This window comes from Lycium barbarum, chromosome 1 (genome assembly GCF_019175385.1).
Source record: "Lycium barbarum isolate Lr01 chromosome 1, ASM1917538v2, whole genome shotgun sequence".
In the NCBI taxonomy this organism is placed as follows: Eukaryota; Viridiplantae; Streptophyta; class Magnoliopsida; order Solanales; family Solanaceae; genus Lycium; species Lycium barbarum.
Genome location: NC_083337.1, coordinates 161,744,365 through 161,814,988, shown reverse-complemented (window position 1 = coordinate 161,814,988; position 70,624 = coordinate 161,744,365). Strand labels below are relative to the sequence as shown.

General features: G+C 36.0%; 7 protein-coding genes across 11 annotated transcripts; 3 read left to right on the top strand and 4 right to left on the bottom strand.

Moving 5' to 3' along the window:
* Positions 1-17,144: 17,144 nt before the first annotated feature.
* LOC132602894 (autophagy-related protein 13a-like) lies at positions 17,145-26,354 on the top strand. Of its 2 annotated transcripts, none has more exons than XM_060315698.1 (4): positions 17,145-17,294; positions 18,087-19,499; positions 19,625-19,797; positions 25,800-26,354. In XM_060315698.1, the coding sequence occupies exons 2-4, from the start codon at positions 18,243-18,245 to the stop codon at positions 26,110-26,112; spliced, it is 1,743 nt and encodes a 580-aa protein (XP_060171681.1). In that variant the 5' UTR covers positions 17,145-17,294; positions 18,087-18,242; the 3' UTR covers positions 26,113-26,354. The 2 variants fall into 2 exon arrangements, with proteins under 2 accessions (XP_060171681.1, XP_060171690.1); XM_060315707.1 differs by lacking the exon at positions 25,800-26,354 and adding an exon at positions 19,950-21,771.
* A 1,513-nt stretch (positions 26,355-27,867) lies between these two features.
* On the top strand, positions 27,868-31,125 carry LOC132602906 (uncharacterized). Of its 2 annotated transcripts, none has more exons than XM_060315719.1 (6): positions 27,868-28,026; positions 28,127-28,223; positions 28,762-29,564; positions 29,717-29,828; positions 30,656-30,751; positions 30,833-31,125. In XM_060315719.1, the coding sequence occupies exons 1-6, from the start codon at positions 27,968-27,970 to the stop codon at positions 30,914-30,916; spliced, it is 1,251 nt and encodes a 416-aa protein (XP_060171702.1). In that variant the 5' UTR covers positions 27,868-27,967; the 3' UTR covers positions 30,917-31,125. The 2 variants fall into 2 exon arrangements, with proteins under 2 accessions (XP_060171702.1, XP_060171710.1); XM_060315727.1 differs by having other exon boundaries at positions 27,869-28,026; positions 28,127-28,206.
* A 465-nt stretch (positions 31,126-31,590) lies between these two features.
* On the bottom strand, positions 31,591-37,004 carry LOC132617274 (ABC transporter B family member 10-like). Its single transcript, XM_060332245.1, has 7 exons — positions 36,966-37,004; positions 36,579-36,838; positions 36,151-36,464; positions 35,728-35,951; positions 33,734-34,077; positions 33,223-33,653; positions 31,591-33,065 (listed from the first exon to the last, which is right to left on the bottom strand). The coding sequence occupies exons 1-7, from the start codon at positions 37,002-37,004 to the stop codon at positions 31,591-31,593; spliced, it is 3,087 nt and encodes a 1,028-aa protein (XP_060188228.1).
* Positions 37,005-45,419: 8,415 nt separating this feature from the next.
* Positions 45,420-48,129, bottom strand: LOC132626011 (VAN3-binding protein-like). The gene is made up of 7 exons (XM_060340716.1): positions 47,886-48,129; positions 47,621-47,803; positions 47,249-47,356; positions 46,381-46,768; positions 46,168-46,275; positions 45,957-46,058; positions 45,420-45,818 (listed from the first exon to the last, which is right to left on the bottom strand). Exons 1-7 carry the CDS (start codon positions 47,913-47,915, stop codon positions 45,652-45,654), a joined length of 1,086 nt encoding a protein of 361 aa, XP_060196699.1. The 5' UTR covers positions 47,916-48,129; the 3' UTR covers positions 45,420-45,651.
* Positions 48,130-52,734: 4,605 nt separating this feature from the next.
* Positions 52,735-54,939, bottom strand: LOC132602877 (uncharacterized). Of its 3 annotated transcripts, none has more exons than XM_060315672.1 (4): positions 54,579-54,933; positions 54,172-54,213; positions 53,904-54,074; positions 52,735-53,060 (listed from the first exon to the last, which is right to left on the bottom strand). In XM_060315672.1, exons 1-4 carry the CDS (start codon positions 54,897-54,899, stop codon positions 52,842-52,844), a joined length of 753 nt encoding a protein of 250 aa, XP_060171655.1. In that variant the 5' UTR covers positions 54,900-54,933; the 3' UTR covers positions 52,735-52,841. The 3 variants fall into 3 exon arrangements, with proteins under 3 accessions (XP_060171655.1, XP_060171662.1, XP_060171668.1); XM_060315679.1 differs by lacking the exon at positions 52,735-53,060 and adding an exon at positions 53,202-53,779 and having other exon boundaries at positions 54,579-54,939; XM_060315685.1 differs by lacking the exon at positions 52,735-53,060 and adding an exon at positions 53,202-53,774 and having other exon boundaries at positions 54,579-54,936.
* A 1,355-nt stretch (positions 54,940-56,294) lies between these two features.
* LOC132602868 (aluminum-activated malate transporter 4-like) lies at positions 56,295-61,030 on the bottom strand. The gene is made up of 6 exons (XM_060315660.1): positions 60,304-61,030; positions 59,425-59,562; positions 58,459-58,722; positions 58,236-58,372; positions 57,771-57,917; positions 56,295-57,421 (listed from the first exon to the last, which is right to left on the bottom strand). Exons 1-6 carry the CDS (start codon positions 60,638-60,640, stop codon positions 56,771-56,773), a joined length of 1,674 nt encoding a protein of 557 aa, XP_060171643.1. The 5' UTR covers positions 60,641-61,030; the 3' UTR covers positions 56,295-56,770.
* A 1,683-nt stretch (positions 61,031-62,713) lies between these two features.
* On the top strand, positions 62,714-64,539 carry LOC132602858 (UDP-glycosyltransferase 73C3-like). Its single transcript, XM_060315650.1, has one exon. The coding sequence runs from the start codon at positions 62,772-62,774 to the stop codon at positions 64,236-64,238; it is 1,467 nt and encodes a 488-aa protein (XP_060171633.1). The 5' UTR covers positions 62,714-62,771; the 3' UTR covers positions 64,239-64,539.
* Positions 64,540-70,624: the final 6,085 nt, after the last annotated feature.

The following is a 70,624-nucleotide window of genomic DNA, read 5'->3' as shown; positions in this document are numbered from 1 at the left end:
CAAACAAACGTTAGGCCTACCTCTGGCACAAAGAGGTCACATGCATATTAGGACGCGTTATTTTTATTTTTTTTTTATTTTTTTTTATATAATCGTTTACATCTGTTTGACAACGTGTTTGACTCTCTTTGATAAATTATTTGCTACATGCCTTACTTGACTTTACGTGATCATGACTTTACCTAGATATGTTCGTGAAACTAACATCGTTTATACTGTATGTTTCTTTTATCTTATTCCAAAAAGAGAGTTGATTCGTGTTGACACTCGATGGCCGACCACCCTTACATCACAAGGTCAAAGACATCATCGTTACCTCAACGCAGCTGGGTTGTTCAAGGAAAGGCAAATATTACGTCTGATCCAGCCGCATCTATTTCAACTGGTGTGGAAAACATTGTGATCTCTAGCGATCCGCCCGAGACTTCCGAACACAGAACTGCTATTCAACGGGATGAACATATCGCCCGCCTGACTCAAGAAATTGAGAATCTACGTGGAGAACTAAATCGGGTTAGGGACTTGACAAATTTATCCATCACACTCCAAAGTCCACCCTCTGAACCTACAAATACTACACCAGAACCACCTCGTTTCCCATCACTCGAATCTCCAGCCCCTGAACATTTTCCTCCGCAAAACACTATACCTACCCACAACAACTTACCTCCAACCTACACTACCCATGCTACTCCTGATCCACCACCCAACTCACCAAACCAATCACTAGGTCATACTCCTTACATTCCTTTACCCATCAACACTAACCCACCACCTACAATTACTCCTCTAAAACAAGCCATTACATACTCTGACCATCCACAACAGCCTTTCTATCCTTACCACTACGCCAAACCCTACCAAGTTCCACTATTCCATTACCCTGTCTACAACACCCAAGCAAACTATTGCCAACCTCGAGCACCTCACTATCAAAACCCACTTGTCCAAGCTCCCACTTACCAAAATCGACCACATACCACACATAAAGTCCGTCCAAATCCTGTCATAAAAAACACCCGTAATTATACTCGGTTTGCTGAACCTTTGGCTCAACTATTTGAAAGACTGAAGGCAGCAGGCATAATACAACCGATTGAAGGAAAAATTCCCGAGCCTATCCCAAAATGGTTTGATAGTTCCAAGCATTGTGCATATCATTTTGGAGTTCCTGGGCATGCCACTGAGGATTGCTATGGCCTCAAAAACAAAATCGAAACCTTGATTAAGGAAGGAGCGATCCAGCTCACTGGAGCTCGACCCGATATGGATCCCCATCCATTTGCCTACTCACGAAAACGCCAACGTGAACATGATAATTATCGAAAGGTTAAGAATCGGAAGGAGGTCGTTGCGCCAATTGGGAAAGATGGAGAGAGGCATGTCATCAACGTTCGTTGCGCCTGTGGGGATGATCCAAAAACAAGTGCCAGTGAAGATTGCTGCTAAAACTACTGAGACACCAACCATCCAGGGTGCAGAACCAGGAGAGACTCTGAAGAACTGGACTTGTACTCCGTCCCTGATTCTCCAGGAGTCTTGGTAGACTGAACATGTAGTGAACTTTTATTTTTAAAGGCTTGAATCATGCTCAAAACTTTTGTTTGCTTTGCTTCATCTTTTTGAAACTTAATCGTGAAAACTATGAATGCATTTCTAATTTTCCTTAATCATCTGTTATTGTTATTTTCTACTATAATTATCAAATCTGCTAACTCTACGATTGTGACATGAAATGAATAAATAAACAACATACATCCCGAGAGAGTAACAAAGAAACTAGGGGACAAGACAAGATTCCGCTCAAAAGAATCGAAATAGTCGATAGGTGATGACATAAGACTAAAAGCTAGCAATCCAAGAAGAGATCAAAGGACGACATTAGGTAAAACAAACTAGCTTGCAACCTTTCCTTTAACAACTATATACGAACTACGCTGACCTGATTCCCATGGGGGATACGTAGGCAGCCTACATAGGGTTCGGTTGCTTTACAAAAAAAAAAAAAAAAAAAAAAAAAAAAAAAAAAAAAAATCCAAAATATCTTATGCATACGAACTACGTTCTGACCTGATTCCCATGGGGGATACTTAGGCAGCCCACATAGGGACTCGGTCATACCAGGTTAGATTTTTTCCCATTTGCATGCTTACGAACTACGTTCCGACCTGATTCCCGAGGTGGGATACGTAGGCAGCCCACATAGGGTTCGGTTGCGTTATAACAGAAAATCTAAAATTATTACACAAAGAAAACCATACAGGGCCTGATTCCCTTGGCAAGATTCGTAGACTATCAACATACAGATCCGTCGCACTTAGATAAAAATCCAACAAACCTTTTACCGTTTATATAACAGAACTACGCTGACCTGATTCCCTTGGTGGGATACGTAGGCAATCCACATCGGGTTCGGTCCCTTTATTAGAAAACTTCAGACCATTTTATGTTTCATGAACTACGCTCTGACCTGATTCCTTGGCGGATACGTAGGCAACCTATACAAGGTTCGGTCACACCACAACATAAGTTTAGCATACCCTTTTGAACCCGAAACTGGGGCATATTTTGAAAAGATATAGACAAAAGAACAGTTGGACATCGACAAGATTAAGGCTACCAGACCGGAAGTATTATAGATCGATCACTTTGGAAGTGTCACAATCTGAAGTTGGCAGAAATATTTTACAACTTACATACATATATTTACACATATATCTTTCATTACATACAAATATATCTTTCCTTAGATACATACATTTACATATATATATATATATATATATATATTTCACAACTTATATACATATAGTCACATTTCCTTATACATATACCTACATACCTACCATTCAAATCAAATACTTTCTTGCAATTGTTTCACTACTGTTCACCTACTGAGGCTTGAACGGAGATCACAAGATCCAAACAAACAAGACTAATGGAGCGCCAACCACGTCAAGCTTCGAGTCAACACGAATCAACTTCCCCCTCCCAAACTAAGAATTTTTCTTTGAGTGCAGGAACTTAAGACCGCGAGATCAACAGTCAAGTCTATCAATCATGGCAGAAAAGCATCATCTGGCTTAATATGGCCTTGCCTAAAAGGCCAAACGGCTTTATTTCTAACTCTATCTTTAATTTTTATTTTTATCACAATCACTTTATGACTTTATATACCTGTTTTGTAGGTTGACGAAGTTGGAGGCGAATTAAATCAGGATCGCACGTCATTAGTTCAGCCTGTCACGATACCATCAACATCATAAGCCAAACGGCTATTCTACCGCTTTGCTCCATACTTTACCAATTACTTTATCATATACTTTACCAGCTTTAACCATTTTACTCTGAACTTTGCAGGAATTATTATCAAGTCCCCGAAGACAACCGGAGACACATCATCAAATCTCTGAAGACAACCGGAGAAGTATCATCAAGTCCCCGAAGACAACCGGAGACACGTCATCAAATCTCTGAAGACAACCGGAGATGTATCATCAAGTCCCCGAAGACAACCGGAGACGCATCATCAAATCTCTGAAGACAACCGGAGATGCATCATCAAGTCCCGAAGACAACCGGGCATCACTTGGCTATACTGCCTCATATGCATAAGCCAGACGGCTACACATCATCAACTTTAACGATTTACCTTGAACTTTACAGGAATATCATCAAGTCCCCGAAGACAACCGGAGACACATCATCAAGTCCCCGAAGACAACCGGAGACACAGCATCAAGTCCCCGAAGACAACCGGAGGCACAACATCCAGTCCCCGAAGACAACCGGAGACACAGCATCCAGTCCCCGAAGACAACCGGAGACACAACATCAAGTCCCCGAAGACAACCGGAGACACAGCATCAAGTCCCCGAAGACAACCGGAGACACAACATCCAGTCCCCGAAGACAACCGGAGACACAACATCAAGTCCCCGAAGACAACCGGAGACACAGCATCAAGTCCCCGAAGACAACCGGAGACATCGCATGGCTACACGGCCTCATCTGCATAAGCCAAGCGGCTATACACTTGCTTTACTCCTTACTTTATTTCTTTATTTCATCATCTACTTTACCTACTTTAACGAATTTACCTTAAATTTCGCAGACATCATCGAGTCCCGGAAGACAGTCGGAGGCCTTACTACTATCATCTCCAACCGCAACTAGAGACCTTATTACATCCTCAGCATACGCATCACACATTCATTCAAGTCCCTGAAGACAACCAGAGAGAACATTGGCCACACGGCTTCATTTTTCATTCCCCCAATCATATTTACTATCATTTACACTCTTTATAGTTTTACATTTTTTAACTCTATTACTAATTCTGACATGAATTTCAGTTTTGGCAGAAAATACAACCAGCAGAGATGCAACACAACGTGGAACTTTATCTTACGCAGTGAACTGGGGCAAATTTGCTAAAGAGGAATACCAAACTCACAAGCAAAGGTCACGAATCTACTCTCGAAGTCAATTCCGCCTATGTCCACAAACACGTGATACGTAGGTTAATTTCTCTTTCACATCCTCCGCTAAAACTCTACTAAATCTACTCTTCTCACCATCTCATATTCCTTTCTACATCCCCAGTGTTTCCATAACTCAACACTGGGGCATCTTTGAAGAATTTACACCGTGTCTAGTAGAGTCCTACTTATGGGTGTGTTGTGCATCACATTTATAATTAGGAGGCTATAAACACGTGTTCCATTCTTGAACGTCTCGTCACTTGTCTACAACCCCCTGCAAGATTGTGAATCCACAAAAACTTTCGAACTACACATGGCCTAATTCTCGTGCAACCCGAGATATGTAGGCAACTCGAAACTGAGATTCGGCCATAATTTTCCATAATTCCTTCGGCCCTCATAATATTTTCAATCAATTTTTCCTAAATCATACTTTCTTACAAACTCATACTCGTCGGTCCAAACAAAATTGGCTACTACGTCAACTTCTTCGCCCGAAGATTCTTACATCACCTCCGGTCGAAGAGGGGCATCTGTTGACACCCAATTTTGTCCCGCATCTCCTCCGAAATACCTATTTATACTTCTGGTATTTCGAGAAATTAAAAATATGCATTTAAGTTTTACTATAATTATTAGTCTTTCATTAACACCCACATTTTATTTATTCTTCTGCAGTTTATTATTATCATTATTATTATTATTGTTATTATTATTATTATTATTCTTAAATTATCATTTTTTGTCGTTAATTATTATTTCTTGTTATTTCCATTATCATTATCATTATCATTATTATTATTAATTACTAATCATTATTATCAGCGTTATTTGTTATCAATTATTAATCATCATTATCATTTCTTATTATTATTATCATTATTATTTTATTATTATCCCATTATTGTTATTATTATTAATTTATTATCATTTTGTTATAATCAATAATTGTTATTTATCGTTATTATTTTTATTTATTAATTTCTATCATCTTTATTATTATTATTATTAATTATTATCATTTTTTAATTATCAAATGTTTGTTATTTACCATTATTATTATATCTATTATCACCATTATCATCAACATTATCATTATTACCATTATCATTGCTATTTAGCAGTATTACTACCGCTATTTATTTGCTACTATTATTTAGTATTATTGAAACTTGCATTTCTCAACGTTCTACCAACTTCCGCATACACATCGCATTTATTTCGCACATTTAAATGATAGCGTTTTTTATTGCGCGGTCATTGCAACATGATATAACTTTATTATCCGGGTCTTTTACAATTACACATTTTTCGTACCAGGTGATATTCTGACACCCTTAGTACATCGTTAATCAAAATGTGTCTCTTATTCAAATTTAGAAGCCAAACTATTTCTTGCACTCAGTCCGTATTTTGACTTACCGGACCCCAAATCAAAGTTCGATTAATTCCTAATACTTTTGGACTACACCATATTTTTATCTCAATTTTTTAGATCAGTCCATGTTTAATTTACTAGTCCATTCTTTTAAACACCCAGTCTAAAATTTGACCCGGTTCACAAATGGACCGGGTCCAATTCATTTTCAGCAAAATAAGGAAACCCTTTTAGGGTTTCCCCTTCATTTTCCCCTCATTCCTCCTCCGCCGCTCATCTCCCTCTCCCCTTCTCCTCCTTTCCCGCTCCCTCGCCGCCGCTCCCACTCACCCCCCTTTCCCTCCTTCTTCTCCGCTCCCCACTCGCCCTTGTCCCCCACTTTTCTCTCCCTTTTCTCCGCCTCATCTCCCTCGTCTCACTCACCCCACCACCGCCGCTCATCCTCCCTTTTTCCGACCACGCCGTGCCCTTTCCCCGATTCCCTTCCTTCATCATTCCTTACCTCACACCGCTCCTCTCTCTCCCCATTCTATAAAAAAACAGGGGAGTTGAATCGTTTAGGGAGAGGGAGGATTGGCAAAAAAAAAGCCGAATCAACTTTAGACAAACAAGACCAAAAACCACGAAAATCCCACAAAAACACAAGTTTTAATCAACAAAGACAACGAACAACTACTCTATTTTACTTTCATTCTCTGTTGAAACTTTAGTTTTCCTTAATCGATTTCGAGTTTGTCGCGTTCGAGAGTAGATTCGAGGCCTCGACGCCCCAGTTCATTGCGCACAAAACAGGAATATTCCGCATTCGGTATTGGGCTAAGAGCCCAACACGAAATTCTCTCCCTATCAATCCAATTCACAGCCAAACAAAAAAAGGGGTCTGGGCCGAGGCCCAACAGATGGTCAACAAACCACAGCAGTTTCGGAAAGTGGGCTGAGCCCATTTATATTATAGCTACTCTTCCATTTTATTTTTTGTGTGTATTTAATGTGTATTGTATAACTAACATCTTTGTTTGTTAATTAAGATCGAACCTTAGGGACATTAAAGGGTTCAGTTTAGTAATGGGTAGTTAAGTCCACAAATTACATTCATTTCTATTTTTTAAAAACTATTTATAGTACCTATAACATTTATTTGAATAATTGATTTTTTTAAAGATAGCATGATTACATCTTTGGCTAAAGGAATAATAATTTATGCTCACTATTGTTAGAAACTTAAAACATCACCAATCCTACACTAACGATTAGCTTAATCTAAGGAATAAAAAGGCAAACTAATTCAACGAATAACTCTTTCACTTTAGTTTCTTTCCAACACTTGAAATTCATATTTGTCTAAACAACCTTTAAAACTTTTATTAAATAACTCTTTTAAATTTTAGTCATTTTTCTCCATATATATATATAAACATCACTCATCCCATTTCTTTTGGTTTATGTATAATTAAACTCTTATCAAATCACTACGTTTTCTGCAAGTATTATTTTAACATTATTATTACATTTCGTTAAAAATTAATAACTTTTATAAGTCGTGTTTACAAAGTAACAATAGACATATTTTTTTTATACAACTTATTATTTTACATGTCTTATTTCTAATAACACTATTACCTTTTACTTTAAAAAACTTTCCCAAACATTTATAATACTATATTTACCCTTAGCCTAATTAATCATAAGTCCGGTCGGTTAACCATTGTTAATGGGTCTTAAAGGGTGCCTAATACCTTCCCTTTAGACTAATTGAACCCTTACCTAGAATCTTAAGTTTCGCAGACTTTAAACACAGCTAACTTTAAACATAACTTTAAGTAACTTTAGGTGTCCTAATTCACCATAAATAATTAGGTGGCGACTCCTTAACACAAACAAAAAATAGGAATCTCCAATATGTCGTACTTCTAATTTTAACCTTCCGGGTTAAAATGGGGTGTGACATCCGGCATGTGTTGCCTTAAGACATAACTAAAAGTTTGTCTTATAAGACAATCTATGCTGGATCCGGCATAACTTTAGTTATGTCTTAAGACAACTTATGCTGTCTCCGGTAGAGGTTGCCTTAAGACATAACTAAGTCTTAAGGCATAAAATCTGCCTTATAAATTGCATTGAGGCATAAAATTTATTCCCAAGCCTTGTCTTGCAAAATTATTTTTTATTTTTATGCCGGAGTTAGGGTTCAAACCTAGAACCTCAGGGTTTCTATGTGAAGGACAAAAATTAAAGACCAACAATTTGAGAGCCAAAAATTACAGATCACCCCGAATGAGGGCCATTCCTGCGAATTACCCTCTAATCTTCAACATAAATGTTGTGGGCTAACATGGCCAAAGATTGGGCTTGGCCGGCCAGGATATAGCCATACTAGGCAGCCATATTTTCAGTAAAAGTATTAGCCACTTATTATGGAAAATAAGAATTTTAAGTTTTATCCATCCAAAATATTCTTACAGTATATGTGTAATCTGACTAGTCGAACGTGTTAATTACTCTCTTTTCCAGGCTACCAACTCATTCGTAGTGGATATACTGTAGTAACTAGAACGAGAAACATCGATTTAAAATTTGTTAGTTGTGGAATTTTGATAATCTTTTCTTTTTTTACTTCCCTCTCTTTACTTTTTGGTGATAACGTTTAGTTATTTTAGATGGTGAACATGAACATATTGAAATGCAGGAAAGCACGCAATTGTTTCTAATCAATTTTTCAAGTGTGTGCTCATGGAGCGATTCTCCTTTTATGCCTATCTAAACAAATCTGAAGTTCATTTATGGGCCTTCTTTGTTTGGGTGAATTATGCCTTGTAGGCCCACATATTGATTTTCCATTGTTTGTTGGGATAACTACACGACATAACTAACTCTACTACATATTTATATTTAGTAGCTATAATTTAAAATAATTACATTTCATAGCTAATTATAATATGTTAAATACAACTTATATCTACTTATATATATAAAGTAGAATACCCATATCACATTATTCACTTTCAACCTACCTCTCTCATCTCTCTTTCTCTTTCTCACTTTCACTGCTCTCTTCCCTCTTTTCTTCCTTCTCTCTCGCCCATCTCTTTTCTCCCTCAATTTTCTCTCCTTTTTCCCCTCTTATCCCTTCTTCGCCATTGGAGAAGGGCAGTTGAAGAAATTAATGTTCTTCCACGGACTCATATAACCCCCAACTGGTTGCTAAGTGATACAAATAAGGCAAGTAGAATGATGATGGAGTTAGAAGGGATTCTAGGCTTTAATAAAGCATGAGAAGCGAAGCAACCAAAATCCATTGATGACCAAGATTGCAGCTTGGCACTCAATTCTTCGAGATATGTATTAACCAAAATGGATGTTAAAATTTAAATAAGGTAACCTTAAAGAGAGCCTCCAGATCTGGCCCGACCACTAGTGTTGCTTCCACTGAATCTGGCTCCGTCCGTCAACCACGGCGGCGCATAAGGGTTGTTGTTGTTGTTGTTATGAAATTTCAGGCAGATCTGGCCGGAAATCGTCTCCGGATCTGTTCAGAACTAGTGATTGTATTCATATACGGCGATTGTATTCACATTTTTGAGTTTTTTTGTTAAATTTTTTTATTGTATTCAATTTTTCAGTGGTGTATTTGTTAATTATTGATGTATCTATATTTTTATGTATTCAGTTTTACTAGTTGTATTCATTAATACAACGAGCTCGTTTATGAATACAGATACTCATTTCAGGAATACAGTGAAAAAAATCATCATATTCATGAATACAGTGAAAACAAAATTGAATACAGCGGAAAAAAAATGAATACAACAAACATAAAAGTAGCTACGAGCTGTAAATCAGCAAAATGTAGCTATGCCAGATTTTTAACCCTCAAAATGTAGTCATTTATGAAATTTTCCCTTGTTTGTTTTTTGGAATTTTTACTCATTGTACCTTCTTTTAAGACCTAATTATTAATATTAACTATCATTTTATTTAATTATATTTAGTAGCTAATTAACTTTTCTAAATTACAAATGGTAGCTATATCAAAAAATACATACCCAAACACATACATCTTTCTTTTTTCTCAATCACTACCCATTTCAGATTTTTCATTTCTCAAAATCCTAAAAAATCTCTCTCCCCTTCTCTCAACCACCACCACCATGGCAGCACCGCCCCCCTCTCCCTCTGTGCTCACTGCTCTCTCTGTCCGCCGCCCCTCTCTCTCTTCTCCGTCTCCCTCTTTGCTCACCCCTCTCTCTCTTTCTTTTCACTCTGCAGATCTTACCGTGTGCATTGTTGGTGGCGGCGATGATGGACTGATTTTGAGATGGCGGCGGAGAAGATGACGTAGAGGTGGAGAGATTAGGGTTTTGTTGGTGATGGAAAGATTAGAGTTTTTTAGTAGTGGTGGTGTCTCAGATTTGGGTTTTTGATGGTGGTGGTGTCTCAAATTAATATTTTGGTGGTGTTGGAGAGATTAGGGTTTTTTGGTGGTGGTAATGTCTCAGATCTGGCCATGTGTATTTGTTAAAAGCCAAATACAAATACATTCAAAAATCTACATCTCACAAATACACTGTTTTTTAATGTATTTATCTTTGTATTTTTGAGTGCATTTTTTAGCGTATTTTGTTAATAGCCAAACACATTATTTTTTTTTAATGTATTTGTCATGTATTTGAATTTTTTGGTTTTGTATCTGAATGTATATGTTGAAATCCATTCAATTACACGAAAATTTGAATATATTTGGCTTCATAGTAGTTGGAATGTACACAATGTATTTGAAATACATCAAAAAAAGTCATTGAAATACATCAAAAAAAATAATAATCAGTAAAATACATAAAAAAAAAATCATTGAAATACATAAAAAAAAATCATTGAAATACATAAAAAAAAAAAACACTGAAATACATAAAAAAAAATTCACTAAAATACATCAAAAATATATATATTAATATCTAATTTAATAGCTCCACCATTAAAGGCTAAAATCAAGGATCATGTTTTTTTTTATTACCTTGTTCTCATGTATTTGTTGGCAACAAATACACGCGAAAACATATACTATTTTGCCAAAATGTAGCTACAAATGATAATATTTAAAAGGGTAGCTACAAATGGTAGGAAGCTACAATAAGGTAGTCATTTGAGTAAGTTTGCCTTGTTTTTTTGCTTCTATATTTTTTTTTGGTAAAATTAACAAAATGACTACCTTTTGGTAGTTTCCTATCATTTATAGCTACCTTTTAAAAATTACCGTTGTAGCTATGTTTTCCCGTATTAAGGTATTTTTTTGGATGTATTTGATGCTTATAAATACATAGTAACACATTAAAAAATAAAACATATCCCTTAATTTAAGGCCATAACGGTGGGATCAATTAATTAGCTATTAATTAATATTTTTTACCATATTCTTCCACAAAATCAGATTTTAGATATTTGAAGTTACTAATCAAACCCCATGTATTTTTATATTAAATCTCATGAATTTGTGTGAGTAACAATTTGCATCACTGATAACGTCCAAATACACTCCTCAAAGAGAAAGTGTACACGGTCGTATGCAATATATTTACCCAACTATGAGTCGGGGTCGATCCCACAGGGAACAATATGCTAGGCGATTAAGAAAGTAAGGAACTTTCACCAACTAAGCTAAAGCCAAACGATAGATAATATTTTGGGTTTTTGAGAGAATTATAACTAATGCGGAAATATAAACTAACCTAGAAAGCGAGTAAAATGATCAATGGCCACAAGCATGGATAATAGGAGATTACACTCAAGTAACGATCCAACGTATTTTACGATTTTACAACTAAGAGCGGGTTTGTGTTGATAGATAATGATATCTAAAATCTCATTGAAAGTCTTCCAACCAAATCAATGAATTTCACTCTAAGCTTTTCCAAGCCTTAGAGTGTGATATTAGGCACAATCAATTTAACCTCAAGTAACTATCCTCTTCCGAGCTCAAGTTATTAGATGATTTTAACGACCCAAATTCTTGTTAATTAATCTTTCCCAACCTAGATTTCCTCTTCCGAGCTCAATCTAAGTAAATGGGTTAGTCCTAGGGTTAGCTAATCCCTTTGGAAACATTCAAGAACGAGATTAATTAAATCAACAAAGACCCACTTCAATAGCAATAAGAATCATTCAATACATAAGCATAACAAGAGTTTCAAACCAAACTTTAATCAAGAATACTTTCATAAACGAGATTCAAGTTATGGAAATAAATACTACACACTTAGATATACAATACAAAGCAAGGGATTGAAGAAATGAATTAAAGGTTTAAGAAATACTCAACCAAATCTTCAAATCTTTAACCCCAAAGTGTGGTGTAAAAACTAGTCTCCAAACTTGATGAAAAACTGCCAAAGATAATGTATTACAAACCCTAAAAGAGTATTTATATTATTCCAAAAACGGGAACAAAATCTGGACCATAATACCCTCTTGCACAACATGCTGCACAACATGCTATTCGCATGTTCAACATGCTAATCGCATGTTGTGCCAAAACCGTAGCATCTGGTGATAATTTCTCTGTCACCACATGCTGCACCATATGCTACTCGCATATGGTGCCACTTTCACTGGCAGCAGATGCTGCACCACATGCTGCTAGCATGTTCAACATGCTGCACCACATGCTATTAGCATGTGGTGCCAGAAACATTGATTTGTTCTATTTTTGCTCTATTTTGGTTCGTTTTGCTCCGTTATTCTCTCCGGGCATCTTTTCCTACAAAACAACATAAAAACACAAAAAGTAACAACAAAAGTCTTAAAGAGTCACAAAAACTTAAGGAATTAGCATCGAATATCGCGTAATTTCACGACTCATCAATCACACATGTATTTGATGGATTAATTTGAACAAAATACACAAATATATAGAAAACTTACAATATATTTTCATCACTCATATATTTGAAACTAGATGAACTGATGGAATTAATTTGAACAAAATACACAAAAATATAGAAAAACTTACATAAATACACCACCAACCACAACAATTGGTAGCTATATCATATAACATACACAAATACATATATTTTTCATCTTCTCAAAGCCCTAAAAAATCCTAGACCACCAAAAAAACCCTAGCCATAGATCAAATGGAACTCAGTCCAAATTTATGGGCATTGGTCCACAGCCCAAAAGTCTTGGCATTTGCAGCTACAACTTGCCCACAATGAGAGATAAGCCCACAGCCATAATAAATGATCATTCTAGTTGGAACATCATTCACATAAAAAAGAAAATGGAAAGGTTAATTGCCTTCTTATATTTAATTTGTCCACAAAGCTTGAAATCATGGAAACAAAAAAAAGTTTGAGAGAGGAGTGGCCACCACCCGTGGTGGTGGTGGTTGATAGAAGGAGTGAGAGAATTTTTTAGGGATTTGAGAAATGAAAAATCTAAAATGGGTAGTGATTGAGAATAGAGAAAGTAAAAAATTTATGAAAAAGGAGAGAGAATGGTAATGTATATTAAGTAATTAATATTGTTACCATTAAAAGGGGTATATGAGATTGGGTGTGCTAAATTTTAGGTGTATTTGTGCACCAGTGTAACTTTCAGTTACTGTATAGCTATATTAGTTAAATTCAAAAAGTATTTAGTTATTATTAATAATTAAAACAAAAGGTAGTTAATATCACTAATTATGTACCAAAAGTACTACTGGAGGAAAAGCTACTCTAATTAAAAGCGTACTGCAAAGTATGCCAATTCACCTACTGTCAGTATTGGCCCCTCCTAAATGTGTCATTCATGAAATTCACAAGATCTTTGCTAAGTACTACTGGAGTAATAAGGAAGAGGCAAAGAGCAGACACTGGTCCACATGGCAGAACATTTGCATTCCAACACAGGAAGGAGGTTTGGGTTTTAAATCTCTATTTGATGTTTCCAAGGCTCTTTTTGCTAAATTATGGTGGAGATTCAGAACAACAAGTACATTGTGGTCAAACTATATGTGGAATAAATACTGTAAGAAAGTAATACCAACTTTAGTATAGTGGAAAAGAGGATCACAAGTATGGAAAAAGATGATTGAAGCTAGAGAAACTGTAGAACATGAAATATGGTGGGAGATAAAAGCAGGTTCAGCCAATGTGTGGCATGAAAATTGGACAAAATTGGGGGCATTATATCATGTGGTGCCAGATGAGTATCCTATCAATGAGGAAATGGAGGAAGTGGCTGAATTGGTGGATGATGGAAATTGGAAGGAAGATATATTACAACGGAATTTCCCTCTGGAGATTGTGGATCACATTAAATCAGAGATTCACATTGATCATTTATATGGATACTGGGATAAACCCTGGTGGATGGCTACTACATCAGGTAATTTTACTGTTAATAGTGCATGGGACTTACTCAGGCATAGAGAGGCTGAACAGGAGGAGTATAAACATATGTGGATTAAAGGAATCCCTTTCAAAATTTCTTTTTTCCTTTGGAGACTATGGAAATTCAAACTTCCTACAGATGACCAGTTAAAGAGAATGAAAATTTTTATCGTTTCTAGATGCTATTGTTGTCCTATTCCTCAAGAGGAAACAATTCATCGTCTATTTGTAACAGGAAGTTTGGCAAAGGAGGTCTGGACAATGTTTATGAAGGCAGCAGGTTTACATATAAGTCTTATTCAAACTCATCAGGTTATCAGATCATGGTGGAATACAAAATGTGGAGACAAACTTAAACCAATTCTCCAAGCAGTGCCCGCCATGGTAACTTGGGAATTGTGGAAGAGAAGGAATAATGTCAGACATGGTGGATCAGTGAGTTTTAATAGAGTGGTGCATGAAGTGAACAACAACTTGTACTATCTATCAAAATTGAGATATCCTTGGCTTAAGAATATACCATTCTTATGGCCAGAGATGGTTAGATTTCTAGAAGGATACAAGTCTAGTGTTGCAACTAGAATTGTGTACTGGAGGTTGCCTGCAGATAGGTGCTATAGGTGTAATACAGATGGAGCTTCAAAAGGGAACCCTAGTCCCAGCTCCTATGGTTTATGTGTGAGGGATTGGAGGGGAGACCTGGTGTATGCTCAATGTAAGGAGATAAGGGAGACAACTAATGTAGTTGCTGAGGCAAGTGCAATGATGGAGGGACTGTCTTTATATGTCTCTAAGAACTACCTACCAGTGACAATTGAAACTGATTCTATGCTGCTCAAGAACTTGGTGGAGGGTAGATGGAAGGCCCCTTGGTGTATTGCCACACTGGTGAACAGAATTAAGGATCTGAAGGACCACCATGAAGTGACAATACAACATGTGTTGAGAGAGAGAAACTACTTGGCTGATTTTATGACTAACCTAGCTTTTGATTTTGCAGGTACTTCTAGATTTAATAATTTTTCAGAATTGCCTAGTGCAGGAAGAAAAATCATTAACATGGAAAAGCAGCAGATACCAAATCCCAGGATCAGAACAACAAGGAACAACAATTTTCAAGTAGATACTTAGTAATTTCTGTTATCTAGATAATAATAAGACTTCAATGGTGGTATTAGCGTTAGCTCATTCCATTGAAGTTTTAGAGATGGTAAAGTAGCAGAAATTCCTGGTAGTACCAAAGTATGATAAAAAATCAGCAGCCCAAACACTTACAACAACAAATACAAGACAAGAGTACACATTCATAGCCACCCAAATAGTGTCAACAACAAATACAAGCAACACATGAACGACAGTGCAATTTCTTAGCTCAATAAGGGAATCTCAAAAACTTTTCTTGCAATCGCAGTTAAGATTTTGGGACTAACTTTTAAGCCAAAGAATTTTACCATTGATGAATCGAATCTAGTCATGATAGCTCGAACTTGTACAACCCATATCTGAACCAACCTTCATTTGCTTCAACTTCATCTTCTTCTGAGTTTGTTACTCTATGGATTTGATTTCAACTGCACCAGGTGAGAGATTTTTTAGGTGCGAATAAAGTGAAATCAGTCTAAAGATGCTGAAGTTTTTACCTTTGAAGATGGTTTGCTTCTGAAATGCGATGAAGAGGAGCTCCGACGCAACCTTTATGCTCTCCAGCTTCGCAGGGGAGAAAATTTAAGGCAACTGTCGGTAGATGCATTTGAAGTATTGATTAGGAAAGTGTCTTTTAGCATTTCCCTTTTTTGTCTTTGTTGCTTTGTTTTATCTGCCTTTGTATCTATTTATTTATTTTAATAAAAATAAAACCACTAAGCTTACTTAGTGGTAAAAAAAAAAAAAAAATTGTACCAAAAGTAGCTATAACACGTAATTTTCCCTTTTTGTTTTTGGTTTCGGTTCCTTTGTTTGTAACTTGTAACACAAGAATGACACTGGTTATTTGTTTGTGATGAGACCGTTTAAAACATAGTCAATCTCTAAAATCATTTAAAGTTTAACTAATATCGGCAAACTTCAGACTTGCGTTATTGCTAAATTTCCATACTTTACAAGCTTTTGAAAAGGAGGAGGTTGGCTGCTTTATTGGTTGTAGTAGAGTAAGCTCAACCATAACCAACAACAAAAAGCTAGTTGAAGATATTTCAATTAAACTTCTGACCTAAAATCTGAATTTAAACTGCATTCAAGTTCAGTATAAATTCATACTTGATGGATGAAGTTGTGCTTTGACCAGCCTAAAGGTCTAAATTAAAGTTAGAAACTTCAAATCCGTGATTTCAACTTCATACCAAATATATTTGAATTTGATTCTAAGACGGTTAAACTTTAAAAATTGTGTCTATTTCGGTTGTTCTTTAATGGCTATTTGTGCACTTGCCCTGTTGTAAATCCATTTCTTTTGAGAAGTAAATGAGTAAAGCCAAATTTCCTATTTAAAGCCTCAGATTATCCGATTGTAACTTTATCCAGTGCAATATTTCCCCAAAAATTGATTTAAATTGAACCAAATGGAATCAAAGCCATCCGAATAACATTTTTTCTTATCAAGATTTAAACTATGCAAATTTTGATCAATATTTTAAAATTTATTTTTCATCATATTTTGACTAATATTTTAAAATTTATTTTTCATCATATTAACATGAGAATAAGTTCAATTTGCAACACTTTTCCCTATAATTTTTAAATATCTAAATTTAATTTAATCTAATTTAACTTAAAAGATTAATCATATTTAATCTCAATGAGGAATAAGTAGCACATAAATTTGGACGGAACCAATTAAGTACCTTTGCTTTGTTTGAATAATAAAAAATGAAAATATTACCCCTTTGAGTATAGTCTATATATATGTGGTCTCTTTATACTCTCCGTAGCACATTGGCAGGTCCAGTCTTCTCAGCGCTATACGGAGTCTCTCTTCTCTCTCTCTCTCTCTCTCTCTCTCTCTCTCTCTTAATATATCCGATTATCTTCGTTATTGCTGCTCTCGAAATTTTGTTCTATCAAGTAAGTCCATATTTAACAACTCATCATCCTATTTTTGTTAAATCGATTCTGTACTACTCGATTATGTCTAATCATGTAAATTATACTAGCAGTTTTAATTTCCAAAATTTTACTGTCTATCGGCCGTTTTTCTTTTGTTACGTGTCAATTTCATATTAATCAGTGACAGAATCAGGGTTTTCATTAAGGGTTCAAAAAATTTGAACTAAGCCAAGGGTTCAACGTATGCTTTGTATACATAAAACATAATTTTAAAATTATATATATAGTATAATTTTTTTCTTTTATTACATGTCAATCTCATATTAATTCGTAGCGGAGTCAGAATTTTCATTAAGGGTTCAAAAAACTTGAAGTAAGCCGAGGGTTCACCGTCTGCTGTATATACATAAAATATAATTTTAAAACTGTATATATAGTGTAATTTTTTGCCAAATCCCCTTAACCCTACATGGAACCACCCCTTAATATACCTTGAGCATCTATAGATATTTGTGAAGGGAGCCTTGGCGTAACTGGTAAAGTTGCTGCCATGTGATCAGGAGGTCACGGGTTCGAGCTAGTGCACCGGGCTGCCCTTTTTTTCATCTATAGATATTTGTCGAGGTTGTTGATTTTCTTAATTGGATAAAATCTGTCAAGTTGTTTTCTTTTTGGATCATTAGAGTGTTTGTTTCTATGCCCATAGCTGTTTTTACATGGTTGAACATCATCAACAGCTAGTTAGGTCACTGTTAGATTTCTATGGAGGAGTTGTACATAGCTTTTCCTTGATTTTTATATATTTTTCAGGTGTATATGCACTTATATAGTGCCCCACATGAAGGATCAAATGTTTAGTTGGTTATCTGTTTTGTCTATGCATTATTTGGAAGTTATAATGTACCGGACCAAGTTGTACATGGCTGAGGACCAAAAATAGTGGTGGTATCTGTTTGAAAAACAGAAATGGATTTTCAGAATAACCCACAGGGTGAACATGGAAGATTTGAGCAAATACTTGCTCAATTTCTTTTGAAAAGCTTGCATATTATTTTGGACTCGAGGGTTCCTTCGATACGACCTTATGGTGGGATTGGAGAGGTGAAGAAGAGTGACAGGTGGTTCAATTTGGTGTTGGGAGATCGTCCTGCTGTTCTTGATAACCTGAATTTGTTGCACAGAAATTTGGGGGAACCGATGATAATAGATATAATACTTGTTCAAGATAAACCTAGTACTACTTCATCGGAGCACAATTCAGGTACAACATTTGCAGGGCCATATATAGATACCGTTATAGAGAGATGGGTCGTGCAATGTGAGAATCGGAGGTTAATGGTTCCTCAAATGGGTGATTCCTCTTTCAAGAAAATATACAAGAAATCTATTATACTCCTCCGTTCCCTTTACTCAATGATGAGGCTTCTGCCTGCGTTCAAGGCCTTCAGGAAACTATCTTCGTCAAGTCAGAGTTGTTATTTTGATATTAATTTTAAGGTATCTTCATTTAGTGAGCCATTCTCAAGGGCAGAGGAGGAGATGATGAAGCAATATACTTTTACTCCAGTTGATGCCCAGCAAGGCCGTCTTTCTTTATCCGTAACATATCGTGAAACTCTGGTGGACTTCAACCTGGAGACTTCTGCATCCTTTCCACCTGAGATCATTACGGATTATGTTGGTAGTCCACTCACTGATCCTATGAGGTCATTCCCTTTGACCTCAACGGATAAGGGTGTTCATCATACTTCATTTCCATTGAGAAGGACACAGTCATCTAATTCAGCACCTGGTCAGCGCCCGCAGAGTTGGACAAGTGGTCTCTTCAGGGCACCTTCTTTACCTCAGCCATATGTAGGATCTCCACCTTTATACCATGCACCATATGAGCTTTCATCTTCAGTCAGTGATGTATATGGACAGAGGGTTCCACCTAACTACAAATTTCTCACTCACCAGAAAGCAACTTTTGATGATGATCAGCTTTCCCCTCCATTTTCTCCATATGCGTCTCCTTCTCCACCCACATGTCTCTCAGGTGTAAATATCCCTCATCCATTGATAGGCAGAACCTCCAGACACCTATCTCCTAATTTGTCTGATCCAAACAGGCATTCTCTCCCACCTATGTCACCTAGAAGCACAAAGCACGATTCTTCAAGGAAAATGGATTTTCTAAGGGCTCCAGAGTCAGATACTGGGACTACTAATCCTGGACAAAAGGTGGGCTGTTTATATTTCTTACTAAATGTGTGCTTTTTCTGGTTAATGATTTTATTTAAAGAATGGTATCTGCTTGAGTGCTTTTTCGGCCAGCTGCTAACTTTTGTTTGTGTGCTTCTTTTCAGGTGTCTGCAGATGCTAGAGACGATTCAGGGCGGTTCTCAGCTGTGCTATCTTCAAGCGGTTCGCCACGTGTTGGATTTTCTAGAAGTTCTAGCAGCAGATTATCTTTTCAGGATGACTTGGATGACTGTCCTTTTATAGTTGATGATGTTGATACTTCTGATTCCCGAGCCAGGTAATCTTGCTACAGTGCACTATATATTTAGAAGTATTCATCTTCTTACAAACACTACATCTCTGAATTCGTCTTCATCAAAGTTTTCTGTCATTGTATAATTGGTTTTATGGGAGCCAACTATGTGTGGTCATTTAGCTGTCGTCTAACAGGTTGGACATCATAAGAAGCTGGACTTCAGGTAGTATTGAGAATTGAGCTTCTGATGAATGTTGAAGAGATAATTAGCATTTGACCTATTGAATGGGCCATGTAGCTATCATTCTCAGGGATACACATGAATTTTCAACTTCAAGTTATTTTTTAACTTTAAACTCCAATATGCAGAAAGTCTATCAAGGAGAAAGATCTTTCTCTTTTCACTTAATGAGTTAATGGAAGGATATGGCAATAAGATGACATAGACAATAATGTTTTAAGATCAGTGATCTATCCATTTTTCTTGACATTACAATTATAGTTGTTCTCTGTGAGATAAGAAGCTAGTGTTTTTTTTTTTTTTTTTGGATGAAGTAAGAAGCTAGTGTTAGGCTATATATTAGCATGCTTTCGTTTTTACTTTGTCCTTAAAGTTTGCCTGCTTTCTTTTAGTGTTTATGTCTCTGATCTACCCTTTATATATTGCCTATTTTCGAGATTATTTAGTACTTTTTGAGTGCTGTGCTGCTTTAAATTGTAATGGTGTCTATTTATGCATGTAAATTTCGAATTAGGGGAAAAACACCTTATTATGGTTTTACCTGCATACTTTTAGGTTTGCACTTTTTAGTTTTGTCTCGTGTGATATAAGTGAAAATTTCATCGGAAGAAGTTGGACGAAACAGATCAACTGAAAAAGTGGCTCCTTGCCAAACAAAGCCAGGCAACTGTGGTATGCATACAACATGCAGACAGACACTCACATGAAAATTGATAATTTAGTTACTAGTTTTCCAGAGCTTATAGAATTTCCTCTTGTGGACATGTTAGAACTTCATAATTCCAAGATGATATCACGTTCAGTGTCCCAAATGTAGATATAGTCATAAAAATTTGATTCTTGGGGATGTTTTTATTAGAAGCTTAAATAAGATTCAATGAGAAGAAAAAATGAACTTTTTACCATAATCATATTTTTGCCTTTTGCTTTATAACTTGAGCTAGGTTCTGCCTCATATGGCCGTGTGTAATTTTCCAGTTATACTTCATTTTCTATCATTGAATTGCATAAAATCTTGTGGCTGCTTATGAACTAGTTCACAAATCTATTTCTCTTCTTTTCTCTGGTTCAATTGAGAAGTTTATCGAACGTGTTTGGTTGACCATTGTAGGAGGAAAGGTTCAATTTGTCATGATACTTTGTGCCCACATAGCTACAATGGTAGAGACATGGGAATATGAAGATGAAACTGGTGGGATTTTTAAGCTAAGAAGAAGAGAAGGAGGTCATAATTTTGGTGGAAAAAGAAAAATTAAAATTTAATGTGTGCAAAGAGAAAAGCACAATATATTGTTCCAACCAAGTTTGCTGTTTGCCCAATTTTTCATTTTTAGTTCTATGAAAAAGGGGAGATTTTTGGTTACTATGACTCCTTGTTTAGCCCTCTCAAGTGTTAGAAAGCTGGGAAAATGAGCTAAAAGGGATCTTTGAGAGTGGAATGAAGAATAGGGGATTTCTATTTCTTTTTCTTTTTCTTTTGTTATAAACATTTAATTAGGGGTTAATTATGAAGTGATGAGGTTGAATTAAAATATTTGTAAACTTAGGGTAAAAAATTAAAAGATCAAAAACTTTTAACAAAACCCAAAATCCCATCCATTAAAATATTTGTAAACTTAGGGTAAAAAATTAAACGGAAAAGGGCCAAAATTACCTCTGAACTTTGAAAAATAGTTCATCCATACCCTTCGTTATACTTTAGGGTCAATTATACCATTACCGTTATACTATGGGGTCAATTATACCCTTTATGTCTAATTGCTGCCACGTGACATCATCCCAGCCCTTCAAAATTATTTTACCCTCAAATAATTTTTTACCCACTAAAATAATTCAACCCGACCCGATTTTTTTTTCCAGCCCAAACTAATACGGAATTATTTTTATTTTTTTTTGTTGGAAAAATTATCCGTATTAGTTTTGTTGGAAAAAAAAAATTTGGGTCGAGTTGAGTTATTTTAGTGGGTAAAATTTTATTTTAGGGTAAAATAATTTTGAAGGGCTGGGATGATGCCACGTGGCAGCAGTTAGACATAAGGGTATAATTGACCCCATAGTATAACTGTAAGGGTATAATTGGCCCTAAAGTATAACGAAAGGTATGAATGAACTATTTTTCAAAGTTCAGGGGTAATTTTGGCCCTTTTCCGAAAATTAAAAGGTCAAAAACTTTTAACAAAACCCAAAAAGTTGCTTACAATAAACAACAAAAAGTTGTTTCGACAACTCCTAGTTGCTTACAACAGAACCCCAATTCTTGTGAAAACTTAGCAAACAATCGATTGTTGCTTAAGCAAATAGTAGTTGTTTATGTTAAACAACACGAAGTTGTTTATGAAACTGTTGGTTGTTTACATTAGAACTTATCGAACGGGTCATTGGATGTTCAATTGTTATCAAGTGAATACGTTGATGTTCAAATATTCATATAATCAAACAACATTGATTCCATTATCACTAGATTATTAAGTTATTGTTAAACTATTGGTAGAGTCAATCAATTTTGCGATCAATTGTGATATTATTAATAAGTTGGGTTTAATCACTCATTGGACGACTCGTTTGATATTTAATTGTTATCAGGTGAATACGTTGACGTTCAAATATTTATATAATCAAACAACATTGATTCCATTATCACTAGATCAATAAGTTATTGTTAAACTATTAGTAGAGTCAATCAATTTTGCGATCAATTGTGATATTATTAATAAGTTGGGTTTAACCACTCATTGGACGACTCGTTTGACATTTAATTGTTATTAAGTGAATACGTTGATGTTCAAATATTCATATAATCAAACAACATTCATTCCATTATCACTAGATCAGTAAGTTATTGTTAAACTATTAGTAGAGTCAATCAATTTTGCGATCAATTATGATATTATTAATAAGTTGGGTTTAATAACTCATTGAACGACTCGTTTGATATTTAATTGTTATCAAGTCAATAAGTTGATGTTCTAATATTCATATAATCAAACAACATTGATTCCATTATCACTGGATAAGTAAATTTTTGTTTAAACTATTAGTATAGTCAATCAATTGATGATAAAATTAATAAGTTGGATTTAATCACTCATCAAATGACTAGTTTTTACAAGAAACAAGGTTTTTATATTAGTTAATTTTCATTTGTGATCAATCAATTAATTTCCAATTGAGTTCATGTATAAGCAATAATGAGTTGCTTAAACAACTTCGTGTTGTTTATTATAAGCAACCTTTATTTATTTAAACAACTACTAGTTGTTTACCTAGTTTTAATGAGATACAAGGTTATTGTATAAGCAACAAGGAGTTGCTTGAACAACTTCTTGTTGTTTATTATCAGCAACAAGTGTTTGTTACTGCAACAAACAATTGTTTATTAAGTTTTCCGGCGAAGTGGAGTTGCCTGAATAATAATGTTGTTATTATAAGCAACAATTATTTTTTTAAATTTCTTTTTTAACGAGAAATGATTTCTAGTATAAATAGTTAGATATTTTCTGAAACAACCAGTGTTTGTTTAAGCAACCAATAGTTGCTTGCGTATTTTTTTAGAGAAAAACGTAAAGTTTTTTTTTTTTTTTTGGTAAAAAGTGCTTTTATTTTTGGGTTTTTGTGTAAATTAAAAAAACTTAGGGGTTTTTGTGTAAATTAAAAAAACTTAGGGGGATAGAGTCCCTTTTACCTAATTTTTAGAACTTGAGTCCTAAATTCTTAAATAAGTAACTCAAAAGTCTCTTTTAATTTCATGCCCCTAGAAAGCTTGTTAGTTGACTGGTGTGCTATATACGAGCTGGTGTTGTCAATAACTCAATATGCATATAGTACTTTCTGATACATTATAGAACTGTATTGGTGATATCATTTGCACCTCAGGGCACATCTGATATGTAGAAGCCTAAGATTTGCTTGGGAAAACACTTTATTTAGCTAACTTTATTGGGGAATCATACTCTATTTTATAAACAAAAAAACAATATTGGGGAACCTATTTGCCCTCTTGGACAACTTTTTTATTCTTCCTTTTCTTAGTAAGTGTCCTCAAGGGCAAATTTGATTTCTAGGAAAGCTAATATTGCATCAGTTTTTATTTATCATCTGATAAAATCCACTTTGTTTCTCTCCTTGGAGAAAACAGGAAAGAAAAATAACCCACTTTGTTTCTCAAGGCCTTTATTTTTCTTTTGACTAATTATTTGGATATTTCTCGTCCCAAGTATTCTCTGTTTTTCATTGGTTTGTTTAGCTGGTGCTGGGTTGCATTTGGACAAAGACGGTTGGACTTAGAGATTGGTTCTCAACTAGGGTCTAGAAAAGAGCTGTAGACGGTAAAACTCTAATAATTATGGAGGTAGATTTGTGAGCAGACCACTTCTGTTGGTATTTAATATGTCCCATAGGTTGGAATTGCCAATACATATTTAAAGTAGATTTTTGTCGTTGGTGCTATTTGGACAAATTTGTTCAGATAATCAATAACCAAGGGTGTCCTCAAACTAATTAGTAACATACTGCTTTCACCCTTCACCCAAAGGTGTGGCCTAGTGGTTAATGACATTGGTGAAAACCTTGGAGATCATGGTTCAATCCTAGCAGGCAAAAATGCCTGGTGACTTCTTTCCATCTGCTTCATTGGTGCGTAGAGTTACCCGGTACTTATGCTGGTGGGAAGTAGCAGGTACCTGCGGAACAGTCAAGGTGTGAGTTAAGTTGGCTCGTATACGAACGTTATCAAAAATGCTCCTTTCACCCTAGTTTAAGTCAGGGTGTTGACAATTTGTGTAATATTTAGTCACCATAATATTGGCCTATTAAATCACTAAGCCAGAATATAAGTTTCTTTTTTTGAAACTAAGGCCAGAATATAAGTTTCTTTTGTCGGAGAGTTCCTTTTTTACTTTTTACACTTTAAAGTTTTATTTGGTGTCTGGAACCTAAAATGTCGATGGCTCAAAAGGAAGCCTTCATATTTGACTTCAAAAGAGCTCACTGCACAGACTTCTGGATTTCATTTTGGAGTTCCCTGAAATTTTCATGGGTACCTGGTCTGTGGATGTTGCAGCTTCCAGTTGATTGGAAAGAAAAGATTTCTGTGGTTGGGTTTGTTATTGGCTTGGTAAAGCTTAGGGGACTTTCAGGTAGTACTTCCAGGAGTTGAGAAGGCAGAAAATAGAAGGAAAGTTAGCAGGTGAGATCTAAGGATGTTCAAAACTGGAAACAATTGGTATATACACGTGTCTTGGTGTCAGGAGGAGTAATAGGAGTAATGTGGCCTAGTGGTCAATGAAGTGGGTTGAGAACTATGAGGTCTCAGTTTCAAATCCAAAAGAGACAAAAAAACACTAGGTGATTTCTTCCCATTTGTTCTAGCGTTGGTCGACTGTGTTCCCTGGTACCTGTTGCTGGTGGGGGTGGCAGGTATTCCGTGGAATTAGTCGAGGAGCGCGCAAGTTGTCCCGGACTCCATGGAACACGGTTATAAAAAAAACTCGAGCATGCAATATTTAACTTGCGGCAAGGAACACAGAATCTGGATGGATTGGAGACGGGCCTGATTGTAAAGTACTTTAAAATCAGTAAAAGTTAGGCTTTCAAATCCCCCTTTTCAGTAGTTTGATATGACCTGGGATCCATTTCTATCATGATTGCCTGAAATGCTAATTCTGTTAGGGTTGAGATGTTGCATCCAACCAAACCTTTGCTGACAGACAACAGGCTGAGTTTGTCATAGTTGCGCACGGCTATCTTCATTTATTTATTTTTTGGATATTCCATTCAACAAGTGTTTACTATTCTCGTTATGCAGAGAGAACTTTGATTCCAAAAAGGGTTCAGAAGCCTCGTCTCCAGTATCTGCAACAACCAGAAAATCTCAAGACGCTGCTGTAGGTGCCGTTGTTCAGATGCTGAGGACAGCTCCCCCTTTGCGTCAAGATTCGAGCTATACCTCGCATTCGGTAAAGACGGAAGTAGAGGGAGAAACCAGCACTGCATCTCAGTTCTATGTTCCTAGAAAGGCATCAGATGCATTAGAGGAGCTCAAAGCTTACACACAATTGAAAGACATGTTACTTTCCAAGAGCACAACCCGCCCAGGCAGTGAGGGTGGTGGAACTTAGCGTGATGTACATATAAACTTGTTGCTAAGGGGTTGGTTAGCGATTACATATATACTTGTTAAGGGGTTGTGATGTACATATAAACTTGTTGCTAAGGGGTTGGTTAACGATTACATATATACTTCTTGCTAAGGGGTTGGTTAACGAGCGTTTACTGTGTGTGAGGAGTGAGGATTAACAAATTCTGTACATAAGTGATGGGAAATGGCAAGTATTATAGTCAATATAGTACCTGATTTTGACACTGCTTGAAAACATTTGTGGATAGAAGAAGCAAGTAGCAGTAATCTTAAAAGAAATATGCTCTATTAAGGTTCCGGTAAACGATTTCTTTTTATGATATTATCCTCCGGTATAGCAAACACAAGTACCTTAAAAATAGAAATTAAAAAAACAGGAATATAGGCTGACTGATATTTTGGAAAAATGATGGTGCTTAAACTATCAACAACACTGAAATTTCTTTTGTTTGAAAGTGAAGCTGGCGTTTTAGACGTGTTCTTTTTTCTTTTTGGGGAAGGTATTGCAAACCTTTTCTACTTGAAGAAGTTATTTTGTTGAATTTAAAATAATTCGAATTATTTTTCTGAGGAAAGTTTAGGTTTGTATTGTAAAATATAAAAATAAAAAAACATTTACAGAATAACCAAACAATAAAAAAAATAGGAACGATATGGTAGGCATTAACAAATATGGAAATGTCAAACTTAAGTAAAAATGAAAATAAAAAACAAAAAGAAAATAAGGTGCGCCAAAGTAGTAGCACCATTAAGGGGTCGTTTGGTTTGAACACAAGTTATGATGGAATTAATTATGTTGGATAAGTTATATTGAGATTATTTATGTTGGGATTAGTTATCTTGATATTATTTTTTATTGGTTGTTTGGTTTGTTGTATTAAAAGTAACATGCATTGCATAACTTTTAAAAAAAAGTTGATTGTTTGCAAAAATACCGTCCACCTCATGTAGTAGAAAAAGGATTTTGAGAACTTCAGGGCTATTTTAGTCAATTTCACTGTTTAATCCTGGGATAAGTTATCCTAGCACTATTTTTAATCCTGCGATAACTTATCCCACTATTAGCAACCAAACAAAGGATAAGGTGACACTAAATTTTTGGCCCATCACTATTTCTGCTTATCCATCGTACCAAACCATCCCTAAGTATTTGTAGACTATGTTTGGAATAATTGAGTTGGTTTTGGTTTCCGACTAATGAAAAAATTAAATTGATTCACCCTTTGCGAACAAATTTGTAGAGGAATACTTTAAGTTTTCAAGGCGTTGAATTCTTAGGAATGTTTGCATTACTCAAGCCAACATTTTCACTTCCGCTTCGTCCTTCATCGCTCGTGCAAAGGCTTCTCATTAAGGTGGAATGATCCCCTACCAATATATTTTTATTCCCATAATTTCAGCTCCACTCTTATAAGTTTCTTCCTCTCGATCGAATCTATAACTTTTATTAGCGGATTCATCTTCTCTGTCATTACCAGATTAGACTAGAAGTTATCAATAAATCGCAGTTGCAACATGCACTGACCCATGTATCAAGCTACGCAAAGTAAGAAGTGTAAAATAATTAGGTCGGACCACTACGGTATAACCATTCATCAGTCGAAAAGTTTTTTTTTTTTTTTTTTTTTTTTTTTTTTTTTTAAATTTATGATCTAAACATTAATAAATAAATGTATAATTAATAGAATATGTCATTAAGATAAAAAAAATCAATTTTCTTAAAAAGAAGTAGCATGCTGCATTCCCCATAAATAGGGTACGGAAAAGGTTCAAAAGAGGGAAAGCGCGAAAGAAAAGTGGGAAAGGCTTTCAATCACAATCCTTGATACGTATGTATGGATTTCTCAAGTTGCCCTATCTGTAATCTCTCCGTTCTCACCCTTGAACTCCAAAGGTAATATTCTTCTTTTGTTTCTTGATTTTGTTATGTTCTATCTCTATTTCTTATTTGTTTTTTTCCTTTTACAAGTTCTAAATTTGAATAATCGATACAGGCACGCAAACAGCCATTTTGACGATGAAGATATTGCTAAAGACTTCGAATTGGCTCAAGAAATTGCCCTTGCCCCTTCAAGTCCAACTTATTTCCCCGTACTCTTTTTCTCTTTGTAAATTATTCTGCTTTTATACGTGGAGGCGGATTTATGGGTTCAGACCTACTATTTGGTTGCAATTTTAATAGAATTTTACACATAAAGTACTGGACTAACTACATAGCTACACCCTACCCTGTTTATATTATCTCTTCAATCCCGGGAATTTGACTATTTTTACAAAAGGCCGATCATAACCCATCTCGTTTATCCGGGATTGGTATTTAAGCTCAGTTGGGTGGAGTCACTGCACCTATATAATATATGCAATTTCAAGGATTTATTAGTTTCACTATGGCCATCATCAATGTTTTGACTATTCAAGGACTTGGGACCTTGATATCTCGGCTGCAAATCTTTATAATTTTGAAAATCATAAGTTCTAATATTCTGAAATTTTCTAAATTGGTAAATTTTGTCCCTAAAAGTGACTTGTTACCTAAAATAGGATTGAGGGTCATAAAAGATATTTAAATGGTTGTAGCCTTGTTTTTGCTAGCTCTAATTTTCTAAAGCCTTGCATACCTAATTATCAGGTTGATGATGCCATGGAATGTGAAACTAGTTCTCGACAGAATCAGGAGAGAAGTTCTTTGAGGTATGAGGCCAAAAATCGCAATCCTGGAGAGAAAGATATAACTGAAACAATAAGGATTTTGGCTAGTGTGCAGATCAAGGAAACCTGCCCTCAGATTGGACAAGGCTTGATGGATTTGTTGAGGAACTGTTTAGAGTTGGAGACTGAAAAGACCACCACCATTTTGTGTGGTTATGTTGATCATTTCCAAAGCAGCCCTTCAGAGGATTTTGGGTGGGGTTGTGGGTGGCGTAATATCCAGATGCTTAGTTCTCACTTGCTTAAGCAACAACAAGAAGCAAGGGAGGTCTTGTACGGAGGTTCAGGATTTGTGCCTGACATCCCTTCACTCCAAAGATGGCTTGAAATTGCTTGGAAAAGAGGCTTTGATAAACAGGGTTCAGAAGACTTTGATCAAGCAATTTATGGCAAAAGAAAATGGATTGGAACAACAGAATGTGCTACGCTCTTCCGTTCATTTGGTCTTCGTGCCAGGATAGTGGACTTTGTTAGCCGGGAGATAGTCATTAGGTCAAGTGGAGTTGGCAAGTGTGTGGGCAAGATGACACCGCAGGTTTATGGACCAATGGATAGATATCTCTCCAAAGAGAAAAATGATGTATCCAAGGCTGTTTCGATTTCGGATGATGTAAAGGCTAAGCCTAAGGTCCAGCAGGCACTCATTGATTGGGTGTGGAATTACTTCTCTGACAATAGATCCAGGAAATCCGGCAATCATGGGATCTTAGTCAGTCAGAAAGCGTAAGTGTATTTAGTCAGCAACTGTATTTCCTTGATTAACTTGGATGTATACGATCATCTTTGATGGTGCATGAATTTCTTGGTTATCGATCTTTTGTTTCATCGTTATTCTCTATTCTTAATGGGGTCCCTAATAAGTTTCATTCAAACAGGCCGTTGTACTTCCAGCATGATGGCCACTCAAGAACCATTGTTGGGATTCAAATTAAATGTCAGGGAAATGGGTCGATGCAGTACAATCTATTGATCTTTGATCCAGGTCATGTGAGTATATGCACATTTCGTCCGTAAGCAAGTCTTGTCTCGCGGCTCTGCTATTGCTGCGGTCTTTATGGCATCCCTATATTGTTATATTTCTTGAAAGGTTTTTTGAGTCATCTCTGATGACCGTATTTGTCATATTCCTTGAAAGGTGTATGTGACATCCCCAGTCTCCCCTTCCCTTGTTAAATGGTCATAATGGTTTTTGTTTTTATAAGCTGAAGATGGAAAAGCATATTATGATAGATGGTGGGTTAGGACTCAGAAAGTTGTCTATGCTTCATAAGTTCCTTTATTGGCTATTGGCTTTCGTTGTTTAACCTGCTTATGTACAATTGGTTCCAGAACTAAGACCACAAGGAACTTTAGACTTTTGCATTAAATATATTGTTTAGAGTATTCTTACATTACCAGTACATCTGAAAATAAGCACATATGAGAGATTCATGATTGTGCTGCTCTCCTTTAATGGAGTTGTCTGCAAATGTGCACACTTAGAAAAGGATCTCCATCAACTTGGTACAATCTGTTATTTTGTATTCTAGTTATCATCACTTATGGTTTAAACATCATTTGGGATGGCTGATGTATGGGATATTCATTGTACAACAACACCAACAAACCCAGTGTAATCCCACACGTGGGGTCTGTTAATGCCCTTTCAAGTTAGGAAAAAATTTGATACTTCTGATTTTTATCGTTCTTTTTACTCTTAAGTTTTGTCAAAATATTAACTGCCTGCCCTGCTGCGGGGTCATCTTACTTCTAAGATAAATCATCTATAATATCTCTAGATTACTGACCAGAAGTTCCACTATACCTTGTCTCAGCCAACAGAATCCCTGGCAAGATCTCTTAAAGGAAACTCAGGTTGGCAAAAGCTAATAAAAAGAGGTGTCCACACTCTAAAGAAGCCACTATATCAGGTTCTACTGCATTTCAACTGTCTGGCATTTATTTGATTGTCCTGTTTTGAGTTATCAATTAACACACTATTTCTCTTGCAGTTGTGTTTTATTGATCCTGGAATTGCCTCTCCGGAGGAGATTGAAAACCTAAAGAATCTACACAGCGTCCGTGTTGAAGTTTAGTCCTAAAATCTAAAGGATGTACAATTTCCAACCTGGATTTCAGACAGATAACTTAGAGTGGTGCTCTTAGCATTGCATGTATCAATTCAGCGTACTCGTCATTTGGAGATGAAATATAAAATCTGTTTTACCATATGGTTTCTGAAAATATTAGCTACTGTGACACTAAGCTCTTGTAGCTATTAAATGAGAAAAAGGTTTTGGAGGTAGACGTGTGTGTTAAGGTCCCTAGTTCTGAATTACGTCACTGGACGATTAGTGGGAAAATCAGATCCAACACACAGGTCTCAGCCTTGTTCTTTCCTTGACTTGGCTATGATTGCTGAAATTTTGCAATTCATTAAAGATAATTGCAGACCTTGGAACACTTCAGGGAGTTTCCGATCTCTTTGTTTCAAGGAAATTCAACTTGCTCTTAAATAGAGGGTTACCATAGCAAGACTCCTAATAAAATAAAAAGTAGTTAAGAGTAAACTCCCTAACAAAATAACTATAGCAAGAGTACATATTCACCTAGGGAAGTTCTATTTGAAGCTAACTAAAAAATTCAACACCTATTGATCCCATTCCTGCCCTATCTGGTACATTTGTCTTCACCAAATGCAACAGTGTATCACTAATAAGTTATAGTGGTGAACCCTAACTCTTACCTTTTATGCAATTATCAGCGTGCATCAATCTTTGTTCTCCGTACTTTGGAGCCTAACAAATCTTGAATAAACACCATCTGGTTCTGCCATCAGGTTTGAGTGGCTACCCTTTTCCACAATCTTACCCTGGTTCATAACAACTATAGTATCTGCATTTATTACTGTGGAAAGCCTGTGTGCTACTGTGATCTGTGTCATTTTTGTGTCTCCAGAGCTGTTTAGTTTCATTGATTCCAGTGCACTCACAACTGCCCTTTCAGACTCGATATCTAAGGCACTTGTTGCTTCATCTAACAACATTATTCTTGGCTTTTTGAGTAAGGCTCTTGCTATTGCTACTCGTTGTTTTTGTCCTCCGGAAAGTTGAGAACCCTTATCCCCAACAAGTGTGTCATATCCGTCAGGCAAGTTACTTATAAAATCATGTATGTTTGCCGACCTTGATACTTCCACTAGCTCAGCTTCTGATGCTCTTTCACTCCCGTAGCATATATTTTCTCTAATTGAGCAGCTAAACAGGAGTGGCTCCTGTTGTACCAATCCAATCTGTGCCCTTAACTTTCTAAGATTGTAATCTCTTATATCCTTGCCATCAATCAGAACTTTTCCTTCATTGGTATCATAGAATCTCAGTAACAATGCCACAATTGAAGATTTTCCAGCTCCACTTTGCCCAACAAGTGCCACCTTTAATCCGACTTCAATTTGTAGACTGAAATTGTTGAGAACTGTTACTTCTGGTCTTGATGGGTAACAAAACTGGACATTTAGGAACTCAATTTCTCCTTTGATGCTTTCGGGTTCTGAACTATCTGGTATGTCTGGTACAATTTCTGTGCTCCGGTCGAGGATTTGGAATACAGGTTTTAGTAAATCTATGGCTGATAGTACAGTGGGTATCAGTGTCCATAGTTCTGTAATTGAGGGTACAGTGAGGGAAAATATCTGGTATGCCCTTATCCCATTCTCAAAGCTGGCTTGATTCCTGTCAACAAGGATTGTTGTGTACCATAAGGCAACTGCATGAGCTATGTTCCATAAGCAGAGAGAGATGCCTTGAATAATTCCAAATTTGATGCTTTCTGACCTCCCTTTCCTAAGTGGTCTCCGTAAGGACAGTTTGGCCTTCTCAACTATCTGTTCTTCATGGCAAAAAGATGCAACAGTCTTTATATTAGTTGCAGATTCAGAAGCTAGGGCAACAAGTTCGGAGTGTGCTAGACTGCTATCACCAGAAAATCCTTTAGCCGACTTTGCTTGAATGAGGCCACCTATGAAGTGGCATGGCATCACAGCCCAGGCTACCAGACCCATTCTCCAATTAACTATCATGCTGACAGTTGTTGCAATCACTATGGACGAAATGCACTGGACAATGACAGACATGCGGTCGGATATTATGATCTTGACTGTGGATGTGTCACTGGCTATCCTTGATGTAAGTGATCCAATACTATTTTTGGGCTTCTCAAACCAAGCTAATTCATTTCGTAGTATGGCTGCAAATAGTGTTTGAAATATGATAAGCATCAACTTTTATATTGGTGAAAAGAAATTTTGTTGCATAGGGGACAAAATTGAATGTTAAATAGGCAAGGAAGAAAAAGAAATATAGATTGATGGATCTAATTTTCCAGGAATATGTAAGTAGGATACCTGTGTACAAAGCTCGCCTTAGATTTGTCATGGCCTTTTCTCCAACTACTCCAAATAAGTAATGCTGCAAAGTGTGAGCAAACAAAGACATCACTCCGATTGAAGCAAATATTGCTGAATACACAGCTACTTTCTCCTCTGAATCAGGATGGTAATATGCCACTCCTATTGTAATGATGAAGAACCCAAAAACGGGTTTAGAGATGCCTGCAAAAGCTGCTGCTAAGGAGCCAATAGTAGTCTTTATGATCTCTTTCTCGTTCAAGGCAAACCAGATTCTGAAGAATATATGTCTTTCATTTCTTCGGATGTGCTCCTTCTCAGGAAGTTCCTTAAGCTCTCTTTTGCTTTCCTTGGGCTCATCAGGTTGCTTATGGTCCTGAGATGAATCCTCTTGTATGGAAAGAACTTTTCTATTTGTAGCCTCCGACCTGTTAATTAAGTGTAGTTCATTTGAATGAATCAGCCAGTCTAATTTGTAATGATGAATATGATATGAGTTTAATCTGACCTGGTATGACAATCTTTCCTGATGCTCTGCATGCTAAATAAGCTGTTGTAGAATGCACTGGTATCTAATAGGTTGTTATGTGCTCCCGTTTCCACAACTTTCCCATTCTCAACAATAGCTATTATGTCTGCATTAACAATAGTTGACACTCTGTGTGCAATTAAGATGACTGTTCTGCCTTGTGCTGCTGTCTCGAGTGCTTCTTGGACTTGCTTCTCTGACTCTGTGTCAAGTGCACTGGTGGCCTCATCAAGCAAAAGAATAGGAGGATTTTTTAGTATTGCTCTTGCAATTGCAATTCTCTGTTTCTGTCCACCTGATAGTTGGAGACCCCTTTGCCCTACCTAGAGTAGGACATGTTAGCAATAAATCTAATTCAGCGTGCTTCAATATTTTCCTGGAAGCTTTGCTATACAAGAATTAACACATAGTTTTGGATGTGCTTTGATCTTGGTTTACAACTACTTTCCTTTTGACTTATCATGCTGGGAGGATGACAGAGGAGCAGTGACATGTTTTAGCTAAGTATGCTAGATACTGAGAAGAATTCAGGATTCTCAATTTAGGGCATTTGGCTCTTGATTCCTACAGTAGTAATTAGTAAATTGTTATTGTTAATTGTATTCTGCTGTTAGTTTAAAGGTTACTGTTTTAGGGGTTTTTTTACTTGACTAACCCTCCCTGATTGTCAAATTGTTATATCTTATGTCACACAGTACTTTTAGTACGGGGTTGTATGTGGTAGCCTGTTGTTCTTGTTTGCCTTCCTTCTTTCATTGTCCTGCTATGCCATACAGGCAAATTGAGTACGGCAACATCACTTTCAGGTGATCTTAACAAATGCTCTCTTGAGGAAATGATTATACTGCAGGCTCAGCTGACACTGGTGTTAATGGAATTATATTGGTTCACTAGAATTGAACATCTATTCTGAGAGTTGGAAAGCTATGTGTTCTCATTTTTCTACTTTTAACAATATCTTATAGTCAATGTTTTAAAAAGGATATTCCGGAAATCATTTTGCCTTGGGTCAGGTAAAGGCACTGGACATGCTAGGTGCACACTTTTTTCTTTTTCCAGGTGCTCTCAAGCCTGAGATGTGCCTATGGGTCTCCTTTTTGTTTCCGGAGGTGGAGAAGCAGAAAATCCGTCTTTCATAGATGAGGAGTATAAGGAGCACGTACTTGGTAGTAATTTCATGTTTTTTCTTTGGCAGGCAAGCTATGCTTACCAGTTCTTTTTCATTGAATCTCGTCCTTTAGAGTCCATGGTGGTCTAATCAGCTATTGGTTATCCCAGCTAATTAAGGATTCTCTGCAGATGAGACTTTGAGCAACGATGATGCCAAAAGTTAATGCTAATATCATTAGTTTTATTTTCTGAATTGCTTCACAAAGTTTATTTTTTCTGTTTGGTTTCATTTAGACTCTTAGATGGTCCTAAATAAATTGTAGTGATTCGGAGGACATCGTCAGAAGTTCCAAACTTTCATTCTTTAGGAATCTACTGGGTTATGAACTAGGATGTTCCAGTAATTATAGACTGGTAGGGGTGGACTCATTTTTTATGAAGCTAGAAAACTCTTTTCATGTCTGAACTATCCTTAGGGCATATAATGCTACCTAAATACACGAGGTACCTAACATTGTTCTGTTTATGAATATTCTTCCCCTCATCATCCTCTTTTTCCGTTCTTTGCAACACCTCTAATTCACCATATGAATTGTACAAACATTTATTATAATTACTATAACTATTATTATTGTTGTTGTTGTTGTTGTTGTTATTATTATTATTAATAATAATTTTCCTGTTCCTTCGAGCATGATTTGCCCATAACTCCATGGCTATGGAAAATCTAATCATTCATTCTATTGAAAATATACAGAACTGAATACCACAAATGGGTAGACGGCTATATTTCTTTTTTTCTTTCTTTCTAGAATCAGCCTAATGAAACAGTTAATCATGTATCTGAGTGGTAGTGGTCTGACCTCTGTTATATATTGATCCGGTAGCTGGGAAATGAAAGATTGTGCATTTGCCAACAAGGCGGCTCTCTCAATCTGTTGATCATTTGCGTCGACGTTTCCCATCTTAATGTTGTCTTTAATGCTGCCAGCGAATAGAGATGGCTCCTGGGAAACTACTCCTATGTTTCTCCTAAGAAACTTCAAATCAAGATCCTTGATGTTGTGGTTGTCAAGGAGAATCTCACCTGATCGTTTTCATATTGAATGAGTTTTCGGATTTTGTGTAATTCACCTATTGTATTTAATTGATGCAGTATGAACATTAATAAGCTTTTAGAGAACATTAAGAAGCTTTTAGACAGTTACATGTGAAACTTTCTTTGTCATATGCTTCTGCAAATTCAGCGTCTAAGAGCTATGATTAATAATGAATATTTGACCAACCTCTCAGGGGATCATAAAATCTCATTAGTAGTGACATGATGGTGCTTTTCCCACACCCGCTACTTCCAACAAGTGCCACTACCTTTCCTGCTGGAATTGACAAAGAGAACCCTTGAAGAACTAACTTCTCCTGCCGTGATGGATAAGCAAAGTGTACATCCTGTATCTTGATATTGCCATTTATTACTTTTAATGTCATCCTTCCGGAGTCAGCATTTATTGTGGGTTTTCTGTCGATCATCTGGAAAACTTCCTTTCCTGCTGCTTTTGCTTGATTGAAGATTTGTATATCTGGTGCAGCATACGTAAGTGATCTGAAGTTTGAGAAAGAGAAAGAAAAACTCATCTGGTTGCTGTTTCTAAAGTACTTAAGTTTCTTCTTCATAATATGAAGAATCTGTTGAAGAATATGAGATTTTTGCTCTTACATTGCTCCAAACAGAATACTCATAACTGCAGCTATGACATCTCCTCCACTTGATCTCTTGGCTGCTACAACAACAGCTCCCACCCACACAATAAGAGCCCACGAACCGAAAGTTATAGTCTGTAACATGCCTGTTCCAAGACCTTTTATAAATGCTTCTTTCTTGCTTATCCTCATTTGTCTTTCTATGCAGTCTGAGAAGGATTTGATTGATAAATTTTCTCCAACAAAAGCAAATACAGTTCTGATCTGGGAGATCGTCTGTCATAGAGGCATCAGATATGCAATATGAATAAATTGTCATTTGGTGCTGTAAAATAAGGTCAGCTCATCGGCCTATTCTTTATAACATGAGATTGTCATTGAAGAAATTGCTATAACTTGTCACCTGTTCTACCATTGATGTGGCCTCTGAAAGGTACGCCATTTTTATATTCGAAATCACACTCATTCTCTTTGTATAAGTGGCGCCAGTTAACATAATCAGCGGGACAACTAGTAAGGATAGGAGAGACACTTCCCAGCAGGATATGAATGCAATCAAGACTCCAGAACCAAATGTTGCAATGCATGATAGAAAATGTCCCAACTGTCACGGAAAAGAAAACAATGTAGGTTTAAATGGATGATAGCAAGGTGAGTGCTAGTATTAGATTGTAATTCAGTTAGAGATTTATGAGACACCTGGATATCTACGATTTCATAAGGTAATTTTATTTTTCTATTTTTTATAACTATGGTGTCCGGGCCAGCTTGCGCACACCTCGACTAATTCCATGAGATACCTGCTACCTCCCACTAACAATAGGTACCAAGTAACTTTGTCCATCAAGGTTTAGACAGTTGGAAAGAAATCACCTTGTATTTTTGTCTCCGCTGAGATTTGAACCTGAGATCTTATGGTCTCCTCCCCCTTCATTGACAAGCCACACCCTTGGGTGCGATTTCATAAGGTAATTATTTTTACGGAAAAGGCTCAAAACTGCCCTTAACCTATTGGAAATGGTTCAAAAATGCCCTCCTTCCACCTATTGGGTTAAAAATGCCCTTAACGTTTTCTTTAGGTTCAAAAATGCCCTTTAGTTAACATAAAAATGACATGGAATTTCATTAAACAAGTGGCCATTTTTTATTGGTCCACATAATTTCTGACCCAATAAAAAGATCTGACCCGAATCAACACCCAAACCTGTTTAAAAATTAAGCCATCTTTTACACCTCTTGTTCCTCTCACATGGTGATTTAAGCTTTTCCTCTCTTCTTTCTTTCTTTCTTTCTTTCTTTCTTTCTTTCTTTCTTTCTTTCTTTCTGGTCCCATTACCATGAACAACATAGGACAAAGAAAGGCATTTGAATTGTCATGAAGAAGCTAAATCCCCTTCTCATTCCTTTGTTACTCTTTTATTGCCTAGTAATTTCCAGTTTGTTAATAAAATTAAGCCTTTCAGTTGCCTAGTATTTACTATAGTTTCATTCTGATTTCAGGGGAGAGGGGAAGGAGCTGCATAATTAGAGTTGAATACAGCTCTAAAAGATTACAAGTAATGTTATTAGGTGTCTGGCCAGTAGATACCAAAATGAAATTGGGAAACTCGTAGAGAGAGATATGTCCGACAGCTTGGAGAAAGATGTGTTCATAGTAATGGGACCAGAAAGAAAGAAAGAAGAGAGGAAAAGCTTAAATGACCATGTGAGAGGAACAAGAGCTGTAAAAGATGGGTTAGGTTCATTTTTAGACGGGTTTGGGTGTTGATTCGGGTCAGATCTTTTGATTGGGTCAGAAATTATTGTGGACCAATAAAAAATGGCCACTTGTTTAATGAAATTCCATGTCATTTTTCTGTTAACTAAAGGGCATTTTGAACCTAAAGAAAACGTTAAGGGCATTTTTAACCCAATAGGTGGAAGGAAGGCATTTTTGAACCATTTCCAATTGGTTAAGGGCATTTTTGAGCCTTTTCCGTTATTTTTAACTAAATCTTTCCAACTGCTAGTGGACTATCTTTGAACTCAATTTCATGCGACAGGCAACTGCTGCAGCTGTGAGGAAACCTGTTCTAAAATTAACCGTAGTAGTTTTATCATGTGTGAGTAAATATCCATTTTGACTATTTGCATGATCAAACGGTCGACGCAAACCAGTCTGCTTTCTTCTTCTATCTTTTTCCCTTTTAGCTTATTGAGCTGTTTCACCACTGACTATAACATCTAGTTCTTGCTTCATCCCCAACGGATTATAATTTCCTTCACTTAAGTGCTTCCTTAATTCTCATTAAACTTCATTATGAGTAAGGTTCAAAAAGTTTGGCCTTGGACATTCTTGAAACTAACTCTCTTAGAAACTACTACTATTCATCTCAAGTTTTCCAGGTTTGCCCGGACTGGATCGACTTCCTTCATAAGGGGCCTGGACAGGGCCTCCTCCTCAATTGAACCAGCCGGGTTGGTGTCCAACCCACGGCCTGGACTAGCCTAGACTGGATTAAGCTCCTTCCTTCAGAAATTTAAGCAGACCGGAATGGTCCCTTTACCTACTAGCCCAAAAGCCAGTGGGTCAGACTAAACTAGAGCAGCACGTTTGACACGCTTAAACACTACTGCCTGCAGAGGTGCACCTAATGGTACTTTAAAATAAGACTGTAAACCATAGATAGCTAATGGAAGCTAACAGTAGTGTTGATAGGGAATTAGGGACGAGTGAACACGAGCTTTGTACCTTCTCTCCGATCGTGTCCTGTAGGAGTGACATGTGGTTGCTTATGCCAGTAAGTACTTTGCCACTAGTTAACTCTGTATCAAATGCCCCAATATCCTGTCTGAGGACCGAACTCAGAAATTTCAGTCTCAAGCGCGTTACTTGTCTTTGACTAGCGTACATCCAGCATCCTATCTCTGCATATTCCAAATTAGCACTTTTTAAGTTCAAGGAGTTGAGTTTCTGCGATTCAAACAACAGTCATAGTAAAACATTGCTGTATGGTTTTGTGGGTAAAAATCTACGAAATAAATTTTCTGTTTGACATTATCTTAACTGCTGTCATCATAATTTATGCGAGACAGTAGCTCAACACTAATGTTTTGAGTCCTGCTAATTGAAACTTTAGCATGATAGTAGTAAGGTAGTTACCCAGCACTCCAGCAGGAAATGTCGCAAAGGCCATATACCAGACATAAGGAACAACCTGAAATAAGTGTTAGAAAAAACAGCTGAGTAAGACCCTTCTCCAAGTGAATATTGCAGTTCCTTTTTTCAACTTCTAGCAAATATTGTCTGAACGTGTTCATGATTTTGGATGTGCTAGCAAGCTAAGGTTTAAGACATACATTTTTCAGTGCTCTAACCATAGCTGCAGTATCATCAATATTATTTCCAAATGCATCAAGGGCTTTGCCTAGCAGCAAATAGCCAACAGGCTGGGCAAGTCCATGGACAATGGAACCCAACGTTCCTAAAGCCATGAGTGTCCAGTCAAGTGCATCTGCTTCGCTCAGTAGTTTGTGAAATGGCAAAGTTTCAGATGTAGCCTTCTTAATCGCGTCTTCCCCCCCCTCAGCTTTCTCTATCTGCTCATGGTGATCGTCAATGGCCTCTCTAACTTGATTCATCTTTCTTTCTGTTGTTTTCATGCACACTTACTCTATTTATATGCATGTGTTTAGCATATCTAATACAAACATGTCGTTAATAACGTCCGAGAGGAATATTTGCATGGATATACCTAAGGAAATAATATACAGACGTAGTAATCAATCATGTCGTTGAACCTTATCTAATACAGTAAACCCGGATTATTTAGTACTAGTTGTAATCAAATATTGTTCGTCTATTCGATCTGTCGCATATTAATCAATATTTAATTGGTATGCGATTATCGACAAAAAAGATATATTAGTCTAAGCAACTTTATTTCTGTTTGTCCAGTCTGAGGATTAGTCAGTTCTAGCAGTTTCCATTCCCTTTAAGATTTTGAGTTATTGACCAAGCCAATGATCAGCATGTATTCACTCATGTAGCTGAGGAAACCAAGAAGCTACTTCCCATCGTTATGCATCAAGTGCTATATTCGATATTCCGCAGTATATTCTATGAAGTATAATTGGTTTCGCCTGCTTTTGATTAACAAAATTAGGAATGTAATAGATGTTGCTTAAAATTATTGTAAAACTACCGGTCAAGAGAGCATTATTTTGATCTAATGTCACTTGTTATCCTTCATTATTAAGATCAGCTTTTATTTCTCAGGAAAAGAATGGGTGTGCGGAAGCGGGGGAACGTTTTCAAATATAACATACAACTCCGAGATAATAAGATACAGCAATCTTTAGACAAAACATAGTAATATACAGTAATTAGTAACATATCTTTCCATTCATTCAAATCGATAGCTGAATATGTATTATATATCTGCAAACTTGAATATATAGTCAAGCCTCTCTATAACATCGTTGAATCAGAAATTTTTTGGCTGCCATAGCGAATTGCTGTTATACACCTTCTTTTGGGGTGGTCTTTAAATTTTGCCCCTCATATTTGAAATCTTTAAGTTTTGCCCTTCGGCTAAACCCCATGAGTTCCAGGTTCGAACCCCCACATAGTCAAAAATTTTAAAAAAATTCGCAAGGCAGAGTTTAAATTCGCTATGCCCCAACCGGCATACACTTGTGAAGGAATTACCAAAGTTATGCTGGACCCGACATACTTATGCCTTATGGGCAGACTTGGCATAAGTATGCCGGGTCCGGCATAACTTTGGTAATTCCTTCACAAATTTATGCCGGATCCGGTATAAAAGTTTGCCCATTAAAAGTATGCCCCCAACGGCATAAACTTGTTAAGGAATTACCAAACTTATGCCGGTCCCGGTATACTTATGCCTTATGGGCAGACTTGGCATAAGTATGCCGGGTCCAGCATAACTTTGGTAATTCCTTCACAAGTTTATGCCTGGTCCGGCATAAAAGTTTGCCCATTAAAAGTATGCCCCCACCGGATGAGGGTACTTTGGAAGAATTTCATTGTCCTCCTTCCAATATTATTACAGAACTAAAAGGCTTCATGGTAAAAACTTTGTGCGTGGCCTCTTCCACTCATCGTTATGCAAATGCTGTCAACAATTATCATAGTGTTAATACTCATGAAAAACTAGGCTCAGATATAATGGAACAAAATCACGACAACTACTCTTTTCTAACACTACCCCATAATATATTAACAAGAGCAGTTATAATATATCCAATACAGGAAATGTAGCAAAGAAAGTCTTTAGGCCACATTGACACAAAAACCACTTGAATTTTAATAGAGCATTTTGATGTCACTAAAAATCTATAAAAAGTTGACATGAGATCTCAAAGTTATGCTGGACCCGGCATACTTATGTCAAGTCTGCCCATAAGGCATGAGTATGCCGGGTCCGGCATAACTTTGGTAATTCCTTCATAAGTTTATGCCACGCGACCCAAACCTTGCCTTGCAGTTTTCTTTTTTAATTTATGCTTGAGCGGGGGTTCGAACTCAGAACCTCATGATTTCTGCGTGAACGTTCAGTGTTGCAATGCGAAGGGCAAAAATTAAAGACCAGCAATATGAGGGGCATAATTTAAAGACCACAAATATGAGGGGCAAAATTTAAAGACCACCCCAAAAGAAGGGCAATCCGCACAAAAAAATGAATAATATTTCGCTGTTATAGGCCAAAAGGATGCATAAATCTAATTTTTCATTTTTAATTGTCAAATCCTAAGCGTGATTACACTTTGTATTACGAAGGGAAATCTTTTAATGATCGAAATATACATTTATATAATATTTTTTGTTATAAATAATTTATTAAAATTTCAAAGTGTTTCGTCAAAATCTCTACACTTTTTATTGGTAATCATAGATAATATATTTTTATGAAGATGGTTAATTATTATATTATCAAAAAGAAGAAGAAAATAACTGTTATATGAGGGGTAATTTTATAAAGAGCGTACTGTTATAAAGTTGGTCGTTGCCGTTATAGGTAAAAGTTGTTACAGAGAAGTTAAATATAACATAAAAAATAGGTTCCGGAAAAACTTAGTTGTTATAGAGTGGTCTGACTGTATACAGGGGCGGTCTACTAAGGCCCGTGGGGATGCCACGCCACCCACAAGCTTTGGTCGAAAGTCTGTGTATGTATGTGTATATATATAAAACATTGTATAAATAATATACTTGCCACCCGTTGTAACAATTACAGCTATAGTGCTAGTGGCACCGTGTAGATGGTTTTTCCCTGGTGGCGCCGATTCGAACCTGTCCAACAGTTTTTTTCTAGTTTTTTGCTGTGTGGATCACATAAATAACGCATGTTAATATAGTAGTAAGTTGTTTTTCCTTCTTTTTCCCTATTCCTTTTTACATGCTTTTAACAAATCCATTAATTATTGTTGACTGACTTCATTTATTTATTAAACTCTGGATTTTTTTTTTTGACTATTTTCTTGTCTTTTATTTATTTGCTTAAGTTCATAAAATTTAAACTTAGAATAACATAAACTTCTTCTTCCAAAAGTCCTCTTTGCAAGTTTTATGCTTTTGCGTTATATTGTCATAATTATTACATTTTTCCGTTCGATCGATTTGTCTATATAAACTGTAAAAGACGAATAACCCGAACAGAAATCGAAAGTTGCAGTGTGGCACCCGGAACCTTCAAATTTTGAATCCGTCTCTGACTGTATACAATTTTCTGGACACACATACATTAGTAGGTATGTATAGTTGAATGTGTGCATCTATTATTGCAAAGAAATAATAGGAGCATTAGCGTAAGAGTGCTTTGCATATATTGATTTAAAATCTCAAATCCTGTCAGGATGATTTATGTTCTCTCTACTTTTTTTTTTTTTCGCCAGCTCTAGTTGACTAACACATAATTTTAGCCTCGAGAAAATTGGAGGTTCCGTAAATAACACAGTGAGTAACTTTTTAAAAAAGGGTTAGAAGAGAATGAAATATCAACAATAACGTTGGTTGTAGTAAATCGATAATCATAGTAGTTCTTGCTACATCATCAAATTTCTACTTTCGAGGACGATGAGTTGCTATGGTACTTCCTCTTAGCCTTTTGACTCGGGCCATGCCTAACTGGAATTTTTTTGGTATAGTATTTTAGTACATAATTCTTTTTTTTTTTATATATATTTTCCTTACAATTTATGGACTTTTTAGACCATGAAGATCTTTAGTAAGCAAATTGAAAATCCTATACGAAAATGCTAAGCCATAGTCTAAAATTTTGTAGATGCTAGATGACGGTCTAATATTTTATCGTCAAATTGTTTTTAGTAGTTATAAGCTAGTACCTGTCCGTGGAATGGACGAATAGTCTAGTACTACCAGCAAATACAAGACATGAGATTTGAGAATAAAAGTCGGCAAACAATCATATTTTCAATTTTCGCGTAGTGTTCGATGAAGTTAAGTAGATATGGACAATCTGATTCCATCACTTTGTTTAATGTTATGATCCTTATAGTACTCAGGACTTGCAATTCGTTTGGGTAAGAAGAAGTATTATTTGAAAGAACATAAAATTCTAGCCAACAAGACTTAAAAAACTTACTTTAAAAAGAAAACAATGACCAGTGCTCTGTATCGACTCCACTGTCTTATTGCTTTGTATTAGGAAATTATGTCATATAATTACTAATTCTAATGTAAAACAAGTACTCAATGACAAAAACCGAACCTTTTGTTATCGTATCAGATCCAGCAAGAACAGGATATGTGCATATATACTCACAGTAGATTTTTTAATTATTATTAATCATAGAAAATGTTAACGTTTATGAATAATGTAACTTGATTCGGTAACATTACCTCTAGAAGAAAGTTCCGCTAGATTATTTTTGTAAAATTATTCTATGGATAGTTATAGATATAACTAAAACAATTCAAATTGCTCGAATGCTGTATGGATTAGTGATAATGAAATGTTAGAAATTGCCATAGTTCCAAAGATATATAATTACTAAATCGACTGTTACACAAGTAGCTAATTTAAGTGCTCCTTTGAGCAAATCTTCCCACCTAATAAAGAAAGACGTATATAAATGTACTGAAGACATAGCATGTGTAAAAGAAGTGTTCAATCTCCAACACCTATGAATGTATGAGAAATGTTCTTCTGACAAAATTATCAACGACTGACAGTCCTTATTTCTATTCAACAACGTATGAATAATTCCTTGAGGTTGTCCAATATGATATCAGAGCTCCCACAAATGGGTTGTGATCTCACCACCACTTAATCACAAAAAGGTTCACGGATTTAGTCGACTAAAAAGAATTTATCCCTACTTGAGGCGTGTAATAGTATCGATCGAGGTGTTAGACAAATTGTTAAGCTGATGGTATTACTCTATAATAAGCCTTACTTGAGGTCTCATTTTCCGAATGTCGTATAAGCCTGACCTGGTATTTATGGTTCTTGGTCAATTTCATTGTCTTTATGTCTTATAGCAACTTTTATCATTGTATTGATCCAACCATTGTTGAGGGGAAAAACAAAAGATGCTTGGTGTAACTTTTAATTGAAGCCTTGTTACACATTTTTTCAAAATCCGCTGAAACTATTAAAATAATCCGTTAATTACTAAAGTTAGTCCAAATACTACGGCCAATTATGCTGTGAAAGTTAATAGGGATTACATTTATGACATTTTATTTAGAAGATAAAGAAAACAGAACAGTTATCTCTTTTTTTTGGTTATCTCACAATTCAAGTGCCAACTTGCAGTATCTCGGTAATGAAACAACAGACTGGATTTTATACATCTCCTTTTTCTTTGTACTATTGTAGCTTTTAACTGTTTCTCAACTTCAGCGCATTTATTCTTGAGTTTTACATTGTGTGATAGGAAGCGGCAATATCTACTTTTGATGCATGACTTTGGGCGGTAACCGTCCACTAGAATTATGTTTGATGAGAAAAATGTGGCATTCATTTTGATACATTCTTGGTTGAGCATGATTTCAAGAATGTTATTAAACTTGTCTGAATGACACAACAAATGTTTTTGTACAACAGAGACCTCTTTTCTCAGGAGGATCTTTGCATCTTCAAGACACTGGAAATGGTAGATATCCAGATGCTTGATTGCGTTTCATCTTTGAAAAGAAGCTTGATGATTCCATTGTTCGTATTCAAGCTAACAAAGTACTGGTCTTGAGCCACCAAATATTCTTTTATGATGTTGATCAGCTTGTCTGGACAAGGGTAAGTTGTTAGTATTAGGAGTTTCAATTTTTTTTTTTTCATTACGAGAATACTGTCTTAATAGGAATAGAACCATCAAGTTTTGAAGAAACAACAAGGCAATGTAAGAAACTGAATAGATAGATTACATTCTTTTGATGTTCTTAGAGCTCCAAAGTACTTCCTTTTGAGGCTCAGTATGAGTTGGTTTTGCTTCAGCTGTAGGGTCACCCATTTGTCCTCTTTGTGTCCTGTGATGTAATAAAAAAAACTCAAATTATGATATTTAGCCAGGTAGAAATTCGAGTGAAAACTACTAGAATCACCTATCAGAAAATTTTCAGCAGATATGATTCTTACCTGAGGGCATTATTATCCATATTCGGGCACCTGCAGTGAGCATCTCAGGGATCCTAGGAGAGGAATCCTCGATGGCTCTCGATTTAAGAATTGAAGCTCCTCGTAAACCTAGTAAACAAGCAGTAAGCTTCATCATTTAGAACTAATGCTAGTGTGACCAAAAAACAGAAAATATGGTGTTATCAGTTTAATCGATATTGCGGAAAATATTACATGTGGCTGCTGTTGCAGTGACTGCAATCATATCCATTGGAGTTTGGATGGCCAGGCCAGAATTGACTGCAGATGTAACCTGAGCTCTTCCTGCTCCCATAGATTCTGCTGCCTCGGCACATACCGAGGTCATCAGAGCTGCAGCAGAAGCAACTACACTTCCCATATTGTGGCTCCATTCTCCCGCTTTCTCATAATGTGAATCTTGTATTTGTGAGCTGTTATTGCTGGAAAATCCAGCAATTGCTGAAGCAAGTTGTGTGAGAGAAAGTACAGCATGTAGCTTTGCAGTTTGTAATCGGAGTTTCTCTTTCTTCTCTTGATGTGATCTAAAGAGCCAAAATGGAGATTTGCTTTTTAGCCATCCTTTCATGTGATGCAAGTCCACCTATCATATCAGCATGAGTAAACCATTAGAAAAGGATCTTAATACCAAAATGTTTATGATAACTATAGACTCCAAATTATCAACTGTGAGAGTTATAGCATCCTATAATGACAGATTATTTTTGCTTTAAGCATGTGTAAATAGTTCCAATTGTGGACAAGCTTGTTTCATGCCAACTAATTGAAACAGGAGAAGGAGAATGACCAATGACTGCCAGATTGATGATGTGTCCTGACTCCTGGTATGTTAGTTTCCCTTTTTGTCCTTTAATAAGTCAATCTTAAATGTTTTGCATAAGTTATTGGCATTCTCATTAGGATCTAACAGCCAAGACTGCTCGTGAGACCTTTTAGTATCTATCTGAGTCATTGTACTGTATCCTTTTTCCGAGTGGATGCTTCGAAGCCACCGTCATGGTTTTCTTGGGGGGGGGGGGGGGGGGGAGGGAGGGGGGAATGGAGGGTGGTTCTGATTGATCACCTTAATGTACTGTTTGTTGGTAAAAACTCGGTTTCTTGAACTGTCCAGTATTTCTACACCTTGTTCTTCATAATCCTCTCTGTCTCCTGTGTCTTTCAATAAGAGATTCTGCAAAAGCAGAGAAGTGTGTCAAGGGTGTTTATATTTCTAGTTTGTAATTAAGATAATTATGCATGTTCAACAAGGCAACATATTTTGAAAAAATTAAGAGAGGGCAATATAAACTACAACAATTTATATTGAGGTCAAGCATAGTAGTTAATTAGCATCAACTACCTGCTGTTAACTTAAACTTTTGAAATGAATATGATCTACAATCTTTTCTTTCTATAATCCTTAGTTATGCTAAGTAGCGGAGTGCTGGTTTCTTACACTTGACGAAAACATTTGGAGGAGATCACTAGAAGATGGGCTCCACGGTCGATTCAAGAATTCCATTGCATTGGCAGGGCTGCTAGGTACCTCTGATGATTGATTGTAAGAACTGAAATTATTTCTGCTTGGCTCGAAACACCTTCTAGGTCTTGTCATAATCGTGTTCTTTGACTTACCCTTCTAAAGTTAGGGAGAAGAAATTATTCAGAATGAGACTGGAAATTCTGCAAGCATCAACACTAAAATCATAAGTGAGACTCACATTGTAGTCCAGTGAACTCTGCTGAGCCATGAGTGGGATTTCCTTGAGTTCCACCAGTTCTGCTGGATGTTTTCACCAAGCAATTGTATTCTGGGAACCCCAACTGTGCTTGCTAAATATCATAAAGACCTATCTGCATGAATGATTATTACCTAGTTATAGAGTTTACTGAAAAGGAAAGCTTCTACATGTGTGAAATCATTTACATAGTAAAACAAGCACGAGTCTTGCATATGTAAGTGAATGAAACTTGCCACAAGAGGACGTCCCTGTGTGGTTTGAGTGACAATCCCTGTTGATATATATGGAAAACTTCCTATTAGAGGAAGTCATGTGGGAGTTAGATGATATGATTGTGAATAAGATATTCCGTCATAGATTCTAACGTTAAATGGAATTAAAGAGTGTGTATACTTTTGAAATTGGCAACGACATTTTGGCGCAGCATGTGGATATCGTCATTTTATGTTTAGGACCACAATCTTAGTCTGACACTGCTGAATTAATTTAGTAGTCAGTTGAAGAAGACTAGTTGCTGGCAGTCTAGATTGTACGTGAACCGGGTTGGTTCGGGTTTTTTAAAGACCAAATCAAATCAATTGCATCGGGTTTTTAAATCTATAAACCAAATCAAACCAACAAAAGTCGGGTTTTTCAACCTCGGGTTTTTCGGGTTTCTTCCCGGTAAAATCTTCATACAGAATATATAACTTGTACTTTAAATATTTCTTTAATCCTAGTAAGATACGACTATCTATTAAGATATTTATTAAGAAAATAACACAAAATATGAGATGAGAGATGATACTATACTAAATACTAAAAAAAAAAGTAATGAAATTGCATAAAATAAAATGATCATAATCTAAAAGTACTAAGTCATACTATACTAAATACGACTAATTTATAAGGCATATAGAAAATGATCATAATCTAAAAGTATTAAAATCATGCTAAAATAAGTAAGGCTAATAAGCATTAATTACATTAAAGAAAAAAATAAAACTAAGTTATGCATTTTCACTTTCTAACCAACATAAAACTAAATAATAGATATTCAACATTATTGTCATTTCTAGTGTTAGAATTGAATTTCTTTTGTTAGCATTAGTATTGATTTGATTTTTGTTGAGTTTTATTGGAGTTACTAATACCTACGAGCTATAAAATTTATTGGACCATTCAGAATTCTAATTCCAAGCTTGAAATAATATGTTAAAAGACAAAAAACTATGAAAAAGTTTAAGACATTTTTAAATTACATTATAAATAATTTTTTTTTGTATAAAATATTTTTGAAATTTTATAAATGTACTGTCGGGTTGGTTTGGTTTGGTTTGACTTTTTAGCTATCAAATTTGATCAACAATTAACGAGTAATCCTAATGTAGGCGGATTTGATCAGGGAGATGCAGAAATAGTACTCAAGATCCATTATGTGTCCAAGGACTTTTGTTCTTCTTGAGATTTGTTATAGCTAGCGTTCCTTCTGAGCCAGGATCAAACTCTTCTTTTGAGTATGATTGGGCCCTATAGTGGTAGAACCTGGTGAACCGGGCGTACTATTTCCCAACCTTCTGTGAACTTTGCTTCTCTTATGATTTTTGCTACTTTCTTTTTTAAAACCAAACCAAACCAATAGTGCTCGGGTTTTCCTTTTTAAAACCAAACCACTAGTTGATTTTTTTTCCCGGATTTGGTTCGGATTATCGATTTGGTGAGGTTTGTTGGTTTCCTTTAATACCCTTAGTTGCTGCATATACAAAAAGAGATCTTCCACTCTTTCACTTGGTTCAATTGTTGGTGTAACCTCATACTCGCAGTGATGGGAATTTAGACGTTGTAGGTTCTGAGTTGGAAGAGTACATTCTGAAATGTATATCTAACTATTTGTACTTGTTCTTTGCACATATACAAAGGGTTGGGTGTATTCTTCGGACTGTATAGTAGCAAGGTAAAAACTTATCCGCACCCGGTGCGTACATAAAGTCAATACATGTATGATATGTGTTTGCAGTAGATTTTCACCTAATCATGATCAATTAACATGCATTTTCACCTCATTAAATCACTTAACTATAGTGAATTTACACGATTTGATGTAAACACTAGATACATGTCCAGCAGCAACTTGGCCACTTGCCCAAGATTAAGTTAAAGTCATTCTTTAATGTGCCCTCTTGAAATGTACTGTAGTTTTCGAAGTTATTTAAGGCAACAAGTTTGATATCTTGGTAGGGGGGTTAGCACGTGGCTGCAGGTATTTTTATTGGTCATACCCAGTTTATATTTATAGATAACTGGAACTGAACCACTTGTATCTACATCAGCAAATGACTTGAGTGTTCATATTTCTTGTTAATAGAGACGTATTTTTCTCTTGATAACCGGTAACGAAGCATATTAGTAACGCAAAGGGTGGCATTATGGCGCCAATTAGGGAAAAGTATGCTTCTTGTTCCTCGAATTGAGGAAAAGTATTGCTCGCTTGTTTTTCGGTCTATAATATTGTATTTTTTGCCTATGGTACGTTATATTTGTATGAATACAATTTTGGAATCTTTATCCAAATAGCTGGCAAGATTCACTATTTACTTTTCATAGCCGGTATACATAGATTAAACACATTATACATAAATTATATAAATATATTATTCATCTATAGGCAGCTATTTAGGATACAATTTTATTCGACTTACAAGAACTTAATTGAGGATTTTTTTTCTTACGGAGAATATTGTCAACGGAAAATGTTTACTTGAGGAAATTATTTTTTGAATTATTCCATATTTGGTTGTGTATAAGTATACTTGAACATAGGTTCTTTAGCATACTTTTGAGTACAATAGATTGACGACAAGATATAAGTATTGGTCAAAGTAAATGATATGAAGTAAATAGTTGTATATGAAATAAAGGAAAATTACTTTTTGCCTATAAGTGACAATTTTTTTTCTTTTCTCCCTTTTTACTGAATTAATTTCCTGGAGAATATATTGACTAATTCAAGTTAGCTAAGCATGAAAGGATAGTTTTTTCCAAGTTTTTTTTCTTCGTACTAAATACATCCTTAAAATAGGAGCAGGAGCGATATAATGATTTTTGTTCCAAGTTCTTTTGGTTTATATGTGAGGTCTTATCATTGTCATAAATACTGAACAGATAAGAGTAATATTCGAGTACCAAAATCAATTTTATTCAACACTTCCAGTGAAGAAAGGAATTTCTTTCTTGCCTTGCCGACTACAGTAATAGTTGCTATTATGCATTACAGCATTCTTCAAACCAAATGCTTCTTTACATTCGTACTTCTTCAAAGAGTCAGTAAAATAGTTCAATTTTGACTTTAAAAAAAAACACGTAAAAAATAAAAAGAAGAATCCTGCTGCCTTTTATTTTGGTACCTCAAATATGTCCACAACCATTCTCAGGAAAGAGACCTTAAAATGATTGCCCTAGAGGTAAACAAAATTTTAAGACATTACTATTCTTAATCCCATTCGCTCATCCCTAATGGCTAGAAGCTAAATAAGTGCCTTCGCTGTTGGAGAGAAGGCACCAAATTAGCCCTGCAATTGGTGGTAGTCTTAGCTTGACATCTAGTGGTAGTCACTAAGAGAGCAACAACATCGACAACATATGCAGTGTAATCACATAAGTGGGGTTTGGGGAGGGTAGAGTGTATGCAGACTTTACCCCTACCTCATGAGGTGAAGAGGCTTTTCTGGAAGACAACTAGTCACTAAGTCAGCGGATGTCAAAAAATTAAAGAAGAGATTTGGTATATGATGAGAGGAACTATATATTAACAGCCAAAGGTAAGTACATGTTGAAGGAGGATACATTGCCTTAACTCCCTCTGTCCTGCATGGATGTCAATTCTGTGCAAAAGTATGATATATTTCCAGGCTATATAAATGTAAGTTTTTCAAGTAGGAGGACTTCCTTTTTATATAAAAGGTTCTTTATTTCGAGGCCTTGCATAGTTGCATTACTTTACCATTTTAACAAAATTCAGTGAAGTGAAATAAAGATACTTATTATATGGCGAGCACCCTATGTTTTATTCTGACAGATCGGATATTTGATTTCAGATGCCCCCCTGATGTGCACAATAATGCCTTAAACTAGAAAAGGATTTGTTCATAGGTCGAAGCGAGCATGGTTCTGTAAAACAGGTCAGATATGGTATCAGGTTTATCTAGTCACTGGTTGTGGCATGCCTATGATGTCTGAGATTTGCCATGGGTTCTACAACTTTCCTCTAAAGCTTCAACCAGATATAAAGACTTAAAATCCTGTTTACAAGTTTAAACAACTATTTTGATTGAATATGCTTACTTTATGTTCTTTTGGATGATGGATGGTGATCCAGCACAGCTTCTAGCCCTCTACTAATGCACATCTAATACAGAAGGAACTATGAGATGAAGATTAGGTTTGATTTTCAACCCAATTAGGCAACGACCTAAAATACCTGGACTTCATCAAAATTGCAGTTCAACTTAGTCTTCATTTATAAGGTTACTTCAGAAGACTAACAACAAGAGTAGGTGCAAGAAGTAAAAATACCTGTAATGTAAATGAAACAAAAGGAACAAACATTGTAGTAAATTGTATTTTTAACGAACCTTTGTTTTGGACATTTATTTTTGCAAGAAAACACAAAAATCTAGTGCCATTTATTTAATACCTCTAACTTTAGAAAGTTATTTAATAACTAAACACATGTTTCCAACTACTCTCACAAGCAGGCACTTGAAAGAATAAACAAACAAGAAAAGGTATTTGGATTTTTTTAACCATTCATAATGAGAGAATGAAAAAGGTACAGAGAGCTAAAAGAATATGCTGAGAGGAAACAAAAAGAGATATATAGTCAGAGGAATATTTCAATGATACAAGCAACCATTGACAGATGACAACGAATACTCAGCTAAATTGTGGGTATATATTTCATTTTCCCCATCTTGAAAGGATGAGTAAACCAATAATGGTGAAACATGTCCCGGCAACTATAGCCACTACTAAAGCAAAAGCATATACAAGACGTGGAAAGTTTAAGTATTTCTGTATTCTCTTTAGTCCCTTGTCAATGGCAGGTGCCAAAGCAGCTGCTCCCGCAACCCTAAACGGCCTTGTCACATTATTTCCCGTCCACATCGCGATTATAATCTGCCGTTATAAATAGTGTTTTTTAAGCAAAGGAGAAATGAAAATGCACAGCGGACAATTAAAATATCACATATCAAATTGAGAAATAATGAGCAGATTGGCACCACAAAAATTTCGAGTTTGGTAGAGATCCATAATACATAGCTGCTCAATGATTCTCATTAGTATATTGTTAGAGTTTGGCCTGGACGGCCTTTTTTATAAAGAGAGATAAAATGACATTAAATTTAGTCCTAAGATAAGAAATAGACAATTTGGTGAAAAGGACTTTGATCTAAAGAAAGACAATTCGGTGTGCTAAATCCTGAAGTGGATAATCTACTAATACAAAATACAAGTGAAGATGCTATTTTATAAGCATTCATCCGTATCCTAAATGTGAATAACACAAACTTCCTATTGCATTTCGATAATAAGGTCACGTTTACTTTTGCACCAAAAAGTTCAGGAAATCAAGTCTCCATCTCTTTAAACCAAAGCTAAAGCCAAAAGTTTCCCCATTTATCACTTGGTCATTTGCCAGAAAGAAACAATTGTATTAGAAAGGAAGCCTTGGAGCAACGGTAAAGTTGTTTCTGCGTGACCTATAGGTCACGGGTTCGAGCCGTGAAAGCAGCCACTAATGCTTGTATTTGGGTAGGATGTCTACGTCACAACCCTTGAGGTGCGGCCCTTCCCCGAATCCTGCTAAGGCTGGATGCTGTGTGGACCGGGCTGCCCTTAAAACAATTGTATATTAATCCATATACCTAATTAATGACTTTTTTTTTTTTGATGATAAGGAATACCTAATTAATAACATAAATAAAGTATAGTAAAAATTAGCAGCTAAGAATTACTTACCCCCAACAAAGCTTGGAGATTTGCAGCAGGATTATTCCCAGTAGTCTTCTCATAGGTCAAGAATGCAAGCACAAAGAAACTAGTGTATGTGACTCCATCAAAAATACCATAAGCTAGAACAGCCGCAAGCCCCAATTTTGCTAGCTTTGCACTCATTTCCGCTGAGTTTTCCTAATAAACACACATTCAATAAACCAAATGTCAAAGCAATTTTCACCAAATCTCTCTACACAAAATCAAAAATAGGAAAATGAGTCTCTACTTTTACCTTCCATTTCTTCCAAAACCCTTTGCTCTCTTGGTTCTTATCCTACAAAAAGGAAATAAATTACGTTGACCACAACCCCACATAAAACCCATACTCATGTTGACAACAGGTCAAGACCCATTGACCAGTAAATGATTTGATACAGAAACGCAAGCAGAAAATAAAAAGTACCCAAATTTAAGAGAAATGTGGGTTCCTTCAATAAAAACCTTGAAGACCCTAATCAAGAAACGCTATATAAGACAGAAAAAAAAAGTAAAAGAATCAAAATTTCACAAAACCAATAAGAGAAATAGGAAAGAAAAACCTGATGGGGTTGTTATTCTGTGATCTTGGCTCTCATTAAGCAAGAAAATGAACAAATGTGTGTGTGTGTGAGTGAGAGAGAGAGAGAGAGAGTCACTCACATCTAATTCTTTGTTTTCTTGGAAAAAGTTATCATCTGAGATAGATTCCTGACTTGGGGAAGAACAATTGGTTGAGAAATGGGATAAAGGGTAAGTCTTGAGCCTGTTAAAATTGCTCCTTTTTGCTTGAAGTTGTAGTGATGGAAGGAAATAAGTGAAGTGTGAAGTGCTGTGAGGAGAAAGCAAGAAGCTAGTTGGGAATGGAGGAGCAACAGCAGCACTTGCCATTCCTGGAAAGACACAAGTGCACATCTCTTCTTGTTGTCTCTGCTCCACCACAGTTTGCTTAAATGGCGCTTCATCCAATGGTGTGGATTTCATTTGGCTATATATAGGGAAATACTAATATGGAGTATTCATGCTTTTGTAAGTTGGTTAAGGGGCGGAACCAACCTTTAAGCTACTCAATTCAATAATTTTAGCATAAATTTTGTATTTGTATAAAAAAGTTTATTTGATACGTATAAATAATATATTCAGAGTTCAATAAAGCAAAAGTTATGATTCAAAATACATTAACTAAAAATCTTAGCTCCTCCATGATTTAGTTCTTTTTCTTTCAAAGTATTAGAATGCCATGAGAAATAGTTATTCATACCCCGTATTTTTAGATGCCAAGTTATTTATTTTTGGGCAGTTAAAATTTAGAGTATAAATGTGTCTATGAAAGACGAGTGTGTTGCATTTAATGATTTGGTATAAACATATAACATTAGATATTCAACAACTAAGTAGGCGTTTGGCCATAGATTTGGGGCTCAAATTTGAAGTATTGATTTGAAATCAGCGTTTGTTTATGAATATAAACAAAACTTCAACTTCAATTTTAAATCATAATTGAAATCCCAAATTCATCAAAAAGACAAAAAAATGATTTCAAATTTCAAATTTGTGAATTTCATTTTTTTTAAATGTAAAACTTGACCATAAATTTGTATTTTGTAAAAAGGGCTCCATGCTCGACGTGAAGATATTGTACGTACCATGTGGGAGGCCAGATTATATTAAAGAATAGCAAGTTATTACTATTGTTGATTTATTGGACTAGTGGATCTTTGTAAATTATGTATATTTGAAAGTTTGTTATAGCATGTAATCGCAACCATTTATTTTAAAAAAAAAGGTACATAGAGATATGCGATTTATTAATGTGGCGCATTATGGTGTTCCGATTGTTTATGAATTATGATTTGCTCATTTAACAAGATTGTAGAAGTGTTGGAAAAGTTTTGATAGTTTTCACAAGTTGTGGGATTTTCATGTTTATGAGAAAAAATACAATTTAAAAAAATCTAAATTACATATCCAAATAAAATTTCTACTTCAGATCAACCCGCATCCAAATAAATGAAATATTGCCCGAACGGTATTAGGCCTTGTAAAAATAAGGAGAGGAGGTAAGGGTTCAGTACTTCAGTTTCAGAATTCTAGAAAGATAACAGATCATTTTTGCTTATGTTACTTAGTTGAGATCTATCGGAAATAGCCTCTCTGCTTTCCAACTAGGGGTAAGGTCTGCGTACACTCTACCCTCTCCAGACCCCACTTGTAAGAATATACCGGTTATGTTGTTGTTGTTTTGCATATGTTACTCTGTGGGCCTCTCCAGTTTTATTAGATGTTCCAATTCCTAAAGGGACTCGAATCATCAGTTGAATATCAGATAACCAATGCAATGTGAAACCATTACAAGACAAATACCTATCTGCATTTCATTTCATGTATAAATAAAAACGCTTCATTTTCCAGATAATGTTCGTCAAAATTCATCAAAGCCTTACAGCTTTAACCAGATAAAAAAAAACAAGTCCCATTTGGGCATAAAATATGAAACAATAACACCTCCTTTGCAATCTGGAAAAAGAGGTTTCATGTATTGTTGCATAACTACTATAATCATATCTACACGCATTCACTTGTTAGGCTGAACAAACCGGTTTTCTGTGATCTCGAGCTCTGGAATTTCTGGCCTTGCTGCAGAACAAAAACCGTTTTCTCGACATCTCATAGAAATCTTACTGTAGTACCTGTTATCATCTCCTAAGTAAAATGTACCTTCAGCTACCTAAGAATAGTTCTTATACCGAGTATATACTTACCTAAGTGAGGTGCTGCCTGATAACATCTTCATGATGAGCATTAGCACAAAAATTGAATTTATCCTTGAAGCATGAGCAGTTAGGCAACCAGCACTAGAAATTAACCGTCTCCTCTGCACCAGCTGCACCTACGGGTTCCTTAAATTTTGCCTTCTCACTAAGCACTTCAAATGCATTTACAAGATTTTGAAGTCTCGCAACAAACTCAATTAACAAGGAAGTAAAAGTCGCCAACGACAATGTACATGCACTTTCAAATGTACGTACTTCACGTTCATTTATAATCACATCTCCAAGAATTGAAAGCCGTGAAGGCCATGCCATCTGATTGAACACATTTCCAGAGGAACACAATTGTGCCGCAGAAATATTCACACTTGGATTATGTGTATCCAGATGTTTCAATGTATGAGCAGACCTTAGATTGAGATTTGCTTCACTAAGGGAGCTTATCGCCATGCGTTTAGGTTCATTGTCCTTCAGTTCCTGAAGATGTTCAGGATCTTCAAACTGCTTAGTTTGTTTTGCACTTTCCCAGTTCTCCACGCGAACCAAAAGATAAGATTTCTGGTCAATCAAAAGTTGTAGATCTTCAGCAGCCTCATGAACTTCATCAAGGAGGTCCCCAGGGCTAAGTTTCTCCATCTTTTCTACTTTGTTTCCAAGATGCCGTATCACTTTAGCTCCTTCAATCCCAGCTCTCTGGATCTCCTTGCAAAAGACCTGCCTCAAATCAGATGCTGCCTACAATAAGAAGAAATTGCAGAAATTAATATGGAGCGATGAAGCCTTAATTCTTTAATCATTTCCTAAGAGTTCTCAAGTAGGAAATTCTCAATTCATAATTCCTAAGCTGCTTCATACCTAAAGGGATACATATCAATATGCATATAGTAAGTTATATCCAACTAGGTAAATCATATCCAATTACTGCAGTGAGATCTTTACTTCATTACTTGGAGAAAGTAAGACAATAATAAAAAAGAATCACCTAGTTCCAACAAGACCAAGATTTTAAAAGCATCTGCCATAAAATAAGAAGAGGGTTTGATGCACAGAGTGTTATGCAGGAGTTTGAAAGTTGACGTTTTACCTGTATTTCTGAAAGAATACAGCTATGCATAGCCATGACCATGAAAGCGCAATGCCTCAATGCACCACTGACTTTAACATATTCAGCCCACGGATAATTGAACATCTTGTAACGGCCATGAGGGGGTTCCCATACAGCAAAACCTAGCTGTACCAGGAATATTAAAAATTAGTAATAAAAGAAAATAGTTTAATATCCCAATGTACCTCGACCTTAATGCTGCCCCCCAACCCCCACACACACACACCATCCTAAAATAATTTTAAAGAACCACTATGAGTCCTATGGCCCGCTTTTATGTGTTTCTATTCTTAAAAGCCCATAAGTTACCGGTGGTCACCACATGATAAACCATCTAAAATCATTCACCTTTAACATTTGGAACGTTTCAAATGGGACATTCAACTCGAAAAGAAGGAAATACCATACTATTCAGCATAAAGCATCAATGAAATATAGGGGTACCAGAGAATCCTCTTGGCTTGTGGACTCCATGGCAGCCCTGTATCCGCTATACACAGGATCATCAGAGGCCTGATAAAGAAGAATTTTCGACGGTATCCTATCATATTCAAGACATTGCAAATAGCCATTGACACAACCTGACAAGAAGCTTCGCAGGTATCAGTTCAACATAGCCCGGAGATATCAAAGACCAATTGAGGATAAGAATAGAGGAAACCCTCACCTTCCAAAGAAGTAGCAACACCCTTAAAATTCTTTACAACCAATTTGTGCAAATCTTCACCAGCCCAAATGGGGAATAGGCCGACGTTTATAAGCATACAGACAGCAGCACCAACCCCAATTAGCAACAATCGGGAAACAGCTGCATGAAAAAAATGTGAAGTTCCCGATACCAGCACAATACAATATGTCAACAAGAACACCCGAAATCCATATTCATATTGCTTCATTGCAGGATACAATTTCAAGTAAGTAGCAAGAAATCCTGAATCAAAAGAGAAAAGCAAAAAGATTAGAGCTGCACAAAAGTCGGATCCTCAACCATGCATATTTGCACCAAAGGATACCAGGAGAAAAGAGATGTTACTTTGGAGAGGAAGTGACAGGAAAAAGAATATAACATCAGCTAAAACATATGTAGTAATTCACTTTACTTTGATTTTGTACGTGTAAACCAGGTGAAAGCCTCCCTTAAATTTTACATATATGCTTTTTCTTTTCTTTTCTTGATAAGGATTGTCCATTTAATGCTTATGCATAAGAAAAGAAATAGATGGTAATTCTTGTTGGTGGTTCTCTGGTATGTTATGTAGTCCTAGTAGGAGTATAAGAGGTTATCTGGAAGATCTCTCGTCTGATTCTTGGACTTCTGTACTTCCTTTTCCTCTCTAGTCTGTTCTTAACATTCTACCCGCAGCAGCAGCTCTTTTTACTTCTATCCTTGCTCCTTGTTTCCTCCTAAACACCAACCTTTCCACAATCATTCTAGCCCAAGTACTTTTCTACACTTTCAGGAGAAAAGCCCAGTAAAATTAAATTCTAAACAAAGCCTGTTCAGATTTGTCCAATAGTGAATTTTGAAAACGAAGAGTATCCACGTGTCTGAGCTTTCTCATACATCATGAATAATACAATAGTAAAATTTCAAGTATATTCTTGATGTAAAATACTAGAATTCAAACCAGACCTGCAATAAAAATGCTGATCACAATCACAACCTCCTGATATTTTCCAGCCATAACAGATAGTTCAGCAATGCCCAGAGCTAGACCTGCAGCAGACAATGTCCCCAAAGCCCTGTTGAATCCTTTGTTAAGTGTCGCACCTAGCATTTGTATATATCAATTAGATTATGGATATCAACCAGGAATCCCCACCCAACAAAAATGGATAAATGTAAAAGAACAATGGACGGTTAAAGTATGAATCCATGAACACTCTGCTCTATCAGGACTTGTTTCATTCCAATACTAAATAATTTAAATACAACCACATATCACATACCATAATCAATACGAATCCCCTTTAACCATTCCGTTCTACTCAATCCTAATTTCATTCCAATACCAAATAATTAAACACGACCATATTTAACATAATTATCTGGACCTCAATCAGCTACATCTCAATCCCAAGTAGTTAGGTTGGCCATAGGAATCATCATTTAATCATTTGGTTCTATTTAGGCTCATTTGACTCCAATATTAAATTACTTGAACACGACGACATTTAACATACCTATTCTAGAATCAACTACGCCTCAATCCCAAACTAAATTGGGAACGGCTGTAAGATTCCTCTACAATATTCAGCATTCCACACCATTCATGCCCATTTCATCCAAATACAGTTAGACCTCTGTATAATAAGTACCATCCTCTATAACAATATTTCACTATAACAATCATGTTTTCTGTGAAACCGATCTTTCATGTTATGTTATGTTATATATTTTCTATAATAACATTTCGCTATAGCAGTAAAAAAATATCCATATAAACGACGCCGTTATAAAGAGGTTTGACTATACAAAATAATTGGATTATGAACAAAAAATTTAACATACCTATGCTGAACTCGAATACGACGACAACGGTTAGAATGGCCCAAATGGAATATGTACCAATATAAGATAAGGGCTCTTTAAAGAAAATGAGAACCGAAACGAGAGAAAGAGCTGAACCCATTTTAGCAGCGAAAATAACTTTCCTCGGATCCTTACGACCCATCTCAATTGCCTTAATTGAACCTTGTTTAACATTACTGCATAATTCATTAATCCGATTGCTTAATCTACGCCAAAATCCTTCATGTTCGATGCAAAATGAAGCATCCAATCCATACTCTGAATTTTTGGGCAGCAATCCTTCTTTGCTCGTTTCTTGAAAGTTGGCCCCCGCCATTATTACCTAGAACGGCTGTTATTTGGAATCAAGTAGCAAGAAAGATGGATTCTTTGGGATCCTTTTTTTTTCGAACGGAACAAAATGAGATAGAATCAGGCCGAATCTTGAAATGCCTTTCTGGATATTCCTCAATATTCAGGTTATTCGCGGAACGTGAGAAGCAAATGATTAATTTAATGGAAATTTTGCATGATCTTTTTTTAGTAAGATAGTTAGAAGAGAGAAAGATATTGTATGAGATTAAACTCTAAAACTAATTAGAAGAAGAGCAACCGTTGGTCATGATAATAGTGAAACATTTTCTAAGTACTTCAGTTGGAAAAAACAAAAAACAAGAGCAACCGTCAGTTGCGAAAAATAAAAGAAAAAGAACAACCGTCTGAACCTAAAGTGGGACCTTAGTTTTTCTTTCTTTAGTTTGTAATACATTTTGTTTAGTCGTACTAGAAAATTAGGGGAAAGAAATAGAATTAATCTTAGATGCAACACTGGCAAATTTAACGTGAAATAAAATATTTCTTTAAGAATTGTTTTTACTTTGTTTTGTCTTCTTGTCGTAGGAGAATGAAATGAAAATGTTCCAAGTAAAACTCAAAATTGGATGATTGTAATGAAAAAGTATTACGGTAGTATATGATAGAAGAAAACTTATATCAAAGTGAAAGGTAAACTATATGAAACAATTATAAGAACATTCTACAAGTGAATATTGGGTTGTTAAAGTCCAAAAAATTCACAAGATGTTGCGGTAGAGATGCAAATAGTAAGATGAATATACGGCCATACAAGATTAGATAAGATAAAAAGAAAGGTGATCACGTTTGCTCGGACGGTGCAAGTAACACGTATTGATGATAAAATGAGAAAACGTCATTTAAGATGGTGTGGTCAAGTCCTTTGTCATCCTCATATAATGCACTATTCCAACAGTACGAAACCATGACGAATGAAGATGTTAAAAGGAATAAGACAATCCTAAAATTACATGAAAGTAAGTAGTGTTGACGGACTTTCAATTTTTAGAAATCATGAAAAATAGGATACAATGGAAGAAAATGATCTACATAAATGACATTAATTAGACGATATTAATTCGTTGAAAATATTTCTAGTCATGTTTATACGTTTACTTTAGGTCCGATCCTATTCTATCAAAAAATCTAATCTTTTAGTTCTGCCGAAAAGAATTATGTGAATAGAAAAATATAGAGAGTTTCTGGTGTTTTTTGTTTTTGGTTTTATTTTGTCCCAAATAACTTACATTTGAGATACTTGATTAAGAGATGTTTCCTTTTAAACTTCTTAGTTACTTTCTGTTTTCGTCTTATTTGCATCTTTAATGGACTAGATACATTGTAGTAGTTGAACAATAGTAGGCGGCAAGTGCACAAATAGCCGATTTCTTGTCAAATGGCATGTACAGGCAAATTTTACGTTGGAATTAAATAATTTATTCATTTTATTTCCCTCCTGATATCTCCAAGGAATAGTCTTACAAGTACAAAGTTTTTTTAAATGTGACTGCACCTTAAATAGTACTGTGCAAATAGGTTTCCCTGCCAAAAATTACACTAATGACCTTGGAAATGGATGATCTTAAACTTTTGACCCCGTTTATCCCATGAAAAGCCTTCAAGATCAAAAGCCAAAAGTGTTGCTATGCGGCAAAACTTGTAAAATTAAAGTTTTGTCCATAAGACAAAGAGAGTCAAAAAGTGAAGACCACTGATTTTCAAGGTCATTCTTGTAAATCACCCTGCCAAATTACTTCGCTACTATGCCCCTATTGGACAAATGGGTGACGATTGTTGGCTGATTTATTACATGAAATGTCGAGTTGCATATGCTCAGAATTTGTGGATTACTTGAATAGTTGCTCAAAGTGCCGTAATGGACTGCTACACGTGAGGCTACAAGACAAGGACAAAGATTCCGCGACAATTGAAACATAAAAATCATGTGTAATTGAAGCCCATGCAATTAATTTACTGCAGATGTAAGCACTTACATCATAACCTTAACATATAGTACTAACCCTACTTGTAATGTAATATAAAAGCATCTTTCTTCTTTCTTCATTTGCAACTAAATCATTCAACACTATAGCTTTTACTTCATAGTACTAAAGATGGTTTCAGAGCCTGAGTTAAACTTTGTTTTGATACCTTTACTTGCTGCAAGTCACATCATACCCATGGTGGACATGGCCAAATTGTTAGCACAGCGAGGGGTGACAGTCACTTTAGTCATGACGCCCCTCAATGCTATCCGATTCACTGCAGTAATTGATCGTGCCATTGGTTCTGGACTACTCATTCGGGTATTAGAGCTCCAGTTTCCAGCCAAGGAAGCAGGATTGCCAGAGGGATGTGAAAGCGCGGATGTACTGCCCTGTCTGAAATGTCGACGACAGTTCTTTGCTGCAGTCAATATGCTACAAGAACAAGCTGAAAAATTGCTTGAAGAGATGAAGCCTAAGCCAAGTTGCATTATTTCCGATACACATGTTGCTTGGACAGCTGAGACAGCTCATAAGTTCCAGATTCCAAGAATCATATTTGATGGAATGAGTTGTTTCAACCAATTGTGTATGCATAACTTGTACATCATGAAGGATCAAAACCAAATCCCGGAATCAGGGCCTTTTGTCATACCTGATTTGCCCGATAGAATTGAAGTAACAAAAGTCCAGCTGCCTGGAGCATTCAATCCAGCAACCATTTGCATGCAAGATATTCGAGACAAAATACGAGCAGGTGAAACAAGAGCCTATGGGGTTGTAATCAATACTTTTGAGGAGTTGGAACAAAGGTATGTTGATAAATTCCGAAAACTTAAAGATGGTAGAGTTTGGTGTATTGGACCTTTGTCTCTCTGTAACAATGACAGTCTAGATAAATCTCAGAGAGGGAATAAGGCCACATTTGACAAAGAGGACAGCTTGAAAAAATGGCTAGATTCTTGGCAACCTGAGTCTGTTGTGTATGCATGTCTTGGAAGCCTTAGTCATACCACAGTTGTCCAATTTGTGGAGTTAGCTTTAGGCCTGGAAGCGTCAGGTTATCCATTCATTTTAGTCATAAAATCAGGGGAAAGACAAGCACCAATAGAGAACTGGATATTGCAAAATGGATTTGAAGAAAGAACAAAAGAAAGAGGGTTTCTGATCCGTGGCTGGGCACCACAAGTATTAATTCTATCACACCCTGCAATTGGTGGGTTCTTGACTCATTGTGGTTGGAATTCAACCCTTGAGGGGATTAGTGCTGGTGTGCCTATGATCACCTGGCCTTTATTTGCGGAGCAGTTCTTAAATGAGAGATTCCTAGTGCATGTCTTGAAGATAGGCGTGAGTGTTGGACCTCGTGAAGTTGTACATTTGGGTGAAGAAGAGAAGTATGAGGTCCAAGTGAGTAAGGAAGAAATAACAAAAGCCATAAGAACAACGATGGACAAGGAGAAAGAAGGAAAAGAGAGGAGACAAAGTGCCAAAGAACATGGAGAAATGGCAAACAAGGCGGTAGAGAAAGATGGATCTTCTCACCTCAGTTTGAAACTTCTAATCAAAGAAGTACAAGATTTCCAACTTAACTAATCAGCTTATGTGACGAAAGAGAGGAAGAGAAATCAAGATCGTGTTTTTATTCCCAATAAAGAATTAGGGATTTTATTTCAGTTGTTGGGCATTTGGGCCAATTAGTTCGGGTCACCGATTAGTGGATATTGGGCTTGTCAGCTTAGCCCATTTATTTTCTAAGTCTTTTGATTACCTAAGCCCAGGACACGTGTTGTCTGTTGATTCGACAGTTCCTAGGAATAGAATATTAGGTTTTATACTGCATGTAACGTCAGGGGAGGCTATGCTTGATGAATGATCAATTTCCTTTTCTTGCTTTCATTTATTTTTCAGTAATTAATCCAAAAATCATAAAAAAAAAATAGTTTCAATCTTCACATTTGGTATCGGAGCACAGATCTTGGCTTATCAATGGGGGATAAACAGACTTCAACCAAAGCGTCGGAGACGGCGGAAGGACTCAGAACTTTGGAAATCAAATTTTTTGCATTCATTGAAGAGAGCAACCAGAAATTCAAAGAGATTCAATCTAAGCAAGAACAGTTCAATGATAAGCTAGATGAGATAAAGGAATTTGCAGCTTCTTCTAAAAGGGTGGAAGAAATGTTAAAGAACTTGGGGCTCAGCACAAAACCCACTGTTCAGTTGACGGAATCTGCTAGCGCGACGACAACAGTGTATGGAGCATCGACGACGGATAAAGGTCAATCCTCTGTGAGTAATATACGAGCTAATACACCTTTCACCCACCAAACCATGGACTCCACCGCTTTTCGCAACCTAGTACTGCCTCCATCACCTCTATTGGGTAACCTTAATTTCTCTACCATCCAAACACCTCTTACCACTGAGATAAATTTTTCTCTACCACCCACCGCTTTTCCATCAACACCTCTGAACCCCACCGCCGCGGCTTATCGACCACCGCGTTCCGTTACATCCATACCACCACCACCAGACCTAAGCCAATATAACCCAAACACTAATTATCTCTCCAACCGTTCAAACCCAATGGGAGCCCAAATCCCTTTTGGCTCTTTTACTCAGCCCGCGTTGGGATGGTACTCACCAGGCCCAGGCCCATATGCTCAGTCTGGCCCAGATAATCATATTAATTTTGGTAGAGTACCTCAAGCTAAACTTTCCTTTCCAGATTTTGATGAAACAAACCCCCAAGCTTGGATTAGGCGTTGTGAGAAATTCTTTTATACCAAGTGCACGAGGAGGCAAAACTGACGTATGTAGCACTGCATTTGAAGGATTTTGTGGATAATTAGTATGCTAGCTATGTGCAGGACCACGAAGGATGAGTTACTTGGGCTGAATTTTGCTTGGACATATTGTTGACACCCGATTTTGTCCCTCCTTTATTCTAATTTATTTCTTCGGGCTTCTAATTTATTGACGAGCGAAACACTTTATTTTCACTATTATTTTTATTTGCTACTACTATTAATATCATTACTTTCATTTTCACTATTTTATTATCAACATTACTAGTATTACTTTATCACAAATTTTAAATGGTTCGTCATCGTTTCATTTTAGGATTTGTACTCATTAAATTAATTTTACTTTATTAAATCTTTTACTTTCCACATACTAATTACTATTTGTCTTTACATAATATATATTGTACTAGTTATTAAGTTAAAACCCAAGAATAATTAAAATGAAGGAGGAATGACCACAATTTCAGCCAATTAATAGCCCAAATCAGTCTATTATCCATTCCAATCCGCGGCCCACTCTGTAATTCACTAACCAGCCCACTTAGTTGAATTTGGTATCCAGCCCATACCCGTTTCGTACCCGACCCGATCCATTCAACACAAAAAATGAAACCAGTAGGGTTTCGTTCATTTTCCCTAACGCCGCACACACGTTCCCTCTCTCTCTCGTCTCTCTTTCCTCTCTCCCTCATCCCTTTCTTTTTTTGAACAAAGTCTCAGTTCCCTTTAGCCATTAACAGACCTTGCCACCCCTTTTTCGTGCTAGTAGCTATACGGTCAACACAAGAGGCTAAGCCAACGTTTTGAAATATGATTTTATACAGAGAAAAACCAAAAAGCATTTGAACCCGTGACTTTGCCTTTACAAAATTTGAATTCAAAATCGGGAGAACCCTAGAACTTCTAGGCTATAAAAAACGCCTTAAACATTCAGCCGAGAAAAAAAAGAACTAGGATACGAATCCCTACTATCTACTCTTAGTATCTGATTCGATTCATCAAAAAAAGAATACAAAATTTTAGTTCGCAAAATCCTCAATACTTTCATTCAAACTCATTTGGCTCAAGGTTCGGGTCTATTCATAACGAGAGAGTAGATTCGACGCCGTCAATGCCCCATTTCACTGCACCCACAAAAGGTCGGTGAATCTTAAGCTTTAACCTTTTCTCTATTTTTCTTTCACTGATGAATCTGCCTGTTTGAAATAAAAGCATGAATTAGAGTCTCTAGTGTAAAATTATGCCTTCGGAATGTGTTAATGTCGTTATGTGATGCTTGTGTTGATATTTGGACATCTGTTATGTTGATGTATTGTGAAAGTAGACATCGAGCATTCCTCTTGTCAATACCTGTGTCGTTTGGACTGAATTCATTTTTTTAGAAATCATGTATTAGGTTGCTGTTGCTTTCTGCTTGTATAAATTTCAGTTCGAACCTATTCTCATCTTCAGTTGAATAGTTGGCCTTTAGTTTTTTTTTTTCTATCGTAGTTCAAATGGTGTATTCTCTATGGTTATGGTCTAAAATGGTTTAACATTAGCTCTCCCTAAATCTTGCTCTAGTTCAAATAATTCTAGGCGTATGCATTGCTTATTTGTTTTCAAGTAGTTACTAAATATCGAGTTCTAGTTTGCTTCCCCTTATTGCTATGATTGACTGATTGATTACTAAAATTCAGTTCTGTCCAGTTTCGTGACCGAGTTAAAAAATCAAGTTTATGCTTAGATTAGGATAAAAATGTATGAGTTTGCCAATCCATGTGCTTTATATGTTTCTTTTCTTTAAATAAGGTGGATATATTCTTGATATATAATTGAGTCGCACCTCTAAAAAAAAATCTAAGATAAGCTACTGCTATACTTTTGCAAGTTGTTGTTTTCACTTAAACAAAAAACAGATACTACACTTAAGCCGTTACTCGTTGCCATTACCATGAATTATTATTACCATGAATTATTACCCTTTGGCTGATGATATGCTCGCTGATTGAACCACTATTATATGCGAGATAGCTCAGTTTGTCCGAAGTATGCTGCCTGAATTCTTACATTAGAGTGAAAAAGGGTAGTGATGAAAACATTGGCTTTTGCCTTCTAAAACTGTTTCATGAGTGAAAGCAATTACTTATTTGGTTTATTTTCTCTTAAGTATAGATTGATTTTTAAATCTTTGAACTCAGGACAGACCCTGCATTTTTTTTCTTTCCTTCAAAACAAGCCGAATTGGCATCTCATGTCAATAGACTGTTTTTTTAAGAAAAAAAGAAAAGAGTAGTTTCCAGTTTGTTAACTCCCTATTATGGCTGTGGGTTTAGACTTTAACTCTTAACTTTAGGAAAAGAAAAGAGTAGTTTCCAGTGGCTAGAGTTTTCTTTGTTCTTTCACAGTAAGAATTTTCATGAACCTTGTAAAGGTATATGTTTCTAGTGTGGTTTAATGTGTGTTTAGGGGCTGTTTTATAGGAAGTTAAGTTTACATTATATGTGTTTGGCCTTATTTGTTGATTATTGTACTAATCCTCTTCTCTTTCATTTCTTTTGCATGATTATCTCTCATACGAGTCCAAGGGATTCGTCACCTCCCGCATTCGGTGTTGGGCTAAAAGCCCAACACAATTCCTCTCTTGTCCAGCCTGCCCGCAGCGAAAAAGTAAAAAAAAAAAGAGACTTTCTGGGCCAAAGCCCAATAGCAAAACGGACTGCAGCAATGGTCTTAAGAATGGACTGATCCATTTGCTCTTCTTTCCCTCTATCTTATTTTCGCTATGTGTGTTTTGACTTACTCTGTATGATTAACACCTTATTTTTTCCTCTTAGCTTATATGAATTATAGGAATTAGTATGGGCAGTTTTAGAAACAATGATTAGTTATCTTAAGGAAAAACTATTAGTTAATTCCACCGGTTTTTGTTCTTTTTTTTATTGTTGTTTCTAAAATTGTTTATAGTACCTATAGTATTTTCTTTTATTAAAACAATTGATCTTCAAGAACGTGAAGTCATGAACATCTATTTTGAATCAAGATCACATTTTTATTCTTATTATTTTAGAAAAGTTTGAAACATCATTAAGATGTAAGTAATGAACTCAAGTACATTTTATAGACAATTCTTCAATTTTGAATTAATCACGCATAGCTAAAGATAGTTAATAGGAGATAATAAAAAGGAGAAAGGAAAATCCCGTCTTGTTTGACTCTTAAAACAAAAATCAGTTAATGTCTCCCCTTTTGAGTTATTTTTCAAATACGTTTAAAACGTTACACCGTCTCGCGTTTCCTTCAATTTATTTATAACCAAGCTCTTATGCAAATTACTATTTTCCTACAAGTCTTATTTTTAATAGCATTCTTACATGTCTATAACTTTAGCAATATTTACAAAACTATTTTCTTTTCTATAATATTTACACTTAGCCTAATTAATTCATCTAAGTTCGGTCGGTTAACCATTGTTAATGGATCTTAGAGGATGCCTAATACCTTCCCTCTAGATTAGTTGAACCCTTACCTAGAATCTTTTTGGTTTCGTAGACTTTAAAATAAAATCAACTTTAGATAATTACTTTAATAAACGTTAGGTATCCTAATTCACCGTAAATAATTAGGTGGCGACTCCTTAACTTTAATTAACCCCAGAATTATCGGGATGTTATAAACTATTTTGACTCCGGTTAAAATAGGGTATAACACATATGCCAAATATTTGGCAATGCATTACTTGTTAATATTATATCAGAATTTAATCGTTTAGAACAAACAAATGATGGGGAGAGTTATAAAAAACAATTGGCTTAAGTAACTAAAACGCTCCCGAACTTGGCACGAATTGCAACTTTCGTCCCCAAACTATTGCTGCACTTCAAGACACCCCTAGACTTGGCAAAATGGGTTTTAATTAATCCCCGAGATCATGATCCGGAGTGAGTGTAGTCACTCGCGGGTCCAGCTGGATTAAAACGTTTATGTGGCCATCCACGTGTAAAATATTTATGCCACATAATAAATGGCAATTAGAATCGGGTAAATAACCCGAACCGACCCTACCCGACCCGACCTACGTTTAATTAAACCCCCTTTCAGTCTCTAGAAGCCTCCATTTGAACCAACACCCTCAAAAACTCTCTGTCTCCCTTTGATTTCTATCGAAATTTTAGGGTTCTAGTCTACAAATCTCGCTAAACACTAGTTGTTAGGGTCACATTCTGTCGATTCTTGGGTGTATTAAGTGTGGGTAGGTGGGTTCAAGTTCATCGATTAGTGTTCGTTGCAGCTGTTTTGGTGGGTTTCTTTTGGTCAATCATTTTATTTGCTCCGATCGATCGTGGTTTCAGTTGTCTTCTTTAAAGGTTAGTGATGTCAACCTCTGTTTTTCGATTAGGGTTTCTTAAAGTCGATTAGGGTTTCTTCAAACATGGTTGCCTCCTGAAATGCTTGATAATGCTTCTAGTTATAAAGAACATGAGTTTATGGCTACTGAAATTCATCGTTAAAGACTTGATTTTGTGCATGCATGTCTTTTGGTATTTTTGTAATTACCTGAAAAATTAGGGGCTCTTTTCTTTTTATTTTATTTGTCCTATGATAGCACGTGCTTATGTATTCTTGTAAAAACTGAAATCTTTTAGGGCTTTTCTGATTTGTATGTTTAAGTTTTTCTGTAATAATTGAAAATTTTAGGGTGTTTTGGTTATATTGAAGTTAGGTGAAGGATTATTCTATGTAAAAGTGATGTCTTTTTCTGTATGCAAGCATGTTTTTTTTTTTTTTTTTGTTATTTGCTGTTTTCTTTTACTTTTCATTTTATGTGATTTATTGTTAATGTTTAGGCTAGCCTAATGTTTATGGTAATTAGTATAAGTTATAGATGTAATTCATTGTTTGGATGAGTTTTTGAATTGTTTAAACCTCTATAGGTTGAGGAATGGCTACTAAGTACTTTCATTTTAGATGAAAAATTGGTGGTATATTGGTGAGTGAAGTGGGACCTACTTTTGTTGGGGGTAGGACAGAACATTCTTTTAACATTGATTTGGATCATTTGTCTATTCCTGAGCTAGTAGATCTTGCTAAAGAATTTGGGGTGATTAATTTAGGGACCACTTATATTGCACCTAAGGGGGGTGCTTTGGTAAAATTAACATCAGACAGGGATTTATTAGACCTAGGAGTACT

Coding starts and splice junctions, on each gene's coding strand:
- LOC132602894 (XM_060315698.1), top strand. CDS start 18,243: ATGGATTTTCAGAATAACCCACAGGGTGAACATGGAAGATTTGAGCAA. Junction 19,500..19,624: donor CTACTAATCCTGGACAAAAG/GTGGGCTGTTTA, acceptor GCTTCTTTTCAG/GTGTCTGCAGATGCTAGAGA. Junction 19,798..25,799: donor ACTTCTGATTCCCGAGCCAG/GTAATCTTGCTA, acceptor CTCGTTATGCAG/AGAGAACTTTGATTCCAAAA.
- LOC132602906 (XM_060315719.1), top strand. CDS start 27,968: ATGGATTTCTCAAGTTGCCCTATCTGTAATCTCTCCGTTCTCACCCTT. Junction 28,027..28,126: donor CTCACCCTTGAACTCCAAAG/GTAATATTCTTC, acceptor TAATCGATACAG/GCACGCAAACAGCCATTTTG. Junction 29,565..29,716: donor ATCTTAGTCAGTCAGAAAGC/GTAAGTGTATTT, acceptor TCATTCAAACAG/GCCGTTGTACTTCCAGCATG.
- LOC132617274 (XM_060332245.1), bottom strand. CDS start 37,004: ATGGCGTACCTTTCAGAGGCCACATCAATGGTAGAACAG. Junction 36,839..36,965: donor CCACATCAATGGTAGAACAG/GTGACAAGTTAT, acceptor CCTCTATGACAG/ACGATCTCCCAGATCAGAAC. Junction 34,078..35,727: donor CGGATCAATATATAACAGAG/GTCAGACCACTA, acceptor GTCCTACTCTAG/GTAGGGCAAAGGGGTCTCCA.
- LOC132626011 (XM_060340716.1), bottom strand. CDS start 47,915: ATGGCTCAGCAGAGTTCACTGGACTACAAT. Junction 47,804..47,885: donor AGAGTTCACTGGACTACAAT/GTGAGTCTCACT, acceptor CCCTAACTTTAG/AAGGGTAAGTCAAAGAACAC. Junction 46,059..46,167: donor ATGGATAATAATGCCCTCAG/GTAAGAATCATA, acceptor ATTACATCACAG/GACACAAAGAGGACAAATGG.
- LOC132602877 (XM_060315672.1), bottom strand. CDS start 54,899: ATGAAATCCACACCATTGGATGAAGCGCCATTTAAGCAAACTGTGGTG. Junction 54,075..54,171: donor GGTTTTGGAAGAAATGGAAG/GTAAAAGTAGAG, acceptor TGTGTTTATTAG/GAAAACTCAGCGGAAATGAG. Junction 53,061..53,903: donor ATCTCCAAGCTTTGTTGGGG/GTAAGTAATTCT, acceptor TTATAACGGCAG/ATTATAATCGCGATGTGGAC.
- LOC132602868 (XM_060315660.1), bottom strand. CDS start 60,640: ATGGCGGGGGCCAACTTTCAAGAAACGAGCAAAGAAGGATTGCTGCCC. Junction 58,723..59,424: donor GATCAGCATTTTTATTGCAG/GTCTGGTTTGAA, acceptor CTTTTGATTCAG/GATTTCTTGCTACTTACTTG. Junction 57,422..57,770: donor GTATTCTTTCAGAAATACAG/GTAAAACGTCAA, acceptor TTCTTATTGTAG/GCAGCATCTGATTTGAGGCA.
- LOC132602858 (XM_060315650.1), top strand. CDS start 62,772: ATGGTTTCAGAGCCTGAGTTAAACTTTGTTTTGATACCTTTACTTGCT.